We start from the raw sequence: 61,045 nt of genomic DNA, 5'->3' as shown, positions 1-61,045 counted from the left end.
GGTGGCGGCGCAGCAGCACGCAAGCGTGAGCCTGAGAGTGGGCGAAGGATGGCAGCGGCGTCGCAGGCGAGCAGCTTCTGCTTGGTCTTCTCTGCTCTCTCTCTCTCTCTCTTGCTCCGAGCTTGTGCGAAGCGCCGCCGAGCAGCAGCAGAGCTCCGACCAGCCGCTGCCATTCCGATCTGCCAGCGCCGCCACAATCCCGGCCCAAGCTCGCCCCCTTGATCCACCTCGACCTCCCTTAGGTGCCGGCGCGCGTGCACCTGGAGCTCCGCCCCACCATTGTCGCGCGGGAGCTCCACCCCGCCATGGCTGCGCAGGAGCTCCGGCGAGGCCCCTTCCCGACTGCAATTTTCACGGAGCTCTCCTCCTCATCGGCGCCGCCCCGCCTTGACCTCAGCTGCTGGGGAGCCTACTGTTCCTGGTCGTCGGCATGCACAGAGGTGCCGCTAGCTCCGCACACCTGCGTGCTGTTGCTGCTGCTCTGCCGCGTGCCGCTGCTTCTTCTCGCCGTCGCCATCGACGCGCTCAGCAAGGGAAGATGAGGGAAGGAAGAACAAGATGACATGTGGGGCCCGCGTGTCACTGACAGGGAGAGAGGCTGTGATGAAGTATACGTCTTCGTATACGCCTGCAGCTGGACCCAGGCCGTGTCTATACGTATTCTGTGGCATATTTGTGGAAAACGAAGAATTATAATGGCATGCTTCAAAATAGACGAATAGTAATGACGTTTCTCCAAATATCGAAAATTATAATGGCATGAATCAAAATAACCCTTTTTTTTTTGCAATGGCTGATAATGAAAATCAGCAATTTCAATGGCACACAGAGAAGTCACAAAAATTCTAATGGCGCTAAGGGAATTGGCGCATCTTCTAATATATATTCAGTTAAATTTTAAAAAATTGACTCCTCATATTATAATATAACATGTGCAGTTATTTAGGATGGAGGGAGTAACTTATGTGCTTGGCATTCTGACGTTATATTGTGGAGGTCGGTGTGAACAGTTTAGATGGCTAAAGAAAATACTATATATATCGGAATCTAGATTATCAACGACACCAGCAAATACCGAAAATAAGGGGTAAAAAAATAGAAACCCGCCTCCTGCAGTCTCATCGACTTCGTCGGTTGACCCTCGTTCCCTCCGCCGCCGCCGCGAGCCGACTCCGGGGACGACGAAGATTGCTTTCCACCGTCCTCTCTTAAGGTCCGCCCTCACCCACTTACTCCCCATCTGAAAAGAATGTTCACTCAATGCCTCTCCTCAACAAAAGTTGCATCTTTTCTCTTCGTTTATTTAATCTGACCAATTCTTGGAATTAATCCTTGCCGCAGTCCGCAGTCCGCAGGAGGATGTCGGCCGTACCCAAGAAGACATCCTCGAGATGCATCACAGTAGCGGAGACGGGCAGCCACACGTTCAAGGTCGTCGGTTACAGCCTTCAGAAGGGCACCGGCGTCGGCAAGTTCGTCCGGTCCGGCACCTTCACCGTCGGCGGCTATGACTGGGCCATCCGATTCTACCCCGACGGCCCATCCACCGAGTCGGAAGAGTACGTCACAATCTGCCTCGAGCTCATGACCAGCAACGCCACGGCGCGCGCAAGCTACCACCTGCGATTGGCCAGCCAGCAGAGCCCCCTGTGTTGGTGGGGCTGTAAAAGCGGTCCGAGGCTGTTCAAGTCGTGCAATGTTACACGCTTCGGTCCGCGGAACTGGAATTTCATACTGAGAAGTGATCTCGAGGAGGAATCATCCTCTTTCCTTGTCGATGATAACATCAGGAACGAATGCGAAGTTACCGTCATCAGAGAACCGCAGCTGTCTGAAACCAGGGTGGAATCTGAAATCGAGGTGCCACCGTGTGACATGATGGAACAATTTGGCAAGCTATTGGAGCAGAAGAAGGGAGCAGATTTCTCGTTCATTGTGGGCGGTGACTCCTTTGAGGCGCACAAGATTGTCCTCGCAGCGCGGTCACCTGTCTTCATGGCTTAGTTCTATGGCCGAATGCGCGAGTCAGGAATGCGCTCTGTGACCGTCGAAGACATGCAGCCTGATGTTTTCAGGGCGCTGCTGCACTTCATCTATACAGATTTGTTACCTGACATGGATGATCTTGACAGAGATGAGTACAGTGAGATGATCTGTCATTTGCTTGTGGCTTCTGATAGATATGCCATGGAAAGGCTGAAGTTGATTTGCCAAAGTATCCTTAGTAAAAATCTGGACGTGGAGACGGTGGCAACTACATTGGCTTTAGCTGATCAGCAAAATTGTGAAAGGCTTAAAGCTGCTTGCGTCGAATTTATCGGCGCTTCAAAGGATGTAAGTCTCAAAAGAAGCTGTCCTTCTGTCTTGGTAGATTTATATGAGAAAACCAGTAAGCTTTTTAAAACTTAGACAAGTTGCTCATCCTGAACTGAATTTGGCTAGTTAATTAATTTTGTCAGAAGGTCATATGAGGGACTTAATTTATAGTGACCTGTTTCAGAAGAGCAGCTCTCCAACTGCAGTCAGTGGGTGGTTAGTTTAGTTATTAGATGGAGATGATCTGCCACTTCTGTGTTCCTTTTTTTTATCTTGTTGGACCTAGTGCTCTGTCTGACACCAACTTCTCCTAGGTTATACTATTTATACCGTCAAAGTCTGGGGATCGATGAAACCCCCATAATTAGTCCAGGTTTGAAGGCTGGCACAAAACTTCTTAAGAACTAAATCTGGAGACATCTCTCCCCCTGGTCGAGTTTTTTTTTTCTGCTGTCTAACAGTACATAAATATGTGGAATTCTCAAATTCTCATCAATGTAATGAAAAAGGTGCAGCGAAGAAAAGGATGTGGTTCTTGGAACAAAGAAGCATAGATAGGAATGACAACTCTTATGCCATCAATCATAATGTGAAGTTTTATCTATATATTTTAGTGCTATTTTAGTGTTAATGTTAACTATATTACCGTTAAAATGTATAGATACATGAACAGTCTGGCAGAGTGGCACATAATTATTCAGTAGCTGTATTAGGAGGACACATCTGTGTTGAAATTGTGATCTCCCGGCTATTTCTTTAGTCAGTAAGATAAAGGGATGGAATGGGGAAGAAACACCCTGAACCATCCCGTTTGCCCACGTGGGCAATAGAAAGGGGTGGAAAGACCCCTCAAACCTTTTTGTTTAACCCTGATTCGGGATACGGACCTAATAGGTTTCAGTCCCCCAGTGTGCAGCGTTATATATATTGGAGAAAGGTCCCATAAGGAACGTAACTAAGACCAAAAGCCCATTACCCTGTCCTACCGATCAAGGACCACGCTGAAACACCGAGAAGGACCCACACATGCTCTACAGAAGACCTAGAACCAAGAACAGAGATGGGGAGCTCATCTGGTGAAGGTATGTCCATGAATCCCATCTCATGTTGTGGTTCTATCTTGAGATAGATGATCCAACACAAGTAACAATCTGCATACTAAATTGCTAGTTTCATCAGGATTCATGCCTGGGAAAGTATCTAGTAAATTTAACAATTTGCATACTAAATTGCTAGTTTCATCTGGATTCATGCCTGGGTAAGTATCTAGTAAATTTATGGACTTATAATATATTTATTGATCACACATGGAATTTTGTGGTGTTCCATGGTGGTGTTTTTACCTTGTGATACTCCTTTTATATAGCCTGTTTCTGCTTTTCATCCAGCGATCCTCAAAATATGCTTGTTTAAACTGCAGCTTTAAAAGAATGTCACTATAGTTTAACAGTTTGGTGATCTATCATCTACAGATTTATACTTGTTGGAATATATGTGGAAATAATTTACAAGGCAGATCCTCAAAAAAGTTTTTTATCTCAAGTTAGGTTGCTTTTCTTATAAGAGAGGAGGAACTATAGGATATCGCCTTTTTCTAGTAGTATATTTATGTCATTTATGGGTTCTGTCCAAAATCGGTTGAGTTGTTGCTAGCTAACAGGTTCTGTAAAATACATGTATTTGTCTCCCTATTTCTTGTAAATATAAAGCTAGGCAGAGTTGCTCCCTGGCTCTTTGCAAGAGGAAAAAGAAAGTTAAGATGAGCATAGCAATTGCTGTTTTAAAGATTTTCTTCAATTGTTTATGTTTGACGTCTTTTGGATAATCTCAACCATAACATAGAGGAACACCATTTTTATATTAGCGCCCATGAAATTTGTACAAATCTTAGCCATGAGGCTTTTGATATGAGCATGGCAAATAATCCTTCCCTACATGGGCGCGTTCGCTGGTCTGGTAAAACCAGACCAGCCGGCTGATCCTCCTCAGCGAACATTGTTCATCAACCAGCCGCTACAATGTTTCTCTCTCACAAAACCAGCCAGTTTCAGTCAAGTTTCAGACCAGCGAACGGGGCCCAGTCTTCTTTCCCGACACAACCGAAAACTCAAGGGTTAAGTTATGGAGTAATGAAACATTGCCCAATATTGACGGATGTGAAAGAACAACTACTTTTTCTTTATAAATTGTGACCTTCATTTACACAATTATACCATATACTATAGATCATATATTCATATGCCGTCATGTAGCTTGACTTGACTACACCCTGGAAAATGAGAATGATGGTCATATGTCATGTTTGTTGGATTATTTACAAGCGGTGTTCAAATTTTTATTTTTGCAACATTAGCCGTAGCCTATATAGGTGAATTAGGCAAATCCATGGAAAGTCATCATTAAATTTAACTAGTTTACTAAATCGTTTATATGGGTGCAACATAGCATGTGAGTGCATGCTAGTAGTACTATGAGTTGATTACTTGGCTGTTGGCTCTAAACTACAATGGTGTTTATTATTAGGGGCTCTTGTGTTCTTGTCCTTACTTTGATGTGCAATTATGATTTTGCCCTCGTTTTTCTAACTTTGTGATTTTACCCTTAACTGTTCACAAGTCAACGCGATTTTGCCCCTGATCAACGAAAAAAATAGGGGCAAATTCGCGTTCACTTGTGTTCTTGCCCTTACTTTGGCTTGCATACTGGATTAGGTAAAACTAGAAGAGATCGTTGTGAGATTCATAGTGTTTTATTGTTTTTCAAGCTATTACCTAGTTCCAAGTGCTAAAAACATCATGTCTTTTAGACACATTTTGAAATCTTAAAACATCAGGTTTTCAAAGACGGTGGAGTATTTCGTAAGTAACAGAGAATGGGCAATGTCATGGTTTTAATTGATTTCACTTGGCTCCACCTACATGAACGCACACGTGGCTTTATTTCCAAACCGCCCCTTGAATTGGATAGGTCTCTAGGTGCCGTTTTCTTAACGATGCTCCCTGCCATAGTTCTAGACGATTTCTTATGTGCCTCTATCAAAAATGAGTCGTCTATAAAAAAATTTGTGTACTAGTGTTCTTAACCCTGCAGCTGCTTTATTTCAGAGCCAAGCTTCCCCGGCCAATCTACAACCACAAGCATGCTGTTTTCTTCCTTATAGATTGCCAGGATCAGCTGCAATCAGCAATATATTTTAGCAAATATTTGTGAAACAAATCCATATTTGAAAAACATATTGTTGCACAACATGTTGAAGCAGCTCAGACATGCAACCAACCTGATGTCTGAGCAACTAGAGAGCAACTGCAACAAGTTCACCGACCACAAGGCTGATAAATCAAACTATTTAGCAGAAAAACGAACCACCAAGATTCCAAGAAGCCTCTCTGGCACATCAAGGACGACCAACGGAATTCCGACCACTTAATCAAACGGACAACTCCCAGCAATTGTCATGTGAGGCAACTCTTCAGGTAGACAATAACAGAGCGGTTTGCGAGCAGAGCAAGTGATACAGCAATGCCACATGACGGACTCCTAAACCATCAACAAACCCACCAACGTTGTGTTTCTTCCAGGTGTTCTTTTGGCCTTGCTTGCCAGCCTGCTACTTTTATGTAGGCTGGCGTTAGTGCTAACCAAAACAGGTGTTGTGCAATCTTCTACAGAGCTAGGTTCAACTGCCAAGGGTGTCAACGGGGCTGTCAGATGCGTGATGAATTGATCAATATCAAGGACCCTAGAGATCTTAATTGATGGTGGTGGGGGCATTGCTGATGGGGTGACTGATCGGCTCCTAGGACAGAGTTAAGTGTCCCCTCTGTAGCGTCCCCTCCTGAGAGCTCGGTGGAACATCTCCAAGGTCCATCACATTTATTCGATCAGCCATCACAGTTTCCACCTTAGGTGAGGAACACTCAGCGTCCACCACACCCTCTAGAGTCTAGAATCCTCCAATATCATTTCTCTAGTTTGGCCTGTTCGGTTGCTTGCTTCGGCAGCACTGCAACTGCATATAGTCACTGTAGCTAGTGTTTAGTGTCTTGCACCGTCGGCAGCGGCAGCAGCTGCTGCTGCAAAACCAAGCAGCCAAACTATTATATATAATAACATCGGATAATCTTTTTTTTTTGGTCAAAACGTAGCATAAACACGGGTACTCACATACACTCAACCTTATGAATATAGGCAAGTAAACTCTACTCTTATAAGCACCTATGAGAGATTGTACCGACAGATTTTAAGATTGATGAGACATTATAGATGTACCTTTATCAATAAAACACATCGAAATAGTAGCACCATTACAACAACAACAACAAAGCCTTTAAGTCCCAAACAAGTTGGGGTAGGCTAAAGTCAAAATAGTAGCACCATTAAATCCTGAAATAAATCTTGGACACCATAAAAACCTAATCAACTGAGCTACTTTCAATTCACACAACTTCAAACAATGACACCTAATTAATGATCATAGAAACTATCCCAGTTTCTGGGTTGGAACTTGCGAAGAGAGGCTGGCCCAACAAAAAAAAACGGCCCAACTAATATGTAGATATCGTGCTAGTGTCATTGATTCCCCAATGACCGGATAAAAAAAAACCTGCATGGTCCATATGAGCCTGAAGAAAATAGAAAATCAGCATAGCAACATTTTGGTCCACGAAAGTAATCATATATGACAAACTACCATTACATTTAGGATCAATCTAGAGGAAGTGTTCGGCAAATGCTTAACGCCACTTTTCGCGTGGGTTCAACAAACGAGCCCATGCTAGATGACAGCAAGAGTACAAGCAGAAAAGATGCTATTCAATAAACAGAGGAATTGCTGATAGTGTGGCGGTTTATTATACAGAACAGACTACTTGCACACGATACGTGTGCTTGACCCAACTAGCAATACTTTTGCTGACTGTTTTTTGCAATATTACTGCACTAATAAAACTGAAGTTGGGAGTCATGAGAGTCTCTCTTTCAAATGTTGGTCATAAATTTGTCTACATAAGGAAAATTAGCTAGGAATTCAGAACTGCAGATCAAAACCTTGATCCCTCCAAAATGAAGCATTTCATCATAAACCCGTAGCTCGTGTTTCAATATATAGCTTCTCAATTTTACTATATGGAAATTGGTACCATAAGTTTCGGTATGACTCAAACGAGTATGAACTCAGAGATTCATGAGAATCAACAGAAAACTGAACACTAACTGTGCTATGCGCCACACGTAAGGAATGCGATAGACTTTCGGAGTGCACTCTACATTGGTATGGACAATTGGACATTGCTTCCAGCTGAATATAGAAAAGACTTCTCCAATTATCTGGTCAATGAGTAGTCATGCCAAAAGGAAGAGCTTTCATGAAGACGCTCTACAGCTTATAAATATCTGAGAATGCAATCTACCCGCCAGCTGAGGTAGTCAAAACAAGATGCTTCATGTTTACCACCATAGAATCTACAGGTTATACTGACGTAATCGCATCAACAGTTCTGGAATTCTAAAGAAACCCTGTTATTCTTTGACCTTTTCAGGTCATACGACAATGAGCAGGTATGGGCCCTTTCTTTGTGCTCAACCGAAGGGAACGAATAGTCAGACAAGCAAGCAAGATTTTCATCAAGATGCTTTCTAAAGCTTATTTGGATGTGAATTTAAAGCTCAGAAATTATCAACATATTTTGGCATGCTTTCACTTCATTCAGAGGGAAAGGCAACGTACGAATATTGACCTCTTTACTTTTTATTGTATGAGAAGTACCTGAAGACACTTACCTTTAAACATGGTATTCACTATTGGTTGGCACCATTGGAGAGAAACGGTATTCAGCGTTCACTAAAGGAGCTAAGGTAATGGAGATTGGAGAGCAGATTTAAATTACAAATATGTGTAGCTTTGAAGCTTAGTACAGTATTTATTCAGGCTTATATTTATATTTTCCATATACTACAACAATTTTTAAGAGTTATATGGTGTGCTCATTAGTATAAGAGATGCGTTTGGTCGAGGTCGTTGTTCTGCTATATACAAAGGGTGCTAATATATGCGATATATGAGCGTGTGGGTCTGTTTTTGTAAGGATTCTTGCCCCTTTTTCTTCTTAATATAAAGATATGCATCCCTCTTGCGTGTTCGATAATAAAAAAGTATAAGAAATACGTAACATTATCTGCTATCCAGAATTACACTCAGTAGCTCACAATACAATAGCAGAAAAATGCCTACTTTATCACAAAAACAACAGTAAAATAAGCATAGAAAAGCATATAACTTTCTGTTCCCTGACACAGGTGTAGAGCAACAAAAGGTTTGCTTTTGGAGTTAGATTCCATATACCATTTAATTGGAATTTAACTGGTACAGTACACACACCCAAATTTCAGTAACTTTTTCAGGCTCAATTATGAATTAGCTACAAACAAAATTATCCCAGAAAAATCAAAATACTGCAATGCTGTGGTTGACTATTCAAAACAACTCATTTCTCCAATTGTGTATTCATGTTCTATAATATAAAACTGCGGTTCATAAAAAGTTTCGAAAAAAAATGGCCATATTATGTCATGGCTCACCGTAATCAGTACCGGAGGGGTGAGACTGAGCCATGCCATTAAAGGGCTGTGGTGATGTGGCTCAATTTCTGCCCTGTTGTGCCATTCCGACATCTGAAAGTGAGGGTGTGAAACCACCTCTATGCTCACAAAGTATTTTCCGAAAATGATAAGTAGATATGCTTGCAGCACCAAGCATTATCTACAACATTACATATGAAGATATTCTGTTTTGAATTAACCCAACTGATACTAGTTCCCTCAATGACATGCTACTGTCATGTGCTGTTTCATTACAAAAGGTGTTAGGGTAGTGTCACACATTGAGGCTGAACTATATGCGCATATAATATTTTGATAAAAGGTACAGAAATTTAAGTACTAAACTTACCAGCCATTGGCCCGAGTTAGAATGATCTTCTCTAGGAAAACCAGCATGCTATTCAGATAAATTAGGAACTAAGCTACATATCCATTGACGTACTTCAGTTGGGTTGGCAACCTGTCTTGCGATACTTGCTTCTCTTCTCCAGTGCATCTACTAGGATCGAAGGGCAAGTTCTTTTGAGAGTTGCATAACCCTCTGTTTCCACCAGAGCATCAATCTCATCTGAAGAGGCCATAAACTCGATGCAAACTTCTTTGAGACGGTTGCAGTTATGCTGATCAGCTAAAGCCAGTGTAGTGGCCACATTCTCCATGTCAAGATACTCGACAAGAATGCTTGCACACAACAACTTCAACCTATCCATAGCATATCTATCTGCAGCAACAAGTAAAAGCTTGACAATCTCACAATATTCATCCTCATTATGAAGATCATCCCATTCAAATGACAGTTCATCAGTATAGATAAATTTCAGCAGGGCCTTGAAAACATCAGGCTGCATGTCGTCTACAGTTATGTTATGGGCCCTACTCTCCTTCATCTGTCCATACAGCTGCGCCTTAAAGACAGGGGACCGTGTGGCAAGCACGATCTTGTGTGCAGGGAAAGTCTCACCTCCAACACAGAATGTGACACAGAATGTGACATCTGCTCCTTCCTTCTCCGACAGTAATTTTCCAAAATGTTCTGGTAAGTCCGTGTCCGGCACTTCGATCTCAAATTCCCCTGTGGTTTCCACCCACGATTCCTTGACAACCGTGACAGTACACTCAATCTTCAGGCAATCGTCCACGATGTAGCCAGCTGATTTACACTCCAGCTTATTTCTTTTGCTTATGACGATCCTTGGGGTGAAGCAATTTCCATTGCAAGAATTGAACACTCTAAAGGTGGTTTCCCGATACACAGTTTCTGGCAACCCTGTAGTCTGGTTAACAAAACTCAGGTCATAGGACGCCCGCACCTCAGCGTTCTTGCTCACGAGCACAAGCGAGACGACCACAGAATCTTTGGTAGCCTCGGTAGATCCGTCCGGGTAGAAGCGGATGGCCCAATCGTAGCCGCCGACGGTGAAGATGCCCGACCGGATGGAGTTGCCGACGCCTCTGCCCTTCTTGAGGGTGTACCCGATAATCTTGAACAAATGCGTACCCGTCTCCTCTTCCGTGGTGTGACTCGACTCCGTCCTCTTGGGTTCGGAGCCCATCCTTCTCCCTGCAGATTACAAGATCCAAAAACAATCGTCGGGAAGGGGTTTCCTTGAAAAAGAGTCACCTTTCTTTGTGGCAAGAGGAGGCGGCGGCGGCGAAACCTGGGTGAGGGATGGGCGAGGAAGTGAGCGGCAGCAGGCGGAGGCGGCGACGAGGGAGGAGGATGGCGAGGAGCCGGCTCCTGGGAAAAGGTAAGTTTTGCTTCGGGGAACGTGAGCGGCGATTTCAGCGAATGTGGAGGAGGGAGGACCGAGGACTGAAGAGTTATTGGGAGTGATCGCCAGGCTCAGTCTATAGATGGGCCATGTGCGTTGACGAAATCTGGCACGTTAGATAGTGATTTTCACGTGGAAAATTTTGTTGTGCTAGTGCCTTTGGCATGGCAGTAGTGTTTTGTTACGCCAACAGGAATGGTGTTACAAACTCAATCTTAGAAATATCATATATTTTTCATATGATGTCACTGAAGATGATTTTTATATAAAAGTTGTATTTCGACGAAATCTACAACTTTATAGTTTTGAGTTTTTTTATTTGAGGTCGCTAAGATGTTTAAAAAATAACAATAAACAGCCTGTTTGGATGGCTGGCTGCTTCGTGGCTGGATCGTGGATTATTACTGCTGGCTGGTTTGGTGTGAGAGAAAAATACTATTTCGGCTGAAAATTTACGATCATTTACGAGATCCACCGGCCAACCGAACAGGCTGAAAGTCTCAACAACATAATAATCGTGTACAACTGTTTGTCGTCGTAGAAAAGTAATGCCTTTATTGTATAGTGTCAAAGGAATACATTGGACTAGCATTTTGTTTGGTTTGAGAATGAGATCCAATTTTGTAAATTATGTAATAACAAACAAGAAAATCCAAGGCATCTATGCAAAGATTGCACCTACAGCAAAAGAGTTTGGGCAATCATCGGTGAGCGGGTGGAACTTAGCACCACAGGTGAGTACAAACTTATAGTCGGTCTACCAATGTTGGAGAAAATGGAGAAGAGAATAATTGATAAGGACAGAAAAAAGAGTCTGACAGGATCTTAATATATTTCTGGTGGAACATATAGAAGGAAGAAAATGAAGAACATTTCAACACAAAGAGCTACAACCATTGAAGTGCCTACCTAATCAAAGAAGACATTCGATAGTATTCCATAGCATTTGAAAATGGTCAAGATGGATAACAAGCAGGTGTTTTTAGTCTTGTGTGGACAGATGTTGTTCGACTAGTTGTGCTTTCATTGTATGCCTTTTGGGTTCTCGTGTTTTGTAAATATTCTGTATATCTTTTTTAACTTTCTCCTACTAAAGCTTTTGCTGACCCTTCCAAAAAAAGTATGAGAACCAATTCTGCAAATAGGACAATAACTCCTAAAATCACTTATCAATAGCGAAGTCAATTTCCATAATCACCTGGACCATAGCTACCAAAAAAAGTTCAGAACAATAAAAGTTAAACAAGATAATTGTCTTGCATATTATGAACAAGCAAACATAGGATAATCATAATTCCTAGAACCAGAAACCAAGGCGCTCTCATCTGCGGTCCTAAAATAACTCCACATGCCATTAACCAACAAAGTTTTGGATCCATCTTGGATAAAGTCAATAACCATTTGGACAACTAAAAATTTGTTTCCAAATAAAACTTGCATCGTGCTAGTTATAAAACCATAGAATTGCATTTAAGATTTCTACATGATACTGATGATATAGTAACAAAGATAATTGCATTTCTATGTCAATTTCTAGGAAACAACAGAAAAACAAGTGCCATCAGTGCACGTACTTGTGTTTTAGTGCACTAGATCTAGGACACTAAGACCAGAGATACCCCATTTTTTGCATTATGTTTAACTGAAATTTGATTGCTGATTAATAACCAGATAACCCAATTTCAGCTAACTTCAGCCTCAAAGGACATATATGATTGACTATCAACAGGATTATCCCAAAGATTACACTACTGCATGGACTCTGATGGTTCATCAACGAAAACCATATATTCGCCAAGATGTTGTATCTGTGTGTGCTATAATACAAAACGAGGTATCATAAAGCACATAAACTCAAATACGGCATGTTTGCATCACATGGGCCTCAAAGAATTATTAGCAAGATTGCATACAAAGATTTATCTGTCAATTTAATGTAATGTAATTGACATTATGATAACATCACTGTGTTCCTTCGTTGACTTGCTACTGTTTGATATTGTAGTTTTGCATTACAGAAGTTGTGACAGTGACATGGCCAAACATTGATTCTTAATCTAGTAGCTGCAACATAATTTAAGAAGCTAATTAAACTTGAACTTACCATCCACAGATTCTAGTCAACATATAGTACTCTAGTAAAACAAAAAAAAATTAAGAATAAACTGCCTACTCGCCATAGATAATTAATGAAATGGTGATCTATATTTTGCGGCACCGGCTTGTCTTCTCCGGTACATCAACTATGACAGAAGGGCATGTTCTTTTAAGATTTGCATAACCTTGAGTGGCCACAACAGCTCTCATCCTATCTAAAGAGTCCATAAACTCAAAGCACATGTCTCTAAGGCTCTTGCAGTTATGCTGATCCGCTAAGGCCAGTGTAGTTGCCACAGTCTCCACACGAAGGTGCTCGACAAGAACACTTGCACCCAATAGCTTCAACCTATCCATGGCATACCTCACCATGTTCGCTTGATCGTATCAGCCATGCTTATCAGCCATGATACAATGTTTTTCTCTCACTACAAAACAGCATCAGCCGGCTTATAAGCCATAGAAACGATCAAACGAACAGGGTGTCTATCTGCAGCTACAAGTAAATGCTCGATCATCTCGCTGTAATCATCAACGTCGATTTCATCATCAAAGACAGCCATCACATCAGTATAGATGAAATTCAGTAGGGACTTGAAAACATCAGGCTACATGTCTTCCACGGCCACGCACCATGCCTTGGTCTCCTTCATCTTTCCATACATTTGTGCCTTAAACACGAGGGACCGCGTGGCGAGTACAATCTTGTGTGCTGGGAAAGTCTCTCCTCGAACACTGAAAATCACATCTGCTTCCTCTTCGTCCAACAACAGCCTACTAAAATGCTCTAATAGATCTAAGGGTTACACTTGAATTTCGAAGCCCCCCTTGGTTTTGCATAGCTCGAAATCCCTGACGACTATGAAATCACATTGAATGTTCATGCGATCATTCTGGATGTAGCCATTCGATGGAAGCTCCAGCTTGCGTTCTCTTACAACAAAATATTTGCACGCGACAAACATGGTTGTAGTGGATTCAGAACACATAATACTCTCCGGTCGACTTTCAATCTGGTTCACCAGAAACTGATCGTAGAATGCCCTCACCTTGGCGCCCTCGTCCATGAGTACAAGAGCGACGGAAGCGAACATCCTGGAGCCCTCGGTGACTCCATCAGGGTAGAAGCAGATGGCCTAGGAGTGGTCGCCAACGGTGAAGATGGCTGACTGGACGAAGTTGATGATGCCCATGCCCCTCTTCAGGCTATACCCGACGATCTCGAATGTGTGCGTGCCCATCTCCGCCTAAGTGGTGCATCTCGACGCTGTCAACTTGGATTGGGTTGCAAAATCGTCCCTGCAGCCAGGATATATAGCAAGAACTTAGCGCAACAAGTTACTTTAAAAGAAGCACCTTTCTATGGATGGTGGAGGCGAACCTTGGAAGGGATGTGATTGTTGTCGTCGTCATCGTCAGTGGTGGTGGCAGCGGCGGCGGCAAAGAGGCGACGGGGCACCGGGGGAAGTTGGGAGGGACAAGAGAGATTAGGTGGCAGCCACCAAACTTATAGCAAAAGGAAAACATTAAGTAGGTTTGGAACTGGATCTTCTGTGGCACAGGCAATGTAGTGTATGCACGGTTGATACAGTCACTCTGTAGACCTTTTTGGACTGTAGCATTTGCTTTGTAGCTTCATTTCTAGACCGCTCGTTTTAGATTGGACGGTTCAATCACCCATTGTAGTTACTGTAGAATCCCGATGCTACTTTAGCTACGGTATAGTTTGAAAATTGCTACTCCCACTATTTATTATATTTATAATTATATAAGGTATGTGTTGAGTGGGGGTGGTCTTCAATGTGTTCCTTAGTGGTGGTGCCCAGCTTATATTGGGGATGGAAACGAATTCGACGTCAGTTTACTAGGTATAGACACAATGTCCAAACTACTATTTTAAATGGATAAATGACCATTGTACCCTTACACAAAATAACTGGCTAGATCTGGCTTTTTTGTATGAGCCAGAGGTCTAACTCAGAGGAAAGGAGGGAGGAAGGAATGAAGAGAGAAGGGGCAGAGTGGTGCCAGGCTGCCAGCTCTCTCCATGTCACAAAGGGACAAGGGGAAGGGGAAATGGTGTGGGGCATGACAGCAGGTAGGGTTGGGGCCCACTTCTTGTTTAGTGGTGAAAGAGCAAAAGGAGCAGGTGTCGAGTAGGCCAGTAGGCACGCGTGGGTTGCCAGCTGTTGTGGTTGTCTTGTGGGTCCATAAGGATATGGAACTAGGGAAGGCGAGAGGCATGGGCACGGTTGTTCGTGGAGCGCATAAGGCAAGGGTGAAGGCAGTGGCGAAGCTAGAGCAAATGGGTGGGGGTGCACAACTTCATCATAAATATAGTGACCCATGTGATGTTCAAATAAGTAGCATGACTAACTCACAATTTTAACATCAAAATTCAATTTCCATAGTGGCAATGTGATTTTGGTCAAAACATAAGTAAATTGGTAGGAGCAAGGGCAATAACACTCACCGTTTATAACAAAATAATGACGACATTAATCACTGTAGTGTAGTGATTCAAAGAATGCCAAAACGATGAACAAAAGATGTCCCATATAGCAAAATATGTGATCCGGCCTAAAGAAAAGAGAACAAATAGATCAAGAAAATGTAGAATTATCCAGGATAGCAAGGTCCATTCTCCAAGTATTTTCTTCTCACCTTTTCTCTTAGGTTCGGATGATAAGCATCGATTTCTTTTCTCAAACCGGGGTCATATTTAATCTCCTCATCCAATTGATTTCATCCGGAGATGAAATTCTATTAGCATTGATCATGAGTTGAGCTTTCTGTTTTTCATACCTCTCCGTGATTACATATAATTCATTTATTTGCATAACCAAATTGCAGTTCATAATTTTACATATACGACATGTCTGATAAGTCCGGTTGGTGCTGGTTTGTTTGAGAGAAAAACACCGTTAGTTGGCTGATAAGCCATGGACGAAACCAACTAGAACAGGCTGATAATTAATTTCATTGAGGAACGAGGATTAACTGTACTCACCGTCAACCGTCAGGGACACAGGAACGCCGGATGCAGGAAGTAGTGAAGTACAGAGTACCGTACGCAGGGGCGCAGGGCGGCCAGCCGGCGATTCCAGACGCTCGCCTCCAGGGGCCTGCTCGGCTCGGTGCCTGGCTGCGGGCTGCCAGCTGCCTGGGCAGGACGAGGGCGGCGCAGGGACGGCAGACCGCAGCCGCAGGGGCGCGCGGCGACGGCGGCGTGGCGCGGCGTCCGCGGTGGCACGGCGACAGCGGCGCGCCGGTGCCGGCGAGGCATCCGCGTGGGCGCGGCGTCGGGCAGCGATGCCGCGAAACAAAGCATTGCGCAGGGGAGCGGGCGAGGCCGATCGATGTTGCTTCCACTGGAAGGAAGAGGCACAGCGTCAGCGTGGGCTTTTGGGCTGCTTGGGGGTGGGGGGGGGGGGGGGGGGGGGGGTTGCCTCGTTTTGGGCCATGGGGTGCCTATAGGGCCAAATTCTTTTACTCCTAATGTTTTTCTGTAATTGGAGGGGGTGTCTGGGCACCCACAGGCCTTAACTGGGCTTCGCCCCTGCTTGAAGGACGAGTGGGGTGGCATGGAACAGACACTGTTTGCAATGGTTCGCGTCTCTACGTGACATAGGAGAGCGGGGGAGGTTGTGCAAGGTAGTTGATGGCATTTCGTGGACACTAAGCCATTGCCAGGCCTGCATTATGGATTGGAGATAGAGGAATAGGTTTTAGGCCAGATTCATCCTATGCTGTTTTTCGTATTTCTGCTTTTATAATTAAGTGTCTGATTTTAAATTAAATACTCCTTAACTTTAGGCAAGCAAACACATGTCATAAGAAACAAATCATTATTGTGAAACATGTATTTATAAATATGGGATGCATAGGCTATTAGTAACACTGGAGCTGATATTGATTTTGCATCTACTTCTTATGGGTCTCAACCACTAGTCACACGTTCAAAACCATCGGCAAAGCTCTCATCAGAGCCAACCATTATGTATCATTGTCGTTGGATTCTTTTGAAGGTCAAAAAATTCTAGAAAAATATGAGCAGTTGGCTTTATGTTCATCTTCTCCTATACATACAACTAGCTTGCCTTCTCTTTCGGCTGCCTTTGGCTGAAATATTGAATCTCATAATTTTAAGCCATCATAGAGTACAGGTGTGCCACACAGCTCATTGCTTAATGGCTAGCGGTTCATTGCAGCATGCTCCATACACACTGCCGAATCAAACTTTTTGTACAGCACTATCCAATACAACTAGAGTCGTACAACATGAGCCACATTCTTATAATTGGATTGAAAGATGAGATAATGAAAATATTTAGAAGTACCTTTGGCATAGAACCTAAAGTCAAGAATCGGTCATATCGAAGATTGTATTATGAAAATTATGATTATGTTGCATATCCCATAGGGTTCAGAATGCCTGATTTTGCCATATTGAACGGTGATGGTATTAGAAGTACCTTGGATCATGTAGGGCAATTTATTATAGAATATGGTGAAGCTAGCTTTATTAATAATTGCAAATTAAGATTTTTCCTTTTTTTCTTTATCTCTGTTGCATTTACTTGGTTTATTTCCTTGCTACCTGACTTGGTTTATATTTTTTCTAATTTACAACATAAATTCCATGATTATTTTTTACTAGCTGAACCGAGTTAAAAATTTCACATTGTACATCTATTAAGAAATTATTACATGAATTTTTTTTGAATACGTTAGAAGGTTTAGATAAACTAAATCGGCCGCTGGAAAAAACTAAATCGGTTTCTAATGTAGAGATTTAGAATAAACTAAATCGGCCACGGAAAAATATAGTCATTGCTGAAGAGAGGCCTAACCTCCTAGAAAAGGGCAATCGGGGGGGGGGGGGGGGGGGGGGGGGGCACTGGCGGAGCCAAGGGGGGGCTGGCAGGGCCCATGCCCCCCCCCCCCAATGTTCACAACAACAAAAAATAGTAGTATGACTTAATATTTTTTATTTATATTAAGAGGGAGATTATATAAAATTATTGTCATATATACCTATTAATATCTTCTAGATAATATAATTATACAAAACACAACTAGATAATAAAATTATCGCAATGAAAAAGACCGAGCCGCCCCCCCCTAAGTATAATTCCTGACGGCCGCCCCCCCCCTGAGTATAAATCCTGGCTCCGCCACGGGGGGGTGATGGCATGACAAAACTCTGGGTTGCTGAAGTTGTCCTAGACAACTTGAACATCAGTTTAGCCGACTTTTCAAGCGGGGCTATGAGAAGCTCCAAATCAATAGAAAAATAGGACCGAGCTTCGATGAACTTTTGGACAAATACAAGAAAATTATCTGTTAGTTTAATATAATGTAGTTGACAGTGTGATAACATCAAAGCATTAAGTAGTCACTGTGTTCCTTCATCGACTTGCTACTGTTTCTGATATTGCAGTTTTACATTACAAAATAGTGACATCGCCAAACATAGATAATGTGCTCATCCAGTAGCTAGATAACATGTGCAGCATATATAATTTGAGAAGCTAATTAAACATAACTTACCACCCAAAGGTTCTAGTCATCTTATACTTCTCTAGTAAAACAAAAAAGATAATTATAGGAACTAAACTACCAACTCCTCATAAGAAATGAAATGACGATTTACATTTTGTAGCACCTGCCTGTCTTCTCCAATACATCAACTATGACATACGGGCATGTTCTTTTGACATTTGCATAACCTTCGGTGGCCACAACAGCTCTCATGTTATCTGAAGAGGCCATAAACTCAATGCACATGTCTCTAAGATTCTTGCAGTTATGCTGGTCCGCTAAGGCCAGTGTAGATGCCACAGTCTCCACACGAATGTGCTCGACAAGAACACTTGTGCACAGCAGCTTCAACCTGTCCATGGCATAGCTACCTGCAGCCACAAGTAAATTCTTGATGATTTTGCTGTAATCGTCATCATCGATGTAATTGTCATCACCAAAGATAGGCAGAGCATCAGTATAGATGAAATTCAATAGGGCCTCAAAAACATTAGGTTCCATGTCTTCCACGGTCATGCACCGCTCCTTGGTCTCCTTCATCTTTCCATATAGATGTGCCTTGAACACGGAGGACCGCGTGGCAAGAATGATCTTGTGCGCTGGGAAAGTTTCTCCTCTGACGCTGAAAATCACATCTGTTTCCTCTTCCTCCAACAATAGCCTACCAAAATGCTCTGATACGTCTGAGGGTGGAACTTGAATTTCAAAGCCCCCCTTGATTTTGCACAGCTCGAAATCCATGATGATTTTGAGATCACATTGAATAATCATGCGGTCGTTCTGGATGTAGCCATACGACGGAAGCTCCAGCTTGCTTTCTCTTGCAACAAAATAATTGCATGGGCGGAACACAGTCGCGATGGATCTAGAACACATAATACTCTCTGAGCGACATTTAATCTGGTTCACCAAAAGCATATCATAGAACGGCCTCACCTTGGCACTACGCTAGATTCGCGCAGTAGGAACGGGACCATTTTTACTGTAGGGGCGGCTGGGGTTGGGGGCGCCCCTACAATGGGCGTCCTCGGGCCCCAGCAGCCCAGCCACCCCTACAGATGGCACTGTAGGGGCGGCTGGTAACCTGAGCCGCCCCTACAGTTGGGGCTGATCTGTAGGGGTGGCTCAATCACCAGCCGTCCCTACAGTGACCATTTTGTAGGGGCGGCTGCTGTTCTACTGTAGGGGTGGCTGAATCACCAGCCGCCCCTACTGACGACGCACGAATAAATAGCAGCAGCCACCCCTTCTTCCACCTCGGGACATACTCTTCTACCAAAAAAAAGTTGGGAGGCCTTTCGCTCCTCCTAAAAATTGCTCTACTAAGGGGGGAATGTTTTGATCTCAAATCCTTTGATGAAGAGGCTCTAAAAGGTAAGGAAATGCTTCTACAACTCTTTATTTGAAGTTTAATTCGTTGGTTAATGAGTAATTTGATTTTTGGTTTTCTCTTTCTTCCATGGAGCTTGAGCTAGTTATGAGTGAAATTGGACTCTAATTTTCACTATACTAGGGTAATTAGGTAAGGAAGTAAGATTGCACCCTTTGTTAGTACATCTTTGTTGATTTTAGTGTAGTATTAGTGAAGTTTGATGCATGTGTCATGAAACCCTATATCTAGATCTAGATCTAGGATTTTGTTTTTTTATTCTTTTTCAATTTTTTCTTTATGTGACTAGGGTTTGCATGTAGGTGAATGTGTAAGATTTTAATTGTTGCTAATGTGTAAAATATCCTCTACCATGGCTACTAATTATCATTTAATATTTATTTTGATTCCTTTCTATAATGTGTGTTTTTAATTAGTTATGGATAAATAGGCCATTAATTAATTATCATCTACCATGAAATTGGAATGGAGTTTGCATGAAAGGTAGTGGATGAAATATTAAATGTTGCTAATTGTTTTCTTTGAAATTGTTTATTTGAACCTATCAATTTATATTTTAAAATATTTATGCATTAATAGTCAATTAATTAACTATCCTCTACTACCATGGTGCGTGTCTCAGGTATATACAATTATTCTCGAGTAATATTCTTTTTTTGGTTGTTTTGTTTCTATAAGATGGACTACAGGAACTCTTGGATGTATGGTTCGTTAAGACACGACGCTCTTTTCCGTGATGAGGTGGACAAATTCATCAAAGCCGCAGAGAAGCATGCAGCGACGTTGAAAGAGAATAGTGACACGATTATTTGTCCCTGCAAAGATTGCAAGAACCTTATTGCATTTCGAGATGTGAGTACCATCAAAGAACATCTGATTAGGAGAGGATTTGTTCCGGACTACACAGTGTGGATTCATCATGGTGAAACAGTGGTTGTTGATGACAGCGACGATGATCTAGCTGATGAAGCTGAAACCCAAGCATACTTGTCCCGATTCACAGACGATCTTGAGCAACAAATGGATCGTGACTATGGCAATGAACAAGGTGGTGGCTTTGGCAATGAACAAGGTGGTGATGATGCTAGTGGTGTCAGCAATGATGGCGAAGCACGTGAGGGGGATGCAGATGACGATGACAACTTGGACGAAATGCTTGGGGCCTTTGGACCAGAAATATTAGAAAAGAGCAAGAGAGGTCTAGAAAATCTTGAGAGGGTGACAAAAGCATCGGAGAAGACTGTGTATGATGCTGAGAAGGGTTGTCCGACATACTTCACACTGCTACGTTTTGTGCTTGAGCTACCCATCCTGAAGGCTAAGTACGGCTGGTCGGACTGCAGTTTCAATGATCTGTTGTGCCTCATGTCACGGTTGCTCCCACAGCCGAACATAGTTCCCGCCAACACATACTAAGCGAAGAAGGTTATAAGTCCACTCACATTGGGGGTTGAAAAAATCCATGCATGCCCCAACCACTGTATCCTTTTTCGGCGTGGCACATCGTTCGAGACTTTAGATACATGTCCTAGGTGTGGGGCTAGTCGGTACAAGAACAATGACCTTCAAACTGGGGTGGAAGCCTCCACAGGAAAGAGGAAGAAGGGTGGGAAGAAGGTGCTGCAAGAATCTCAGCCCCTAGAGGAAACTCCATTAGGCAATGATGCAAATAAGAGAAGAATTCCTGCCCTGGTTATGTGGTACTTGCCGAGTGACCGACCGCTTGAGGCGTATGTTCCTAAACCCTAAGGAAGTCGCACTGATGACATGGTGGGATGACGAGCGCAAGGTGGATGATGATATGATCGCACACCCGGCCGATTGTAGCCAGTGGCAATCGTTCAATGCCAAGTACAAAGTAGAATTCAGTGATGACCCATGGAATGTACGGTTCGGCTTGAGCACCGATGGAATGAATCCCTTCAATGAGAGGATGACCGACCACAGCACATGGCCAGTCATCTTGACCATGTACAACCTCCCAACGTATTTGTGTCAGAAGAGGAAGTACCTTCTCCTCACCATTCTTATCTCCGGCCCCAAACAACCAGGCATTGATATAGACGTGTTCTTGGAGCCTCTGATGCAAGAAATGGAGAGGCTATGGAGGTATGGGGAGCCGATGTACGATGCGTTCCGGTGGGAGGACTTTATATGTAAAGCAATAATATTTGTTACTACCAATGATTACCCCGCGCTGTTTGCCCTGTCTGGACAGTTCAAAGGCAAGACTGGATGCTTAGTCTGTTTGGATGGTACTAAATGGGTGTTCCTAGATGGATCCAGAAAGATAGTTTACATAAGGAACCGGTGCTTCTTAAAGACAGGTCACAAGTACCACGGCAAATTGTACCTAAGATACTATGGCAACATCCCGAAGGATGAACCCCCTCCAGAGAGACGTCGTAATGGAGAACATGTGTTCAGAATGGTCCAAAACATACACGTCGTCTATGGAAAGAAGAATCCGGATGGAACGATTAGAGATAGAAGCACACCTCCCATCGAAGGCGTACCATTCAAGAAGCAATCGATCTTTTTTCAGTACCTGCCTTACTAGCCAGACTTGGAGGTCCCCCATGCCATTGATGCGATGCACGTGCAGAAGAATGTCTTTGAGAGTCTCATGGCTACCTTGATGGACACGGGCAAGTCAAAGGATGGTCTCAGATCATGGAAAGGACATGGTGCAGCTGAACGTGATGCAGGAGCTTTGGCCGGTACAACAAGATAATGGCAAGTATAGTCTTCCCGCGGCTAGCTTCAACCTAACCCTAGAGGAGAGGAGAGCTATATGCAATTTCCTTAGGGGGGTCAGAGTGCCGACTGGGTTTTCGGTGACCCCGAAGAAGCTAGTGTCGATGAAGGACCTATCATTAACATACTACAAGGCTCACTGATTGTCATGTGATGCTGATAGTGTTCCTACCAATTGCAATCAGGGCTATAAAGCCAGAGTTCCTAAAGATGGCCATCCACCCGCATGCTGCTACTTCTTTTCGAAGATCTCACAGAAGACGATTCGCAGGCAAGAGCTGAGTGACCTACATGAATTCATGGTGGAGACCCTAGAACCAGCTAGAGATGTGTTTATCCTCCCTGCTTTTTTTGATATAATGGTACATCTCATGATTCACCTGGTTCATCAGATCGAGGCGCTGGGCCCTAGCTTCTTGCATGAAATGTGGTCCTATGAGCAGGTTCATGTCGGTTCTAAGCCTGATAATGTGCATAACCGAACACACCCAGAGGGCTCCATGATAGAGGGTTACAATTCCGAAGAAGTCATCGAGTGCTGCCAAGAGTGGCTAAAAGTACAGAGAGGGATTAGTAATCTCGATTCTCGTCACAAGGGAAGGCTAGCTGGGAAGGGCATAAGTGGTAGGAAAGTGTTCCTCGACAATGATTACAGAGAGGTGAGTCGGGCGCATTACAGTGTCTTACAGAGTATGGCAGTGATGCAACCGTACATTGATGAACACATGGCTATCATTATGGCCGAGAGGAATGGCCGTTCAGATGATTGGGTCATGAAACAGCATAAGCAACGCCTAACATCATGGTTGAAGGACCTAGAACATACAGCCTAGGAGAAACCATAGATTCTATTACCATCAGTCGGTTGGCGGTCGGGCCATCGAAATAGGTGACGTCTTGGAATGCTTATGACATCAATGGGTACACATACTATACCGACACAAAGGACAGGAAATCTGTGAATCAGAACAAGCAGCATCCGAATAGAGGCTCTCGACGGAGTGGGGCGAAAGGTGCTGTACTTTGGCATAATTGAAGATATATGAGAACTTGACTATGGAAGGGATATAAAGGTGGCCCTATTTCGATGCCGCTAGGATCAAGCAACATCAATTAAATGAGACTGGACAGAGAGTCGTCGACCTCCAGAATGTAGGCTACCAGGATGACCCTTGGGTGCTCGCTGAACGAGTCGCGCAAGTCTTCTATATGCCCGACCCGCAAAGTAACCTCCCCCCAAAGAAGAAGACAAAGCACGTGGTGGCCTCTGGAAAACAACATATCATCGGAGTTGATGGCGTGGACGATGTTGAAGCTTACAATAATTGTGATGAGATAGCCGCTATTCACAGACTTTTGTAAGAAGATCGAGGCTGTGGAAAAGAACCTGCCCAAAGATGTATTGCCATGGGAACGAAAAGGTGTCAAGGGAAAAGTTGTCATGGTAGGCTAGCTAGTTTATGTAAGTGTGTCAGTATTCGTAAGACTACATTCATGTATGTGTGTGTGAGACTATATTTATGTATGTGTGCGAGACTACATTCATGTATGTGTGTGTGAGACTACATTCATGTATGTTTGTGTGAACAATGTGTACTAAGAATTTAACAAATTATGAAATTACCAAAATAAAAGTTGTAGATCTCCATGAGTTATTCAACTTTGGTATTCATTACTTTTTCAGTTGAAATGATTTGGGGGTCCAAATTTTGGTTCGAACTTGTCATTTTTTAAATTTTAAATTTGAAAGGTTCAAATTTTGTCAAATGAGAAGATGACTAAAAGAAAAGTTGTAGATATTAATGAGTTGAACAACTTTGGTATTCATCACTTTTTATGTTGAAATCAATTTGGGTCTCAAATTTTGGTTCGAACTTGTCGTTTTTTAAAATTTCAAATTTAAAAGGTTTAAATTTTGTCAAATGACAAGATAACCAAAATAAAAGTTGTAGATCTTGATGAGTTGAACAACTTTTGTATTCATCACTTTTACATCTGAAATCATTTAGGGTTTGAAAATTTGGATTTGAACTTGTCAAATTCCAAATTTCAAATTTTAAAATGTGTAAAACATTGTCACATCCAAGTTTGATCAAACTTAAATGCTGAAGCATGATTTTAGAAATTTTTAGGAAAAGAAACCATCACATTTGGAGTTAGTATGAGGGAGAACAACTAGTTACAAAGTTTATCCACAGATTAAAAAGAGAAATCACACTGTTTTAGATGATTCTTACATGATCATCGTGAATAGTGCAATTTCTTTTTTTAATCTGTGGGTCAACTTTGTAACTAGTTTTTATTCCTCATACTAACTCCAAATATGATGATTTTTTTCCTAAAATTTTCTAAAATAATTCTCTATCAATTTATTTTGTTGGTTTTGTCAATATATATATATGAAAAGTATGAAAATTTAAATTTTGAATTTAAAAAAATGCAACTTCAGACAAGATTTTGGTACCCCAAATGATTTTAGCTGAAAAAATGATAAATACCAAAGTTGAATAACTCATCAAGATCTACAACTTTTGTATTGGTCATTTCTTCATATGATAAAGTGGTAATGTCATTGTTCACAAATGTGACACATCTCTCGTAAGGTTTTATAAACTATATGAGACATGTGTAAGATTAGTGAACAATGTGGGCTAAGAATTTGTCAAATGAAAAAATGACCAAAATAAAAGTTGTAGATATTCATGAGTTGAACAACTTTAGTATTAATCACTTTTTATGTTGAAATCAATTTGGGTCTCAAATTTTGATTCGAACTTATCGTTTTTCAAAATTTTAAATTTGAAAGGTTCGAATTTTGTCAAATGACAAGATGACTAAAATAAAAGTTGTACATATTAATGAGTTGAACAACTTTGGTACTCATCACTTTTTATGTTAAAATCATTTTGGGTCTCAAATTTTGGTTCGAACTTGTCATTTTTTTAAATTTCTAATTTGAAAGGTTCAAATTTTGTCAAATGATAAGTTGACCAAAATAAAAGTTGTAGATATTAATGAGTTGAACAACTTTGATATTCATCACTTTTTATGTTGAAATCATTTTGAGTCTCAAATTTTGGTTCGAACTTGTCATTTTTTCAAATTTCAAATTTGAAAGGTTCAAATTTTGTCAAATGACAAGTTGACCAAAATAAAAGTTGTAGATATTAATGAGTTGAACAACTTTGGTATTCATCACTTTTTATGTTGAAATCATTTTGGGTCTCAAATTTTGGTTCGAACTTGTCATTTTTTCAAATTTCAAATTTGAAAGGTTCAAATTTTGTCAAATGACAAGATGACCAAAATAAAAGTTGTAGATCTTCATGACCTCTACAACTTTGATTTTCATTTGAGATCATTTGGTGTCTCAAAATTATTTTAGTAGTTTTGATTTTAATTTTTTAAAATTTAATTTTTTCCCATTTTAATTTAGATTTTTGAAAAAAAATTCAACTGTAGGGGCGGCTTATAACCTCAGCCGCCCTACAGTGCTCTGAGGTATATCAGTGACCGTCGCTGTGGCCACCCGTTGAGTGTTGGGCGAAATCTCCTGTGGACGCCGTCAGGTTGCCCAATTCCTCGGCGGCTAGGGTTCCCGCGGCACGAAGGAACCGAGGAAGGAAGGGGGGAGGAGCCTGCAGGCCAAGGAGCAGTCGAGGACCAAGGAGGCTAGGGTTCCCGCCGCACCGAGGAGGCGAGGACCGCAGGCTCCTGACGCGTCCCTCCGGCGGGCCGGCCCCCTCCCTCTCCTCTCCTGCTCGCCCAGATCCGAAGCGTCGTCAACACGTCTCCGGCACTCCGGAGGACCGAAGGCCGCCGGCGATCTCCCCGGCCTCTCATCGTGCCGCTGCCCGCCCAGAGCGCAGGACCTTCTGTCCCACTTGCGACGCCTTCTCCACGTGAGTATCCTCGCCCCCACCGCCGACGCCATTCTACATGTGTCTGTCATAGAGGGCTTGTCTCCTTCTGTTTGATAAATTGGTTTCTTCATTTTTTCAATCCTTCCTTACTTGGCAGTGCTTCGTAGTAGTGGTCTAATACTATCTGTTCCATTCTTGGGAATCCTTGACATAACATACATAATGACCAGACATAGTTGCATTCGCAACATTGTGGTGGACAACCACAGCATACAAGCTGTATACAGGACTAGAATCATCTGTTCTACTCATATACTGGGATAAATTTAAGTGCTCTGGGAACTTGACAACCTTGCTGGTCTCGCCCAAAACACCAGACTGTTCAAGGAAAAAAAGGATTTGCAGTGAAAATAAACACTATAATGATGTATAAATTTTGATCCAAACTTAACACAGGAAAATATCATCCCAGACACAAAAAATTAGCAATAGCGCATGATACGTCAAGAGTGAAGGAAATAACCTAAGAGTGTTAATGGTACCTGATATCTTTTTAGTGCAATTGTCAATATATTCGGGGCCTCTAATATAGTCAACTTCTTTTGGGCACGCTCGTACGAATTGCATCTGGTGAAAGTAAATAAATTCAAGAAGATTGTATATAGAAGCAAAAGAAGGATCAGGTCAGGTATCATTAGGCCAAGCAGATTAAACGAGTAGGCAATGCTAACTAATGTATTCATTTCTCAAATAAATCTCAAGTAATGATACCCAGTGATAACCAAACTCAACCCCACAATAAGCGAAGTAAATTGACAATACTTTGGTTCAAGATCGGTTGCTGATTAAGGCCCTTGACCGTGCAATGTGATATATGCAAGCGACATTATGAAAATACAAGTGCACACTGTAAGCATTTAGAGAAGCAAAAAAAATTATGGAGGGGACCAACCTGCTACAATGGTACCTATTATCACCGTCTAAAACTTCTGAAGATGTAAACCGACAAAGTGCACCGTCAAGGGTACTGATATTCCCATCTATTTCAACAGTTAAATCCAAAATATGTTCACTCTGTTTTGAACTGACCTGACACTTTGTGCATTTTATCTAGGAAAAAAACAAATGGTTAAAAAATAATATAAATGTGCATTTTCATTAGATATTCAATGCTCCAGTAGAAATATGTAGGGCATGGAAAGGCTGAGTGGTCTGCATGAAGAAAACCTTAGATCGCAGATAACCCCCAAATATGAACTGCACCAGAGTTGTTTCTTCAGCTAGCTGCTGGATACCATTTTTCTTGGCTTCCTTCATGCTAGCAGATTGCATCTTATCAATTGCATACCTGTTAAAACTTATCACTCAGAGCAGTTTCATGAAACATTATTCCTAGTGGGAAGATCTGACCAAATCATTCAACAAAACCAACTAATGGGATGTTTTGGATCAATCATTTGCTATCAGCAAACTAGCAATCAGTTTTGTTATAAATAGAGACCAAAATAGTTCCAGGGTTGCAATTGTTATAAACCCAAACAGAACATTCCATTTGAAATTTAGTTTTTTTTTTGGGAGGGGGGGGCAACTGTGTAGTCATGAAATAATAAGATACCTACGGATGTAGAAAAGACATTTCCATGACACTTGGCCTATATAATGCAATCAACATACTATAGTGCCATTGAACAGATATGGGCATAGGGGTGGGGGTGGGTGTTGCAGGGGCCATGTAAATGACGAGAGCATATATGCTAGTAAGAATAAACCAACCATATCACAGCATTCCATCCCGACAGAGAATTCCCTAACTTATGAGCATAATATATTTGTTATGAAAGATTCACGACTGTATTTGCTACAGAAGGGCTACATTATTGTATGGCTAGATCAGTTTACAATTTACAATCAACAGGATATTTTAAAAAACTCGATCCGCGGTGGCTAGACAGCCCCCAGGTATTCTAGGAAAACTTGGCTTTGTAGGTACTGCAGGGCAAGCAGACCATTTGTCAATGCTGACCCTTTGTAAGATTTAGTGATTCGGTATAATTTCTTTTCATGTGTTAGCCTATACTGTCCTTCCCAATTTTGATTACTCACTTGCATGTAGTACATCTTTGGTTTTGTTGTATAAACCCTTTGGAGTCCTCAAAAAGAAATTTCTTTGGTAAGAAAATGAGGGTATTATCTAGAAGCTAGTCATGTTCATGCATTGTGTCAAGTTGACAATTTGTGGTATTTAGTAGTAGTCGGTGCCAAGCATACTTGCTTTTCCTTTAGATGTAACATGAGGACTCTCACCTGTTTATGCATATGCATTCAACTCTCTCTCACTCATTTCTCTTTTCTGCCATTTCTAAATGGAGAGCATTGATTATATAGTGATTTTACATATTGATTCCACGTACAGGTTACATGTTGAATTCACATGCTCTTTTTTGTTTTTCCATGTCCTGATTTGTAGTGATTTTACATATTTTAATGACCGCCACTCGCAAGGTGAGGAATTGTGAGGTGGGTCTCCTACGATCTAACCTTCTTAAGTCATAACAAGTCTCATAGATAATCTGAGGTTCCAGGTGGCACTAAAAGATGCAATTCTGTGGGTTGATTGATTATATGTAGTTTTCTAGGGTGATTTTGAATTGTTGGGTCAGTCTTGATTGGATTATCTTTTTTTGTTCTTTTTTCATGAATAAATAAATTGATGAGACATGAGTTAGTTTGAGATTATGGCTGTCAGAGCGAGGGAGATGGGGAAAGGGCAGATTGGGTCTGATATGGTTATGGTTAGGGAAACTAGTTATGGTGCCGCTTTGGCTTTTGGTAGTGATGATGCTGAGCGGGATTTCCATCTGTAACAGTGCAGTAGTGCAAAGTGCTAACTACTGTGTTGTACATAAACTCAGGGACTGCTATCAAGTCTTAAGACTTTTAAGTGAGATGTAGAAGCTTAAAATTGAGTTCCTAGACATTGAAGTCAAGAAGTTGTAATTGATCATCAAAGATTTCAGCTGAGATAGCAAACTTTCAGGTGTTTGATCGAACTCTGAAAGGGCATTTGAAAGTCAGTGATCAGAGATTTTGTTTATTTTTAGGTGACCGCAGCGTCAAGTTTAAGTTGCAGCTTGAAAGCATAGAGTGGTGGCAGATGTTATGAAGTTAAAGCTTGTTCTCAGTTACTCTGCCAAAAGCACGCTTTTAATTTCACAATTGTGGTAGGACTACATTAAGGTGCATATAGGAGCCAGGTTGTAGTTTTAGTCACTGGTAATCGTCTTTTTTTACTTTCCATTTGGCATGAAGTGCAATTCATGAGAAACATCGAAGTGCCAGTGGATTCTTAAAAAAGGTTCAGTTTCATTTCTTACAGTTACAGCATACAAGTACTACTATTACTACCAGTACTACTACTACTACCAGTACTACTACTACTACAAGTACTACTACAAGTACTACTACTACTACTACTACTAGTACTACTACTTGTACTACTAGTACTACTACTTCTACCACTAGTACTACTACTTCTACTAGTAGTACTAGTACTACTACTACTACTACTAGTACTAGTACTACTACTTGTACTACTAGTACTACTACTTCTACCACTAAAACTACTACTTCTACTACTTCTACTACTTTTTTTCTTGCATATCTTAGAACAAGGCACGAAATGTCGCGAACATCAAAGAGTGCATCCCGATGCCCTGTGAATGATGAGCAGCCATCCCATGGAGAGCAAGAACTAGATGACCAGCTTACTCAAGAGCAGTTCGATAACGAGTTAGAAAAGGGTCTAGAAGTGATGCTTACTCAGGAGGACCTTGTCGATGATGATGATCCAGTGGGGGGAGCCCAGGGAAGAGAAGGCGGAAGAGGATGCCCAAGGCGAAGAAGGAGATGATGATGACGACACCTCATCAGGGGGATATGTAAGTCCCGAGGATCCTTTCCCACAAGAACCCAGACGGAGGCCAATGGAGGACGAGTTGGACAAGGATTTTAATCCGAACGACTGAGGTACGGATAAAGCCTTAGTAGCTTGTAAATTTGGCTAATGCTATGGCTTTTATGTTACCTCTGCTAACACTTTTGACCTGTCGGATACACAGGTCGTCCCTACTCAACCTCTAAAAGACGACGTCGGCCTCCAGGCTCGTCTTGCCTGGACAATACAGTAGCGGGGCAAAGGAGATCAGAGGAAGGAGCCATAGGTACTCACAATGAGGCCTCCGCTCCACAACCTCAGGACACAACCACGACTGAGACTGCCCAGCCAAAGAGGAAACGAGGGGGATTAGAAAGCCAAACCAATATCACGACAAGGCATGCTATGTGATAACGGAGGTCAGGACCAGACTGGGTAGATCCTTGAGCCATATAAATACAGGGCGAAATTCCGTAATCACATCGGGTTTGTAGTTAGAGATAAGTTGAACCCTAGCTATCCGTAGCTGGAATCTTGTACCTATGAGCCAAAAGGTAGACCTATGGGAGAAGCTGAAGCAGAACTTTAGGTTTTCGGAGGGAACGCACGAGTTGGTACAACAAAATGCTTTTAAGATAATGGGGCAGAGCTTCCGACGTTGGCGGTCAGATCTGAACAAGAACTTTATCCAATAGAAGTTAACTCCTTTCCATGAGTATGGCAACATAACTCCTAGTCAATGGGAGGAGCTCGTGGCTGAGAAGACTTCAGAGGCATCAGTGCCCCTTCAGTGCCCGTAACAGCGAGCAGGCGAAGAAGAACCAACACTACCCTCGTCTAGGCCCCGGTGGCTACGCTGGCAAGCAAGAGGTCTTTAGGAAGATGGACGCAGGGGCCGAAGCTGCCGGGAATACTGAAGTGCCAAAGTTGAAGCCACGCCTTAAATAGTGGATATACGCGAGGAGTGTCGATTCATCCGGTAGTAGCCTCAAGTTTGCTAAGCCGGAGACCGAAGAGGTAGTATCAAAAATACTGAAACTTGCTGAAGACAAGGAGAAGGGCTGCATTCAACCCTTCCTAGAGAGAGGGACGAGCTTACCATTGCCTTGGGAAACCCCGAGCACACAGGATGCACCAGGGGGCTAGGGAAGAGGATGTCCTGGAAGCACGGATTCGTAGAGGAGAGGCACATGTACAAGAAACATGGCAGAGACCGAGAGTCTAATCTTGAGCGCCAAGTGAAGGCTCTAGTTGAAAAGATGTTGGTGGAGAAAGGACTATCTACGATGGAGCCACAGACACCAATGGGGCCACCTAGAGAACTAGGTGGTAGTTGGCAGCCCTCCGAATGTTCCCAGCTAGTCAAGGTTCCTAATGCAATCGGAACCCCCAGTCGATCGCATACGGGCGCCAACCAGTTGTAAATTAGTGGTTCCGATGGGCAGGCAAAACGTGATCATTGAGGTGGCAACGGGCGTGGCACATCCTCCGGGCGGCACGTGGCACAATAGGGACATCCCGCAGGACTACACTCAGGTCGAGGTGCATACCATGAAGCCTGAGTTCATGACTTGGAAGATAGAACACCCTACTCCCGAGGGGCTCGTGTTACTCGGAGACATCATGAACCAGTTCATCCTCTGGCATAGACGGGACATTGTATTGACCGAGTCTTCGCCAACTCCGACTGAAGTTCATCCTCGGGAGCGACCCGTCGAGGACGGGGAGGTATACTCACTGGCCCATGACCATGACCACCACACGCTAGAGACTTCTCCACCTCGTACCGAGCAAGGGCATGATGACATGCCACATCCTTCTCCACCTAGTATCGAGCATGCGCATGATGACATGCCACGTCCTTCTCCAGCTCGTACCGAGCAAAGGCATGATGAGATGCAACATTCTTATCAACAAGCACAGCCGATACATGAACAACAAGTGTCTCATGAACAACAATTGCCTCGTGAACAGCCGATACGTGAAGAACAAGTGGCCCCTAGAGCAGGTGATGCACAAGTTGACAAGGACATGCCCGAATGGGAAGCTCAAAACAAAATCCCAATCAAGATAAGGCCATCGTATGTGAGCATTAATGACATCTCGTCGGTGCACAAATGGATGGCTCATGACCAGTTCAAGCCCAAGAACCAAGTAAAAGAATTCAGAGCACCAGCTTCTGAGGAGGGCACCACTGAGGAGGGCACCACTAGCAAACTACACAAAGGGTTTAACAAGTATCCAGCTGTTGATAACCTGAAATGGTCAGATGATTGCCCAGATAAATATGAAAAAGGCAAGAACTTCCTACCAAACCGAGTCATACAGTGCTTGCCACGTGGAATGAGAAAGTTCCACGATTGGTACTTGCGTGCTCAGATAACAAAACTAGAAATCTTACAAGCATGGATCCCTACCGGCACATTTGGAGCCCCAGGTGGGCAAATTGCCATTGAGTTTAAGGATATCCAGGCATGCTTCCACCTCGGACGAATGGAAATGAATCTGATTTGCATATGGTGCCTGTAAGTCCTTGCCCTCTCGATATGATATGAATGTAATCTTTTAATTTTGTTGTAACTAACCCGCGCCGTGATTTGTAGAATGCAAGCGGACTTTGTGAAAAAGAGGCTAGCTCTGAAACACGGGTATATAGACCCTTCACCTATAGCATCAACAAATTTTAATTACCCTAAAGAGTGGAAACTAGATTGCAAAGAACTAGGAGCTAGAAAGACACTTAAGAAGAAAGAGGACATCAAGAACAAGAAAATATTAGAAGAGTCCCTCAAGGTTGCGGCATACATTGCCCTATGTTTTAAAAATCTCCAACAACACGATGATATATGGATACCATACCACTTCAAGTAAGTTCGACTGTATACTTAGCTTTGTTCAAATTACTTTGTTCGATGCAAAAGAGCTTATGTGTTCCTTCTATGACTAAATTCATACAGCGATCACTGGATTTGCATAGGCGTCTGGCTCTCACATAGCATGGCATGGGTCTTTGATTCAGCGGATTTCCCAGTCGAGACATACAAAGACTTCATAATGATTGTCAAGACGTATACATATTGACAATCCTCATTTTAGCTACTATGTTTGTATACATACTTGTAAGGTTCAATGTGGGATACTAACAAGTTGCATTTGCTAAAACCATTGGAACAGGGCATTTAGGCACTATGTCCAGGAACATAAGGGGAGGCATCATCCAAATAGGAAGGAAAAGTTGTATGTCAAAACTCTATGTGCGGTAAGTGTCATTTACTTTGGTACTCCATATATTACATGTCTGTCAATAGCATTACTTAACATCTCCATATGCAAAACACACAGTGCCCCAAGCAGAAGCCTGGGAGTCTACATTGTGGATACTACACATGTATTATGATGAGTACCATCAGTGGCTACAACAGAAACCCCAATCTGGTAAGTTTGAACCTCTTCGCTCGTAGTATGAAAAGTTCGCATATGTTGTGATATAGTAAACCTAAACTTGTTCTCTTGTAGTTGGAGAAAGATAAAGACACGAGAAGGAACCCATACAAGGATGATGAGCTCTTAGAGATGGTCGGCGACCTTTGCAACTTTATAATGGACCAGATTGTGTATCATAAAGGCACTTACCATCATCTTCTTTCCGACTTAGGTAGTAATCCTCTGTACCAACACCGTCGGGAGACTGATAGGTTAGCCCTAGGCCGTTGATGACAATGTGGACTTGTGGTATGATTTGGATCAGACTTTGGAACGGTTTGGACTTTGTTTTGCATGTGGACTTGTGGATATCTTAATGGACTATGTTATAATGATGGACTTCATAATGGACTATGTTGTAATGATGGACTTTTGTGAATTATGATTTGTGATGATGGTCTTGTGTTTGTGGATGTATATATGTATATTTGTGACAGTCAGATTCGAATTTGAATTATATATATATATATATATATGTGTGTGTGTGTGTGTGTGTGTGTGTGTGTGGTTAGATTTGAATTTGAATTATTTATTTTTTTGCTGGAAAATCCACTGTAGGGGCAGTTCTTGATTGAACCGCCCTTACAAATACACACAGCAGGGGCGGCTGGTGATACAGCTGCCCTTACAGAAGTCCACTACAGGGGCGGCTGATATTACCAGCCGCCCTTACAGAGGGAACTGTAGGGGCGGCTGAAAACACCAGCCGCCCCTACAGAGGGCATTGCAGGGGCAGTTAGAAAACCGCCCCTACAGAGGCACCCTCTGTAGGACCACCCTGGGAAGGGCGGCTGGCGCAGCCACCCCTACAGAGGCTCTAGAGCCGCCCCTACAGTAACATTCTGTAGTAGTGTGGCGTCCTTGTCCATGAGCACCAGAGTGATGGAAGCGAGCATCATGGTGTCCACGGTGACACCATCGGGGAAGAAGTGGATGGCCTAGGCGTGATCGCCGACGGTGAAGGTGGCCGACTGGACGAAGTTGTCGATGCCCATGCCTTTCTTCAGGTTGTACCCAACGATCTCAAATTTGTGCATTCCCATCTCTGCCTCAGTGGTGCATCTCGATGCTGTCGTCTTGGATTGGGATGCCATATCGTCCCTGCAGCTAGGATATATAGAAAGAACTTAGCCCAACAAGTTACTTTAAAAGAAGTGTCTTGTGTGTTGGAGGGGAACCTTGGAAGGGAGATGATCGATGGTGGAGGCGGCGGCGGCGGTGGAGGGCTGAAGATGGGAAAGTTGAAAGGGAGAAGAGAGTTTAGGTGATAGCCAAGAAACTTATAGTGGAAGGAAAATGTTAAGTAGCTTTGGACCTAGATCTTCCGCGGCACGGTCAGTGTAGTGTATGTATTGTTGATATAGTCAAGCTGCAAAACTTTATGGAACTGTAGCATTTGCTTTGTAGATTCAGTTCTGGACCCCCTCGTTTCAGATTTGACGGTACGATCACCCACCGTAACTATCGTAGGTATAGTTACAAAATTGCTACTCCCTATATTAATTATATTTATATTTGTATAAGGTATGTTTTGATATGGGATAGTATATGAAAATCTTTACTATTTAGCTCCACAAAAAATCCATTGGGTTGAGTGGGGTGGCCTTCAATGTGTTCTTTAGTGGTGGTTTGGCTTATAATGGGGATGAAAACGGATTCGACGTCAGCTTATTAGGTATAGATACAATGTCCAAACTACTATTTTAAATAGATAAATGGCCATTGTACCCTTACACAACATAATTGGTTAGATCTAGTTTTTGCCTATTGAGCCAGAGGTCTATGTCGTAGGGGAGGAAGGGAGGAAGGAATGAAGAGAGAGAAAGGGGGGAGAGAGTGGTGTTGGGCTGTTGGCTCTCTCCAAGCCAAAAAGGGACAAGGGGAAGGGGAAATGGTGCGGGTGACAAGGTGGGGTTGGGGCCCCACTTTTCCGTGAGTGGTGAAAGAGCAAAACGAGCATGTGTGCGGGTAGGCCAGTAGGCATGTGTGGGTTGCCAGCTATTTTGGATGTCTTGTGGGTCTGTGAGGATATTGAACCAGGAATGGCAAGAGGCACATGCCTTGTGTGCATTGTGTGAATAAGGCAAGGGCGAAGAGAGAGTGGGTGTGGCATGGAACAGACACTGTTTGTAATGGTTCGTGTCTCTGTGACCCATATGAGAGTGGGGGAGGCTGTGCAAGGTAGTTAGTGGCATTGTCATGGACACCAGGCCATTGCCAGGCCAACTTTATGAATTAGAGAGAGAGGAATAGGGTCTGGGCCAGATTTATCCTATGCTATGCTTTCTATTTTGTCCTTCCTTTTCTATTTTTTCTTTACCGAAAGGACCTCTAGCTGAGTTGGTTAGGTGGTCTGAGTAGCACCCCTCATGTCTTAACTTTGACTCCCCTCGTGGGAGCGAATTTTAGGCTAGTGTTAAAAAATCATCTCGTCTGTCCCATGCCAAAATATAGGTATAAGGCCCGGCCCCGGTCGTAATCATTCTCACATGGGCTACGGGCCGCTGTGTATGGGTGGGATAGGGGTTGAGGGGTTTTTCTCGAGCTGTGTGAGATGGTCGTCTTCTTAATGCAATACCCGGAGCTGTCTTACCCCCGCAGATCAGATTTTGTTTTCTATTTTCTCTTTATATAATTAAGTGTCTAGATTTAAATTAAATACTCCTTAAGTTTAGGCAAGCAAACACATGTCATAAGAAACAAACCATTCATGTGAAACCTGTATTTGTAAATATGGGATGCATAGGTCTATTAGTAACACGGAAGCTAATGTTGGTTCTGCATCTACTCCCTCTGTTCCAAATTTATAAGACATTTTGGCTTTTCTAGATTCATTGCTTTTACTATGTATCTAGACATAAGTGTATATGTAGATGCATAACGAAAACTATGTCTAGAAATGTCAAAACATCTTATAATTTGGAATGAAAGAAGTACTTCTTATAGGTCTCAACCACAGTCACACTTTCAAAACCATCATTAATGCTCTCATCAATCCAACCATTATCTGACATTGGTGTTGAATTCTTTTGAAGGTCAAAAAAGTCCAGAACAATATTGCAGTTGGTTTCATGTTCAACTTCTCCTATACATATAGCCAGTTTGCCATCTCTTTCTTCTGCATCTGGCGGAAATATTGATTTTAAGACATCACAGGAGTACAGGCGTGCTACACAGTTCATTGTTTAATGGTAGTGACTAATTGCAGCATGCTCCATACATGCTGCCGAACCAAACATTTTGTACAACAGTGTCCAATACAACTAGAACAGTACAATAGGAGTCGCGTTATTATAATGGTCTAGTTTGAAAGATGAGATAATGGAAATATTTAGTAATTCCTTTGGTATAGAACCTAGAGTCAAGAATTAGTCATGTCAAAAAATTATGATTATATTGCAATCCCGAAGGATTCAAAACTCCTGATTTTGCCAAATTCAGCAGTGATGGTATTTGAAGTACCTTGAATCACATAAGGCAATTTATTATTGAATGTGGTGAAGCTAGCATACTTAATATTTGCCAATTATGATTGTTTCCTCTTTCTTTATCTGGTGTTGTATTTACTTGGTTCATTTCCTTGCTACCCAACTCAGTTTACACCTTTTCTGATTTACAACATAACTTCCATGATTATTTCTTTACTAGTTGAACTGAGTTAAAACTATCACATCTGATTTCCTATTGTTGTAAACACTACTGATTTGGGGAACGCTAAAATGTTAGTTTGTCCAAGCCAGGCTGAATCAGCCACTGGAAAAAAATGTAATCATTGCTGAGGAGAGGCCTAAGCTCCTAGAGGGCAAGCAAGAACCACTAAAGAAGGCTTCGGTGCTCATATTACATACTCAAACTATAATTCATCACCACCACTGATTGTTGCTAGCAACAATCTAGTGACAAATGTATCCTCAAATCACAAGAAAGATGAGAAGGCCATTCCTGCATCTCAACAGCTAAGGTAGTGTCCCCCATGCTTGTCTCACACAAGAAAGAGGACTTAGTTGTGAATGTGCAAAGGGAAATCAATGTAGCAACAACGGGGGTTATTCCAGTGAATTCAAAAAAAAAATACATCACCTATATGAAGAAGGTTTGAAGACCGAAGTAGGTTGCTTATACATCTACTTGAGTCTGATCAAGAGTTACCAACGATAATATGGTTATCACCCTTAGAACAAAATATGACCCATGAACGTGGTTAATCATTGTCCTTAGATTGTTCTAGTCTAGAAGAACGTTCTTTAGTATGCAAGCTTTACTAAAAAAATATGGAGGCATATGTTGTTCACACCTAAAATTCCCCAACTCGTGCGAATTCAGGAAAATTAGACCGTTAATTTTTAAATCGGTCTATGCCAGTTTTCGCAAAATTTCAATTCACTGCTATAGAAAAGGTCTTCACCAATGGCACTTTCACCACTGGATTTATTAAAACCAGCGGTGATGCTTTTCACCATTAGTTTGTAACATGAACCAATTATCACTGTGGCTTCGTGTTATCAACTGGAAATGATAATGGGGTTTCATCATCACCGACGGTTCATGCCAGCAGTGATAGTTCATCTTCACCATTAGTTGGTGACACCAAGCGGTTGTGACAATGGTGTCTCATCACCATTGGCTTGTATTATGATCCCATGGTGATAAAAATGATGCAACATTGTGAAACTAATAACTATATAAAAAGTCAACACAAAAGGAAAATAGCATCCACTGTCACAAGTGACTTTGGGTATTTCAAATCCCACTGGCCGCACGCGCGCGTATTTCACATGAAAAATCGTTTGACTTGTGGGTGCTTGTCCAGGATTGATTTTTTTTTACTTTTTCGGTGATTTAAATTTTTTGAGAAATGATCATCACCATCGGTTGGTCACATGAACTGGCGGTGATGCCCATTGTAATCACCATCTATATATCACTGATGAGGCCTAAAATTGGCAGTGATGCTGTTTTTAGTTGTGACTGGACTTGACCATTGAACTCCTCTTGCTGAGACGATAAAAAACCATACATATAACATCGAGTTTGGAGTCTAGATGAGTGTTAAGTATCACATATAGGGGTAGACTGAACCCTAGATTAGGGCCATGATGGTCTAATTAACCGACTGATTGATTCTCCTAATCAGTCACTACTACATTCAGACTTAGCACCAACGCCTCTATCACCACCGATATTATTAAAGCCTATAAGGAAAATGGACCCTAGGCCCATTTACTTTGGATTTTAGTGTTTGATGACCAACACAACCAAATTGGACTAATGAATTTGCAAGTAATTATTTTGTAGTTCAATAGGGTGCAAACGTGACTTGGACGAAGGCGACATGATGATCCGATGATCAACACCGTAAGCAAGACCCTAGAAGCACAAGAGAGGGTCCAAGATATCAAGCCAAGTCCAAGCACGAAGATAGGAATCAAGCCGGACGCAAGATCACGAAGAAACGAGCTCCACAGAGGTGACCAAACGTGGCCCTATGAGGACCGGATGCGTCCGATCAGTTGCTCGACAACAGCAGGCGTCAGCAGCAGTGACTGGACGCTGAGTGAGGCAGTGACCGGACGCATGGATTTCACTATTCATCATCGTGGCAACAACTCAGTGAGGACCGGACGCAGCGGCACTGGATGACCGGACGCACAAAGTGCAACGTCTGATCATGTCCAGAGAGGTTCCAGAGCGGCGCAATTGCGACCGGACGCATCTGATCGATGATGACCAGACTCGGCAGTGCGTCTGATCTCTACGCGCGTGCTCAACGGTCGGGACGACTGGATGCCCCCGGTCAGGACGACAGCAGCGTCCGGTTAGTAGCAAAAAGCTGGGTTTCGCCCCCAACGGCTACTTTCTCTATGTGGCTTATAAATAGGGGAATATATCTAGTGCAAACCAACCTCTCCGTGCAAACCGTGCAAACCAACTGCGGGGGAGAGGTGGGAGGGGGGATTTGCAAAAGTGTAATTATGCCCGCTCCTAATCACACTTTTGCAAATCCCCCCTGCCACCTCTCCCCCGCAGTTGGTTTGCACGGTTTGCACGGAGAGGTTGGTTTGCACTTGATACGTTGCCTATAAATAGACCCCCCAACCGGCCATTTATGGTGTGGAGAGCTGAGGAAACATACCAAGAGTGTTGATACACCATTTTAGTGATCTCCACTTGCATAGTGCTTAGTGATTCATTAGGTGATTAGCGTAGGTGCTTTGTGAAGTGCTTAGGTTAATTAAACCACCACTTATGCGCTTGCTCTAGGTTTAGGCCTAGTGTTTAGTGAGGTTTGCACACCTCTTATCACTCGGTGCTTGCGCGCACCATTGTTGTACATCAAAAGGGCTTATAGTCTTGCGAGATCATACCAACCGCATTTGTGGTATGGATGCCACTATGTACTGAAGGGAACAAGGCCCGCGGCGATTCGGCCAGAAGCTTGATAGTGAAGACGGTGGGGAGCGGTCCGGGAGAGGCTTGCCGGAAGGCACACCGGAGACCCACTTGCGCGTGGGGAAGGCCTGGGGCTATCCACAGAGTTACTCGAGTGAGAGCTTGGCCCTTGCGAGGGATTCCTTGTGAGGGGCTCCAACGAGGACTAGGGGGAAGCTTGAGCGCTTCTCGATACCTCGGTAAAAATACCAGAGTCATCAACGGGAGTTTTCATCTCTACCTCATCTTTACCTTCCGCATTCACATGGCTACCTTGGTTGATAGCTTTACTTTCATAGGCTAGTTGATAGGATTGGAACCTAAGTTGCATAACTCTTTTGCGGTAGAGATAGCAACACACCTAGCAAAACCGTATGTGCACATCTAAATAGATTAGTTTCTTGTATAGGTTTTGACTAGGTGGAATTATAGGCCATAGTTTAGAGTTAGAATTTTAAGTTGCCTAATTCAACCCCCCCTCTTAGGCGTCATGGTCTCTTACAAGTGGTATCAAAGCCGGTTGGCTCAATTTGGACCTTTGGCTTCACTGCCGTTGAGCCGACGCTATTTAGAGTGGTTGGGATGGATACCTCTAGGCCTCCACACTTTGACGGCACTAATTTCCCCTACTATAAAGCTAGAATGGCTTGTCACCTTGAGGCAGTAGATTTGGGTGTTTGGAGAGTCACCCGTGATGGGATGAAACCCATTAAGAATCCCGATAAACCCACAAAAAGTGAAGAAAAAAGAAATTCATTTCAATGCTAGAGCTAAAAATTACTTATTTGAATCTTTTAGCATGGATATGTTTAACCAAGTGTTCACTTTAAATATGGCACATGAAATTTGGTTAAAACTCCAAGAGCTCCATGACGGCACAACTAATGTTCGTGAGCAAAAATATTGTCTAGCTAAATAAAATTATGATTCCATTAAAATGAATGATAATGAACTTGTTCGTGATATGTATTCTTGTTTGAATCTAATTATCAATGAGCTCCATTCAATAGGATTAATGAAGCTAGATAATGCGGACATCGTGAGGAAGATCATCTCCGTGCTACCACAAAAGAAATATGCAAGCATCATCACTATCCTTCACAACATGGAGGACTTGAGCACCATGACCAATGCCACATTCATTGGCAAGATAGTGGCATTTGAAATGTCATGGAAGATGGGTCAAGAAGAAGCCTTGTCATCAAGCAAAGGCAAAGCTCTCGCATGTTGTGAGAAAAAGAAGATGAAGGGAAAGCAAGTTGAGATAAGCTCAAGCTCAAGCTCCTCAAGTGAAGATGAAGAAGAAGATGAGGATGATGATAATGATGATGATGATGATGATGATGATGATGAAGATGAAGATTCAAGTGATGATGATCAATCTTCCTCCTCCACCTCTGACCTTGATGAAGAATCAATCAAACTTATCAACAAGGTAAAGAAGATGATCCAAAGGCTCAATGTCAAGGGTGTGCCCATCCAAATTCAAGATTTCATCTTCACCAATCAAAGAAATGAGCAAAGAAAGAAACAATGCTATGGATGCGGAGTGTTGGGGCACTTTGTGGAAGTTTGTCCAAACAAGCCCACACCCAAGACAAAGAAGAAGGCATGCAAGGACAAAGCCCTCATATCAATAAGGTCATGGGATGATTCTTCAAGTGAAGAAGAAGACCATTACAAGAGACAAGGCCACAAACACTCATCATCAAGCTCTTCTCATGTGTGCCTTATGGTACGAGGTAACAAAAGCTCATCCTCTAGGTAGAGTGATAGTGATGATGAATTGCCTTCTCTTAATGAATTTATGCAAGAAAATCTTAAATATGCTAAGGCATGCACTAGCCAACAAAAGAAGCTAAAAATGTTGCACGAAAAGCTAAATAGTTCACAAGAAGCATATAAAACCTTGCTTGAACAATATGAGACATTTGCTAATCTCAATATTGAACTATCTACTAAAATTGAGCAACTTGAGGCTAGTGCAACAACAAATGCATGCACAATCAATGATGAGCAACTTGTAAAGAAAAATGAAAAATTAAAAGAAAAGTTAGCTAGCTCACAAGATGCTTATAAAAGTTTGCTTGCTAAAATGGAAACCATGTGCAAACATTGTGATGAGCTAACTAATAAAGTTGCTAATCCTGAAGCCGTCGGTACAACTCTCACCAAGGCACCTAAAAAGAAAAGTTCTATCTTTGACATGCCAAAAAAGTATGCCTCTACTTCTTGCAATGATTTATGTCTAGACTCACCCTTGTGCAACCAAGTTTGTGTTGAGAAAGTTGTTGTAGATACATGTACACAAGAGGTTGCATTGGAGAATGAGCAACTCAAGCAAGAAGTGGCTCACCTCACCAAGGACTTGACTCAAGTGCAAGCCAAAACGGAGCAAGCCCAACTTCATCAAGATAACACCGTCAAGGGAGTGAAGAAGCTTGATGAAGGACAAACCATGGTTTGCTATGTATGCCACAAGGAAGGTTACAAGTCAATGAGTGCAAGTTGAATAATGGGGGAGGATCTAAGAAGAAAGAGAAAAACAAAAAGGAAACAAGCAAGCTCTCCAACACCTACACCAACAAGGTGGACAAAAAGGCCTCCACACCTTATCTCTTGAAGAAGAAGAAAAATGACAAGGTGGTGGCCATCAAGGTGAACAAGCAAGCCAACAATGGGGCCAAACGCATTTGGGTGCCAAAGGAGATCATTTCCAATATGAAGAGCACCAAGAAGGTTTGGATCCCGAAAGGGAAGTAAGAAGTCCGATGGACTTCGGGGAATTTGAAGACTTGGCAAAGTATGGGTGCATTTCATGAGGTGCATCATTATGGATAAGGTAATTGTCAAGTGGGTTAGTGAATACTATGGACCCAAATTCCCCTTCCCATGTTATGTAAGTAGATTTAATTTCTTGCAATTTCAATTAGCATCTAGTTCCTTTTCATGTCTAGGTTTGTATTTGCATGTTTGATCTTTTGTTTTGCATACACTAGGTATATCTTATGGTAGGCTTGCTCGGTTTCACTCTTAACCCTTGGAGCAAACCTACATGGTTTAAATTGTTTAGGAGCACGGCACATAGCTTGTTTTACAATTGTTCATCTAATATGTGCCAAAGTCCAAATTATAGATAATTTCTCTCGAATATCACTTTCGAAAATGATTCTCACATTCATGTGATGTCATCTTTCAAGTGGTATTTTTTATTCTAAAATCAATGTGCATGTCTCCTGCAAGTATTCCATACTTGTGTGCACAAATTTAGGGGGAGGTTACTCTACAAGTTGGATGCTTTGAGACTAACATCTTTTCAAGATTATCATGTGTGTAGTAGTCTCATTGCAAGGAAAATGGAGTCCCCGGAGTTAAGCATCATACTTCAAATATCCACCACCTATTGCAAGTGGTATAAATCAAATTGGTTTCCACATGTGGTATTTCTAAACCGATATCATCATGTTGATTTCACTTTGGTATTTATATGCTTTCTCCGTGCATTATATAGATTAAACTCCCTTGACCATTAATTTGCCAATTATGCATAAACTACATTCTTCATCATATGTATGCATATATTTAGGGGGAGCTTAATCTATGTAATGTGAGAGTCAAATTTGGTGACCTATTCCACTCCACATACAAAGGATCACAAAGTTTGACCCTCCCTTGTGCTACTAATGTCTTCCTTTTTGGTGTTTGATTCCAAAGGGGGAGAATTTATGGGACCAAAAGCAAGCCCAATCATAATAATTTACAAGTGGTAATGGTCCGAAAAAAGGAGGATAGTGGATTATGGAGTTAGGGGGAGGCTTAAATCCATAATGCCACATGGGGACATTTGCAACGTCAAGATAAGTTTCCAAAGATGTTTATATGTGATATCTTTTAGCATCATATAACTACTGAATTTGCAAGTAATTGTTCTGTAGTTCAATAGGGTGCAAACATGACTTGGACGAAGGTGACATGATGATCTGATGATCAACACCTTAAGCACAAGAGAGGATCCAAGATATCAAGCAAAGTCCAAGCACGAAGATAGGAACCAAGCTGGACGCAAGATCACAAAGAAACGAGCTCCACAGAGGTGACCGGACGTGGCCCGATGAGGACCGGATGCGTCCGATCAGTTGCTCGGCAATAGCAGGCGCCAGCAGCAGTGACCAGACGCTAAGTGAGGTAGTGACCAGACTCATGGACTTCACTATTCATCATCGCAGCAACAACTTAGTGAGGATCGGACGCAGTGGCACTGGATGACCGGACGCACAAAGTGCAGCGTCCGATCATGTCCAGAGAGATTCTAGAGAGGCGCAATTGTGACCGAACACATTCGGTCAATGATGACCAGACTCGGCAGTGCGTTCGATCTCTATGCGTGTGCTCAACGGTCAGGACGATCGGACGCGTCCGGTCAGGACGACAGCAGCGTCCGGTCAGTAGCAGAAAGCTGGGTTTCGCCCCCAACGGCTACTTTCTCTATGTGTCTTATAAATAGATCCCCCAACCAACCATTTGTGATGTGGAGAGCTGAGGAAACATACCAAGGGTGTTGATACACCGTTTTAGTGATCTCCACTTATATAGTGCTTAGTGATTCATTAAGTGATTAGCGTAGGTGCTTTGCGAAGTGCTTAGGTTAATTAGACCACCGCTTATGCGCTTGCTCTAGGTTTAGGCCTAGTGTTTAGTGAGGTTTGCACACCTCTTATCACTCGGTGCTTGCGCGCACCATTGTTGTACATTGGAGGGCTTGTAGTCTTGCGAGATCACACCAACCGCATTTGTGGCGTGGCCGCCACCGTGTACCGAAGGGAACAAGGCCCACGACGATTCGGCCGAAAGCTTGATAGTGAAGACGGCGGGGAGCGGTCCGGGAGAGGCTTGCCGAAAGGCACACTGGAGACCCACTTGCACGTGGGGAAGGCCCAGGGCTATCTATGAAGTTACCCGATCGGGAGCTTGGCCCTTACGAGGGATTTCTTGCGAGGGGCTGCAACGAAAACTTGGGGGAAGCTTGAGCGCTTCTCGATACCTTGGTAAAAATACTAGAGTCATCGACGGAAGTTTACAGCTCTACCTCATCTTTACCTTCTGCATTCACATTGCTACCTTGGTTGATTGCTTTATTTTCATAGGCTAGTTGATAGGATTGGAACCTAGGTTGCATAACTCTTTTACGGTAGAGATAGCAACACTCCTAGCAAAACCGTAGTTGCACATCTAGATAGATTACTTTCTTGCATAGGTTTTGACTAGGTGGAATTAGAGGCTATAGTTTAGATTTAGAATTTTAACTTGCCTAATTCACCCCTCTCTTAGACGTCATGGTCCCTTACAAAGCTGTTGGTGATAGTTATCACACGTTTGGGTTGATAACTATCACTGCCGCTTCGCCTTACCAACCGGCGGTGATAGGCCATCATCGCAGCCAATTTGCACCACCAATCGGCAATGATGATGTGCTCCTCATCATTGCCGTCTCGTCATATGAACCGGCGGTGAAGATGTTTTCACCGCTAGCTTGTTGTATGATACGGCGTGATAACCATGTTGTAGCACAATAAAATTCATAACTCTTTCAAATAAAGTTAGATGAAAGCAAACTTTATATCAAAGTTGTAGATCTTGACGATATCTATAACTTTGTAGTTGATGACTTTTCATTTGAAACCATTTACAGTCCCAGAATTATGTTTGAAGCGCTCAAATTTTGAAATTCAATTTTTTTGAATTGTGCAAAAGACCTCAGATGGAAAACAACCAAAACCAAAGTTGTAGACCTTGTAAACCTTGATGAGATCTACAACTTTGTAGTTGGCAACTTTTTCATTAGAAATCATTTATAGTCTCAAATTTGTATATGAAGTTCTAAAATTTTGAAAATCAAAATTTTCAAACGACCCCGGATGGAAAATTGACCAAAACCAAAGTTGTAGTTCTTGATGAGAACAAAAACTTTGTAGTCAATGAGTTTTCATTTTAAATCATTTGAGGTCCCAAAAGTCTGGCTAAAGTTTTGACGATTTGAAATTCAAATTTGTCAAACGACTTTTGATGGTGAAACTACCAAAATCAAAGTTGTAGATCTCGATTAGAACAACAAATTTATAGTTTATGACTTTTCATTTGAAGCCATTTAGGGTCCTAAATATCTATTTTAAACCTAAAAAGTGAATACTTGGTGAATGAATATGCTATATAGACACAAGTGACTTAGGGGTGGAGTGGTTAGAGGAGCTATGCGTGATGACAAAAGGCCTCAGGTTCGAATCCCAGCACCCTGTAGCGTGTGGATTTTCATGCAAAAAATCATGTGACTTGTGTTTATGATAAGCCATTATCACTGGGACTAAAACAAAATGTTTTGCTATTTTTTGGCCTGTTTTTAGGATTTCTAGAAATTCTAATCACCACCAGTTGGTTATACAAACCAGCTATGATAAGCTACGGCTGTGATGAGAATGCCATCACCATCGATAACTCACTGCCAAGACTAAAAAGTGTTTGAGATGGGATTTATGGACCGCTTATATGTGATACCCTGTAACTCACTGTACCCCCTTTATGTTCTAAATCGAGCTCATCCTTGTGATGGCTGAGATCTTCTCCAGGTTGGCTTCAATGCCACGCTCGGAGACGATAAAACCCAGCAGCATACCCCTTGGGACCCCGAAAACACATTTCTTGGGGTTGAGCTTAATGCTGTTTGCTTGGAGTTTCATGCTGCTCTAGGTTGGCTATGACCTAGTCAGCCCATTTGGACTTGACCATGATGTCATCCACATAGGCCTCAACGGTTCGCCCGATGAGGTCCCCAAAACATTTGAGCATACAACGCTGGTACGTTGCCCCCATGTTTTTCAGACCGAATGGCATCGTGACATAGCAGAACAATTCGAATGGGGTGATGAAAGTTGTCGCGAGCTGGTCGGACTCTTTCATCATGATTTGATGGTACCCGGAGTATGCATCAAGGAAACAAAGGGTTTCGCACCCTGAGGTTGAGTCGACTACTTGGTCTATGCGTGGCAAAGGAAACGGATCCTTTGGACACGCTTTGTTGAGACCCATGTAGTTGACACACATTCTCTATTTTCCACACTTTTTTGATACCAGAACGGGATTGGCTAACCACTCGGGGTGGTATACTTGCTTGATGAACCCGGCCACCAAAAGCTTCGCAATCTCCTCGCCGATGGCCCTTCACTTCTCCTCATCGAAGCGACACAGGCGCTGCTTCACCGGCATGGAGCCTGGCCTGATCTTCAAGGCATGCTCGATGACTTCTCTCGGAATGCCTAGTATGTCCGAGGGTTTTCACGCAAAGATGTCTCTATTGGCGCAGAGGAAGTCAACGAGCGCGCTTTCCTATTAGGAGGAAAGTGTGGTGCCAATGTGCACCACTTTGCCCTTGGACCCCCTGGGTCTATGAGGACCTCCTTGGCACCCTCTATAGGCTCAAAAGACCTGGTCGACAGCTTGGGGTCGGGTGCTTCTTCGGCGACCTCCTTCCTGATGGCCGCAAGCTCCTTGAAGATGACGATTGCCATGGTGTGTTCGCAGCACTCGACCTCGCACTCGTAGACATGCTGGAAGGATGTGCTAGTGGTGATGACCCCGCATAGTCCCGGCATCTTTAGCTTTAGATAGGTGTAGTTGGGGACGGCCATGAACTTCACATAGCATGGACGTCCTAGGATAGAGTGGTAGGTTTTGTGGAACCCGACCACCTCGAAGGTAAGGGTCTCTGTCCTGTAATTGGTCAGATCCCCAAAGGTGATGGGTAGATCAATCTACCCAAGTGGCACGACCAGCTTTCCAGGCACGATACCGTGGAAAGGTGCTCCGGTCGATCGGATACGCCATCGGTCGATGCCCATGGCGTCGATCGTTTTGGCGTACATAATGTTGAGGCCGCTGCCTCCATCCATTAGTACCTTGGTGAGCTGCTTCATGCTGATGATCGGGTCAACCACGAGTGGATATCTCCCCAGTTGTGGGATGCTCTCTGGGTTGTCGGTCTGATCAAAGGTTATGGCAGACTCCAACCATCGGAGGAAGGTAGGCGCGGCCGGCTTGGCCATATAGACCTCGCAGCACGTGAGCTTCTAGCGGCGCTTGGAGTCATAGGCCGCTGACCCTCTGAAGATCATGAGGTAGCCATCCGGCGTCGAAAAGCCGCCATCCTTCCCCTCAGTGTCATCCATGGATGGCTTGGCATCCTTCCTGTGCTCCCCCTTGTTGGAGCCTCTGGACAAGAACCGCTTCATGAGACTGCAGTCCTTGTATAGATGCTTGATGGGGAAAGCATGGTTTGGACATGGTCCTTCGAACAGCTTCTCGAAGTGGTCCAGGGTGCCCTCGGTGGACTTCCGACCCCCCATGCGGTCGGCAGCGGCCATGAGCGAGCCCTCGCACTACTGCTTGTTCTTCTTCTTGCTAGGACGGTTGGAGGCTCCTTCACCAGCGTCCTCGTCCTACTTTGTCTTGCCCTTGAGGTGGTCGAAGATCACTCCAACCGCCTCCTCGCCCAAGGCATGGCTGGTGGTGATGTCGAGGAGCTCCTTGGTGGTTCGTGGGCCCTTACATCCTAGCTTGTGAACTAGGGACTTGTAGGTGGCCCTAGACAGGAAGGCTCCTATGACGTCGGCGTTGGCGACGTTAGGCACCTCGTTGCACTGCCGAGAGAAGCGCCGGATGTACCCACGAAGAGTTTCCCTGACCTTCTATCAGTAGTTTTTGTGATCCCATAGGTTTCTAGAACACGCGTATGTGCCCTGAAAGTTTCCCCATAAGATCTCTTTTAGGTCCACCCAACATTGAATCGGCCAGGAACAATGGAAGGTTGCGGATAATGAATTCATCATTATCTGCTCCACCGGCTTGGCAAGCAAGCCGATAATCCTCGAACCACAGTCTGGGGTTCGATTCCCTAGAGTATTTTAGGATGTTGGTCGACGGTTGGTACCACGGTGGAAAGGCAGCATTGAGAATGTGTTGGCCAAAGGCCCAAGGTCCCTGTAAGTCAAGGCTCGGGCTTTGGTCCTCGCCGCTATTGTAGCGTCCGCCATGACGAGGGTGGTAGCCATAGCTAGCCCCCTCCCTCGTGTCACCGCGGGCACGCCAACGGGCATCGAGGGTGTCACGCACGTCACGGTTGTGGCCTCACTGCGTCTGGTGGACTCACACGTCCATGTTGGGTCACTCCGAGGGCGCGCGCTGGCTGGTGTCGAGCTTGCGTCGTTGGGATAGCAAGCTCTTGGCCTATTGCGCTCTCTATAGTTGTGGTATTCTAGGGAGAGCAGTTCTCCTCTGGCAAGCTGCGTCATGACATTAGTGAACGAGAAGGTGAGGTGGCGCAAGTCCTCCCAGGACGGTCGGCGTCCCATGAAGGTGCTGAGCTGGCGCTCTAGCCTCCCATAATCGAAGCCGAAGAGCTGGTCGCTCCTAGGGGTGTGGGCCTCTGGTGCATGCAGCTGCAGGTCCTCAAGCGCCTCAGTGATTGTGTCAAGGCCGGTGAAGTGGAGAGGTTAGACGGCGGCGGGAGCCTGCACCAACCCTCCCTCCATCATGACGACGAAGTCCAGGTTCCCAAAGCGCACGTGCGTGCCCAGGACCCAGCCGATGCCATGAATAACCATCCAAGGCCTAATGTGGATGTCGAGATGTGTAAAAGGCCCCTACCAGGCGTGCCAACTATCGGTATTTCGAGTTACCACCGACAAGTAAATTTCTAATATTGCGCGTCTGGCTCTGATGGTGTGCTTAGAGGACACGGGGATTATACTAGTTCGAGGAGAAAGTCCCTACGTCCAGTTCGTCGCTACTGCTCGTGTTACTAGCACTAAAAGTTTGTAGTAGGGGGTATAAATGGGCGAGAGAGGGAAAGGATCCCAAGTCTCTGGTGAAAGGAGTGAACGGGTGCTGAGAGCTCAATTACTGCTCAGCCAAGTGCTCGTGTCGTGCTTCTTGTGTCAATCTCGATTGATCGGTTTTTATTCGATTGGCCCCCCTTCTTGGGAGGCCCTGCTTTCCCTTTTATGAGCCAAGGGAAAGCATGGGTTACAGTAGAGGAAAAGAGATGAACGAGAGAGAAGAAGTCCTTCAGGATCGCCGGGTCCTTCTCATCCTTCATGCGGGTCCTGCCAACCCTACAGATGTCAATAGGGACATCTCCATGTCACCCTATCCATTACTAGCGCCAAGCATAGGCATCATCTATCGGTCATGGTGTTCCATTCCATCGCAGCAGACGTCATGGTGAGCTAACACACCTGTCAGCGCTCGTACGGGGGTTAGGCAGAACAACACCGGTACGCCCAACGCGTTTCTTGATGTGAATCCTCAGGTATGGCCTGTCATTGCCACTGGTTACATCAGGGCATGCCGGTCTCTTCCTTGGTGTTAGAGTTTTGACCTAGGCCTATACGCTTGGACCTGGAGTGGTTGGCGATGGTATGGGTCCCCATCGGGCGAGATAGAGCCTAGGGCCTTAGGGTCGGGCGAGGCAGAACCCACCCCCAGTGGTCGAACGAGGCAGAGCACGAACCCAAGGGTCAAGCGAGGTGAAGCCCATGCCTCAAGGTCGGACGAGGTGGAGCCCGCCCCTAGAGGTCGAGCGAGGTGGAGCACAAAGCCAAGGGTCAGACGAGGTAGAGCCTGCGGCCTTGGGGTCGGGCGAGGCGGAGCCCACCCCCAAAGGTCGGGTGAGTCGAAGCCTTCGCGCCTAGGGTCAATTGGAGCTGTAGTCGCGCTCTTGACTGCTAGGATGAATCAATGTTGATGGTCATTAGCTCCTCCTCTTCGGGTACCCTCGTATTGGTCCCCAACAGTAGCTCCCAAGCCTACGGAGGAGTAGAATACTCCTTCGGAGGCTTTTCCGAATGGGAGGACTCTGAGGGCCTTGGCCTTTTCTTGTCGCCCACAGCGTGTCCTAGGGACGGCGATTCCCTTTCGTCATGATCGGGCCACTCGGGGGTATAGCCGTGAGATTTGGTGGGTCAGAAAAGGTCTTTCCTGATTTCGACCCCTATGGGGGTTTGTCATTCTGCGACCGTGCGTTTGGTCTCCTTGCGAGTCCAACTTTCCTCGAGCCCTCACGCGTAGCGGGGGTCCAGTCGAGGGTCAGCTCATCTTTGCGATCGTTACCCCGTCCATGGTTTCCGCAATCGGAGGGGTTGAGCTAACGTCACTTGCCTCGATGGCTTGAGTGACACGCTCGGTGAGCTCATTAATGGGCATATCCGAGTAGAATCTGGGTCCGTCGTTCGTGACGAGGTCGGCATAGCCCTCATGTGGCATTCCACTGCTCCTTAACCCACCTCCTGGCAGATGCCTGAGTCATTTCAAAGACCAACTCAGGTGGCCTGTTGGCCTCCCCTCGATGGAGATTCCGTGGGCATGGCTGGAGGTTAGGATCGAACGAGAAGGTGGAGATGTCCCTGTTCGCTTCTGAGTGGGTCAGGCAAAGGCTGCTAGGGCTCATCTACATTTTCTCCCTTGGCTCTGTTTGACACAAGGCGGCCTTGAGCCCTTCGTAGGCCAGCCTTCGAACCTCAATCGGTCGGATTCCCGAGTTGGGGTCGGGTGGCTCGAGCCCCCGAGCCCCATTGGGCTCTGTAGGGGTCGGCCTAGTTTTATGCATCACCCCGTCCGTAGTTTCCGCAATCGGAGGGGCTGAGCTAACAGCACTTGCCTTGATGGCTCATGTGTCATGCTCGATGAGCTCGCTAACGGACATGTTCGAGTGGAATCCAGGTCCATTGTTCATGACGGGGTCGGCATAGCCCTCATGTGGCATTCCACTGCTCCTTACCCGTCTCTCGGCAATAGCCCGAGATGTCTGATCGACTTGGGTGACCTGCTGGCCTCTCCTCGATGGAGATTCCATAGGTGGGCCCCTCCAAACCCTTCCTGGGAAGGCGGAGGCTAAAGCTCAGAGTGCGGGTAACAAACTCTGATCATGCTGGTGAGCAAAAATGCTGTAGCCGCTGGGGCATAGGTTTCTTGTGGTCCAACCAATTTTACTCAGTATTTGTTTCCATAAACCTTAGCTCTAGGTTTTAGTCTGAGAAAGGGGTTGGGCATAGAGAATGTCTACTAAATAGACACACTTGCCAGCCTCCGAGTGAGGCCCGACCCCTTGTCGTTGCTAGGATCGGGTGTCACTTAAAGATGACCCGTCTCTCGGCAGTGGCCTGAGCCATCCGATTGACTTGGGTGACCCGCTAGCATAGGACTTACCTTGATGGCTTGAGTGACGGGTTCAGAGAGCTCTTACCGGATATGTTCGAGTGAAATCTAGATCCGTCGTTTGTGATAGAGTCGGCCTAACACACATGGGCCATCCTGCTGCTCCCTACCCGTCTCTCGGCAGCAGCCTGAGCCGTCTGACCGACTTGGGTGAGCCCTTGGCACATGACTTTCCTACGAAGATAGAGGATGAAATCATCCTCCCCAAGAATTTTAGTTAGGCAGATAAACCAGGCGGTGAACTCATAATAAGTGAACAAGCTCTTAAATTTCGTTATGGCCAAACAGATTTTTAGCCCTTCTCCCCTTTTTGTATAAAAAGGTTAATGCGTTTCGACCCTTTTTGTTTTTAAGGCTATAAAGCCCAAGCTATGGGTGAACAAACTCTGTTCACGCTGGTGAGCAAAAACGCCATAGCCGCTGGGGCGTAGATTTCTTGTAGTTTGACCAGTTTTACTCAGCGTTCATTTCCGCAACCCTTGCTTCTAGATCTTAACGTGAGAGAGGGTCGGGCATAGAGAATGTTTGCTAGGTGGATATACTCTTAGACGCGTACCGACTCTTTCCGTAGTTAAGGCTAGAAAAGCTTAGGTTGCGGAAAAAACTCTGATCACGCAGGTGAGCAAAAACACCATAGCCGCTGGGGCGTAGGTTTCTTGCAGTCCGACCAGTTTTACTCTACGTCTATTTCCGCAATCCTCGCTTCTGGGTCTTAACATGAGAAAGGGACGGTCATAGAGAATGTCTACTTGATAGATATGCTCTTATTAGCCCCCGAGTGAGGCCTGATCCCCTGCCATTTCTGGGGTCAGGTGTCACTAAAGATCAGAGAGTTGGTAGCGAAACTGATAAGAGAAAGTGTGCGTATATTAAGGGTAAAAACGACATAGTTGTTCGATGTTCTAGGCATTGACGAAGAATTCACCATTGATGGTCTTGAGCTTGTAGGTGCCTAGTCGGAGCACTTCCGTGATGGCGTATGGTCCCTCCCACGGTGGAGAGAGCTTGTGGTGGTTCTAGTTGCTCTGGACGAGGTGGAGCACTAGGTCCCCGACATCGAAGGCCTGACCCCACACTCGACGGCTATGGTACCGACGCAACACTTGCTGGTACTTGGCCGAGCGGAGGAGGGCGACATCACATGCTTCATCTAGCTAGTCCATGGCATCCTTGAGGGACGCCTCGGCTCCCTATTTGTCATATGCCCTGACCCTCAGCGCACCATAATCGAGGTCGGTCGGGAGGATAGCCTCAAAACTGTGGACCATGAAGAATGGTGTGTAGCCGGAGGCCCGACTAGGGGTCGTCCTCAGGCTCTAGAGCACCGCGGGAAGCTCCGTGACCCATCGTCCGCCAAACTTGTTCAACCGGTTGAAGATCCTAGGCTTGAGGGCGTGTAGGACCATGTCATTTGCGCACTCAACCTGCCTGTTCGTGCGGGGGTGCACCACAGCGGCCCAATCGACACAGATGTGGTATGCATCACAGAATCGGAGGAACTTGTTTTTGGTGAACTGCGTGCCATTGTCCATGATGGTGGAGTTCGAGACCCCAAAGCAATGGACGATATCAAGGAAGAACAACACGGCTTGCTCGGACTTGATCGCAGAGATCGGTCGAGCCTCTATCCACTTTGTAAACTTGTCTACAGCAACAAGCAAGTGCGTATAGCCCCTGGGTGCCCTCTTGAGAGGTCCGACCAGATCGAGCCCCCAGACCACAAATGGCCACATGATGGGGATCGTTGGGAGTGCTTGGGCCAGTAGGTGGGTCTATCGAGCATAGTATTGACACCCTTCGCAGGTGCGCACAATCTATTCAGCATCGGCTACTACGATCAGCCAGTAGAAGCCTTGTCGAAATGCATTTCTGATCAGGGTCCTAGGTGCGGCATGGTGCCCACAGACCCCACCATGGATATCACTCAGCAACTACTTCCCTTGTTCAATGGGGATGCAGTGCTATAGGATCCCGGTGTGGCTTCGCTTATAGAGCTCACCCTCAATAAGGACAAAGGACTTGGCATGACGCGTGAGCCGCCGAGCCTCTATTTTGTCTGTCAGCAGCGCCTCACGGAGGAGGTAGTCGAGGTAAGGAGTCCTCCAGTTGGCCAGAGGGTCAGGCTCTATCGCTGGATCCTCCTCAAGCTCCATGACTTCGAGGTCGGATGGAACCGTCAGCTGGTTAGTCCCCAAGCCCAGGGCAGGCGGCCCATCACTGGTCTATTCTAGCTCCTCGTAGTGGACCAAGGGCTTCTACTGATCACTGGCGAAGACGCCCATCGGCACCAGCTCTCGGTCGGACACTGTTTTCGCCAGCGTGTCGGCCGCCTCATTGAGACACCTCAGAATGTGATTGAGCTCAAGACCGTCGAACTTGTCCTCTAGCTGGTGGACTTCTCGGCAATACACAACCATCTTGGCATTTTGGCAGCTTGATTCCATCATGACTTGGTCAATGACCAGCTAGGAGTCACCCCGGACGTCAAGCCGTCAGATACCTAACTTGATGGCGATGCACAGGCTGTTGATGAGTGCCTCATATTTGGCCACATTGTTGGAGGAGGGGAAATGGATGCGAACCATGTACCTCATGCATACCTCGAGGGGCAAAACAAAGACCAGCCCCATGCCAGCGCCTTTCTTCATCAGCGATCCATCGAAGTACATCGTCCAGTACTCTTGATCGATGGCTGCTTGCGGCATTTGGACCTCGGTCCACTTTACAATGAAATCAGCCAGCACTTGGGACTTGATGGGCGTCCAGGGGGCATATGAAATGCCTTGACCCATCAGCTCGAGTGCCCACTTCATAATTCTACCTGTGGCATTTTGGTTTTGGATGACCTCACCGAGAGGGAAGGACGTCATGACCGCCACTGAATGAGACTCAAAGTAGTGACGCAACTTCCTCTTGGCGATAAGGATGGCATACAGGAGTTTTTGGATTTGGGGGTAGCGAGTCTTAGAATCAGACAAGACCTCACTAATGATGTACACAGGACACTGTACTTTGAGGGTGTGTCCCTCTTCTTCTCACTCTACCACCAAGGCAGCACTGACCACTTGCATGGTGGCCACGATGTAGAGCAGAAGTGGTTCCCCGTTGGTTGGAGTGACTAGGATCAGGGCCTTCATTAGAAGCTACTTGACCGTGTCAAGTGCCTCTTGGGCCTTGGGGCGCCCATTCGAAATGGTCAGCCTCCTTTAGGAGCCGATAGAAGGGGACCCCTTGTTCATTGAGGCGCGAGATAAAGCGGCTGAGTGCAGCGAGGCACCCTATAACTTATTGTACCCCCTTTATGTTCTGAATCAGGCCCATCCTTGTGATGGCCACGATCTTCTCTGGGTTGGCTTTGATGCCATGCTCGGAGACGATAAAACCCAGCAGCATACCCCTTGGGACCCCAAAAACACATTTCTCGGGGTTGAGCTTAATGTTGTTTGCTCAGACTTTCACGAAGGTTTGCTCTAGGTTGGCTACGACCTGGTCAGCCCATTTGGACTTGACCACGATGTCATCCATGTAGGCCTCAATGGTTCGCCCGATGAGGTCCCCAAAACATTTGAGCATACAATGCTGGTATGTAGCCCTCGCATTTTTCAGATAGAATGACATCATGACATAGCAGAACGATCCAAATGGGGTGATGAAAGATGTCGTGAGCTGGTCGGACTCTTTTATCGTGATTTGATGGTACCCGGAGTATGCAACGAGGAAGCAAAGGGTTTCGCACCCTGAGGTTGAGTCGACTACATGGTCTATGCATGGCAAAGGAAACAGATCCTTTGGACAGGCTTTGTTGAGACCCGTGTAGTCAACACACATTCTCGATTTTCCACTCTTTTTTCATACCAGAACTGGATTGGCTAACCACTTGGGGTGGTATACTTACTTGATGAACCTAGCCGCCAAAAGCTTTGCAATCTCCTCGTCGATGGCCCTACGCTTCTCCTCATTCAAGCGTCGTAGGCACTGCTTCACTGGCGTGGAGCCTGGCTTGATCTTCAAGGCATGCTCGGTGACTTCTCTCAGAATGCCAGGCATGTCCGAGGGTTTCCACACAAAGATGTCTCTATTGGTGCGGAGGAAGTCGACGAGCACGCTTTCCTATTCGGAGGAAAGCGTGGTGCCAATGCGCACCACTTTGCCCTTGGAGCCCCTGGGGTCTATGAGGACCTCCTTGGCGCCCTCTATAGGCTCAAAAGACTAGGGCGACCGCTTGGGGTTGGGCGCTTCTTTGGCAACCTCCTTCCTAATGGCCGTAAGCTCCTTGGAGGCGACGATTGCTGTGGCGTATTCGTAGCACTTGACCTCGCACTCATAGGCACGCTGGAAGGAGGTGCCGATGGTGATGACCCCACACAGACCCGGCATCTTTAGCTTCAGATAGGTGTAGTTGGAGATGGCCTTGAACTTCACGTAGCATGGACATCCCAGGATGGTGTGGTAGGTTTTGTGGAACCCGACCACCTCAAAGGTAAGGGTCTCCATCCTGTAATTGGTCAGATCCCCATAGGTGATGGGCAAATCGATCTGCCTAAGTGGCTTGGCCTGCTTTCTAGGCACGATGCTGTGGAAAGGCGCTCCGGTCGGTCGGATGCGTGATCGATCGATGCCCATGGTGTCGAGCGTTTCGGTATACATGATGTTGAGGCCACTGCCTCCATCCATCAGTACCTTAGTGAGCCGGATCAGGTCAACCATGAGCGGATATCTCCCTGGTTGTGGGACACTCTTCGGGTGGTCGGTTTGATCAAAGGTTATGGCAGACTCCGACCATCGAAGGAAGGTAGGCGTGGCCGGCTCGGTCGTATAGACCTCACGGCGCGCAAGCTTCTGGCGGTGCTTGGAGTTGTAGGCTGCTGACCCTCTAAAGATCATGAGGTAGCCATCTGGCATTGGAAATCCACCATCCTTCCCCTCAGCGTTGTTCGCTGATGGCTTGGGGTCCTTCCTATGCTCCCCCTTGTTGGAGCCTCTAGACAAGAATCACTTCATAAGACCACAGTCCATATATAGATGCTTTATGGGGAAAGCATGGTTCGGACATGGTCCTTCGAGCAGCTTCTCGAAGTGGTCCGGGGTGCCCTCGGTGGGCTTCCGACCCCCCTTGTGGTCGATGGCAGCCACAAGCGAGCCCTCGTGTCGCTACTTGTTCTTCTTCTTGCTGGGATGGTTGGAGGCGCCTTCGCTAGTGTCCTTATCCCGCTTTGTCGTGTCCTTGAGGCGGTCGAAGATCGCTTCGACTGCCTCCTCACTCGAGGCATGGTTGGTGGCGATGTTGAGGAGCTCTTTGGTGGTTCGCAGGCCCTTACATCCTAGCTTGTGAACCAGGGACTCGTAGGTGGTCCTAGATAGGAAGGCTCCTATGACGTTGGCGTCGGCGATGTTAGGCATCTCGTTGCACTACCAGGAGAAGCGCCGGATGTACCCACGAAGAGTTTCCCCAGCCTTCTGTCGGTAGTTTTTGAGATCCCATGGGTTCCCAAGATGCGCGTATGTTCCCTGGAAGTTTTCCATGAAGATCTCTTTCTGGTCCGTCCAACTTTGGATCCTGTTGGGCGGAAGGTGTTCCAACCACGTTCGCGTCGAATTGGTCAGGAACAATGGAAGGTTGCAGATAATGAAATCGTCATTGTCCGCTCCACCGGCTTGGCAAGCAAGCCAATAATCCTCGAGCCACAGTCCGGGGTTTGTTTCCCTGGAGTATTTTAGGATTTTGGTCGGCGGTCGGTACTGCGGTGGAAAGGCGGCGTTGAGGATGTGTCGGCCAAAGGCCCGAGGTCCCGGCAAGTCGAGGCTCGAGCTTCGGTCCTCACCACTGTCGCAGCGTCCGCCACAAAGAGGGTGGTAGCCATGGCTGGCCCCCTCCCTCGCGTCGCTGTGGGCATGCCTACGGGCATCGAGGGTGTCGCGCGCGTCATGGTTGCGGCCGAGACGCTCGAGCGTCGGGACCGCGGTGCGCGGCCTATAGCCTCGCTACGCCTGGTGGACTAACACATCCATGTTGGGTCGCTCTGAGGGCACGCGCTGGCTGGCGTCGAGCTCGCGTCATCAGGACAGCGAGCTCTCGGCCGGTTGCACCGCCACACGCTCGAGTAGCGTGCGAATCTCGTGATGGGCCCGACGATCCTCGGGCATCATGGGCCCTAGAAGCCCCCGGTGTAAGGCCGCCACAGCAGCTATGTTTTGGCTCGCCCGGGTGAAGTGTGGGAGGGCCTCATCATCCTCGATGATCCTCTGGTTCACGTCGCGGGCCATGGCGCGCACACGCCCGCCATCTTCGTGGTGCTCAATCTCTTGCTCGAGCTCCGCGCATTCCTACTCGAGCTGGAGTCGTGCTTCCTCGAGCTCTTGGTGATGAGCCTTCAACTGCTCCACTCGTAGGCGAGGTGGGCCCCTGCATCCCTCTCGCCCTCATCATTGAGGTCGTTTGTTGGGGTAGCCTCTCCCTCAAGGATGCTTTTGACGTGTCCCTCGGAGATACCTGCCACGAAACATTCATGAGAAGGGTGTTGGCTCCCCCCGCTGGAGGCAGAGTCATAGGGCGACCCTAATTCTCTCACGAGGAGGACGTGGAAAGATTCTGCGACATATTCGGTCATCCCCATGAACTTGTCGTTCGCAGGGGATGGAGGCGTGCGTTGTGCCATAGGGTGGCCAACGGTCTCTGCGGTGTTGCGGAAACCGAACGAGAACGCTGTCGGGGCACTCCGGATGAGGTATTCTGGGGAGGGCGGCTCTCCTCCGACAAGCTGCGTCATGACATTGGCGAACGAGAAGGTGAGGTAGCACAAGTCCTCCCAGGATGGTCGGGGTCCTAGGAAGGCGCCAAGCTAGCGCTCTAGCCTCCCATAATCGAAGTCGAGGAGCCGGTAGCTCCCAGGGGTGTGGGCCTTCGGTGCGTGCAGCTACAGCTCCTCAAGCGCCTCGACGATCACGTTGAGGCCGATGAAGTGGATAGGTTGGACGGCGGCGGGAGCCTGCACCAACCCTCCCTCCGTCGTGACGATGAAGTCCAGGTTCTCGAAGCACACGTGCGCACCAGGGACCGAGTTGACACCGTGAATAGCCATCCGAGGCCTGGTGTGGATGTCGAAACGCGCAAAAAGCCCCTAGCTGGCGTGCCAACTGTCGGTGTTTCAAGTTACTACCGGCGAGTAAATTTCTAATATTGCGCGTCTGGCTCAGATGGTGTGCTTAGAGGACACGAGGTTTATACTGGTTCAGGCAGAAAGTCCCTACGTCTAGTTCGTCGCTGCTGTTCATGTTACTAGCACTGAAAGTTTGTAGTAGGGGGTACAAACGAGAGAGGAAAAGGATCCCAAATCTCTAGTGAAAGGAGTGAACGGGTGCTGAGAGCTCGATTGCTGCTCGGCCGAGTGCTCGTGTCGTGCTTCTTGTGTCAATCTCGATTGATCGGTTTTTATCCGATCGGACCCCCTTCATGGGACGCCCTGCTTTTCCTTTTATAGGCCAAGGGAAAGCATGGGTTACAGTAGAGGAAAAGAGAAGAACAAGAGAGAAGAAGTCCTTCAGGATCGCTGGGTTCTTCTCATCCTTCATGCGGGTCCCGCCGACCCTGTAGATGTCAACAGGGACAGCTCCACATCACGGCCCTGTCCGTTACTGGCGCCATGCGTAGGCGTCATCTACCGGTCATGGCGTTCCATTCCGTCATAGCGGACGTCGTGGTGAGCTGACGTGCCTGTCAACGTTCGTAGGGGGGTTAGGCAGAACAGCACCAATACGCCCGATGCTGTTCTTGATGTGAATCCCCAGGTATGGCCCGTCATGGCCACGGGTTATATTGGGGCATGCCGGTCTCTTCCTTGGTGTTAGAGTTTTGACCCAGGCCCATATGCTTGGACCTGTAGTGGTTGGCGGTGGTATGGGTACCCGTCGGGCGAGACAGAGCTCGGGGCCTCGGGGCCTTAGGGTCGGGCAAGGCGGAGCTCGCGTCCTTGGGGTCAGGCGAGCCAGAACCCTCCCCCAAAGGTCGGGCGAGACGGAGCACGAATCCAAGGGTTGGGCGAGGCAGAGCCCGCGGCCTCGGGGTCGGGCGAGGCGGAGCCTGTGGCCTCGGGGTCGGGCGAGACGGAGCCCGCCCCCAAAGGTCGGGTGACGCGGAGCACAAACCCAAGGTTCGGACGAGGCGAAGCCTGTGGCCTCGGGGTCAGGCGAGGCGGAGCCCGCCCCCAGAGGTCGGGCGAGTCGAAACCTTCGCGCCTAGGGTCGGTTGGAGCTGTAGTCGTGCTCTTGACTGCTCAGATGAATCAATGTTGATGGTCATTAGCTCCTCCTCTTCGGCTACCCTAGTATTGGTCCCCGATAGTCCAGTACATTAACGAATGGCTTAATGGGCCTCAAAAGGCCCACCACGAAGAAAGGCCTTGGCGCCTAGGGAATGAGCCAAGAGTGCAAGTCATTGCTCGAACCATCCTTGCCCAAGGTCATAGCCAGGTTAGAGTGGTTCCCAACCTTGCATTGGGAGGTGGCGGACGACCTAGGGCCACATCATGTGCCTTAGCTTTGCTCAGACTAGGCTTCCCATCCCAATGGACACTAAGAATGTACCTCCAGAATTTGTCAGGCATCC

At 45.3% G+C, this 61,045-nt stretch overlaps 2 protein-coding genes, 1 long non-coding RNA gene and 1 pseudogene across 5 annotated transcripts; 1 reads left to right on the top strand and 3 right to left on the bottom strand.

The window, feature by feature from the left end:
- The first annotated feature begins 1,075 nt into the window (after positions 1-1,075).
- On the top strand, positions 1,076-4,605 carry LOC136471835 (BTB/POZ and MATH domain-containing protein 2-like; annotated as a pseudogene).
- A 1,758-nt stretch (positions 4,606-6,363) lies between these two features.
- Positions 6,364-10,688, bottom strand: LOC136471834 (BTB/POZ and MATH domain-containing protein 2-like). 3 transcript variants are annotated; one of them, XR_010762128.1, is made up of 3 exons: positions 10,572-10,688; positions 9,263-10,474; positions 6,364-6,389 (listed from the first exon to the last, which is right to left on the bottom strand). XR_010762128.1 is itself a non-coding variant. In XM_066469574.1 (2 exons), exon 2 carries the CDS (start codon positions 10,464-10,466, stop codon positions 9,357-9,359), a length of 1,110 nt encoding a protein of 369 aa, XP_066325671.1. In that variant the 5' UTR covers positions 10,467-10,474; positions 10,572-10,688; the 3' UTR covers positions 9,006-9,356. The 3 variants fall into 3 exon arrangements, 1 of the variants encoding a protein (XP_066325671.1); XR_010762127.1 differs by lacking the exon at positions 6,364-6,389 and adding an exon at positions 6,398-6,938; XM_066469574.1 differs by lacking the exon at positions 6,364-6,389 and having other exon boundaries at positions 9,006-10,474.
- Positions 10,689-12,902: 2,214 nt separating this feature from the next.
- LOC136471833 (uncharacterized) lies at positions 12,903-16,128 on the bottom strand. Its single transcript, XR_010762126.1, has 4 exons — positions 15,793-16,128; positions 15,447-15,680; positions 14,164-15,362; positions 12,903-14,081 (listed from the first exon to the last, which is right to left on the bottom strand). It is a non-coding gene; the product is annotated as an uncharacterized lncRNA (long non-coding RNA).
- Positions 16,129-18,434: 2,306 nt separating this feature from the next.
- Positions 18,435-19,202, bottom strand: LOC136468971 (BTB/POZ and MATH domain-containing protein 1-like). The gene has a single exon (XM_066467347.1). It carries the CDS (start codon positions 19,200-19,202, stop codon positions 18,435-18,437), a length of 768 nt encoding a protein of 255 aa, XP_066323444.1.
- Positions 19,203-61,045: the final 41,843 nt, after the last annotated feature.

The sequence above is a fragment of the Miscanthus floridulus genome, chromosome 8, assembly GCF_019320115.1.
Source record: "Miscanthus floridulus cultivar M001 chromosome 8, ASM1932011v1, whole genome shotgun sequence".
In the NCBI taxonomy this organism is placed as follows: Eukaryota; Viridiplantae; Streptophyta; class Magnoliopsida; order Poales; family Poaceae; genus Miscanthus; species Miscanthus floridulus.
This window is presented reverse-complemented; position numbering and strand designations above follow the sequence as displayed.

Bases quoted from the DNA above. Each gene is read 5' to 3' on its own strand.
- LOC136471834 (XM_066469574.1), bottom strand. From the start codon at position 10,466: ATGGGCTCCGAACCCAAGAGGACGGAGTCGAGTCACACCACGGAAGAG.
- LOC136468971 (XM_066467347.1), bottom strand. From the start codon at position 19,202: ATGTGTTCTAGATCCATCGCGACTGTGTTCCGCCCATGCAATTATTTT.